Source organism: Mus caroli, unplaced genomic scaffold, assembly GCF_978045245.1.
Source record: "Mus caroli unplaced genomic scaffold, Mus_caroli_1 scaffold_18, whole genome shotgun sequence".
NCBI lineage: Eukaryota > Metazoa > Chordata > Mammalia > Rodentia > Muridae > Mus > Mus caroli.
In genome coordinates, this window is record NW_028227273.1 from 72412952 (window position 1) to 72474729 (window position 61778).

Here is a 61778-nt window from a genome sequence, read left to right on the forward strand (position 1 = left end):
ATCATGAGTTGGATCCCAGACGTTGGACGGTTGGAGATTGATTTTTGCTTTGATTGTGACTGTGCCCTGATATTTTTCCTCTTGAAGGAAGAAACTGTTTTAATGGAGCCCACAGTTAAGAGACTTTTAATTGTAAAAAGACTTTGGATTTTAAAAGAGATGGATATTTTAAAGAGATTGAAATTTAAGAACATGTAAAGACTGTGGGACTTTTAAAGTTATTTAGATCTTGGGGATGAATACGAATGTAAAGGTTGAGGCTTACTAGTGATGTGTTTGTGTGTCAAGTTGACAAGGGGTCAATTGTACTGGCTATTTTTGTGTCAACTTGACACAGCTGGAGTTATCACAGAGAAAGGAGCTTCAGTTGAGAAAATGCCTCCATGAGATCCAACTGTAAGGCATTTTCTCAATTAGTGATCAAGGGGGAAAGGCCCCTTGTGGGTGGGACCATCCCTGGGCTGGTAGTCTTGTGTTCTATAAGAGAGTAGGCTGAGCAAGCCAGGGGAGGCAAGCCAGTAAAGAACATCCCTCCATGGCCTCTGCATCAATCAGCTCCTGCTTTCTGACCTGCTTGAGTTCCAGTCCTGACTTCCTTTGGTGATGAACAGCAGTATGGAAGTGTAAGCTGAATAAACCCTTTCCTCCCCAACTTGCTTCTTGGTCATGATGTTTGTGCAAGAATAGAAACTCTGACTAAGACACCATATATAAATGTACTCCTGACCCCTCATCAAGGAAAGTTCTTTCTGGAACACATGAATATTATACAGAAAACTACAGTCAGTCAAAATGCAGAGCTCTGATGCTCAGTCTCAACTGACACATAAGTAACACAAGTCCTGCATCTAAAGTTCACGGATCACTGAAAAAGAGGGCTTAGGGCAAGTTTGGGAATGGGGGAGAGGGGAGGAAGACATTTTAAGTAAGGGCCAGAGGAGCAGGATGTTTGCTCTAAGATTATGTCTCCTAGAAATGTCAGAAAATGCCTGAAATCCTAAAACCATGATTGTCTAAACATGAACAGAACAAGGACAACACCAAGAAACATGCTAACATAGAAGGGACAAGCTCATTTGGCCTCAACCCTAGTTAAACATTAAGGAATTCAGTGAAGAATTAGTTGGAGAAATAGTCTTCCCAAGAGAATAGAAAATTGTATGACTATCGAATACCAACTGCTCATCCTAAAAACATACAGAATGAGTAGCTTGTATTTTTATCTTAAAAAATCCACACAAGGTCTTCATGGTTAAAAAGCACTTACTGCTCTAAAAGATGTCTGGAGTTCAATTCCTAGCAACTTCATGGTGGCTCACAACCATCTGTAATGGGATCTGATGCCCTCTTCTGGTGTACTCAAATATATAAAATAAATAAATAAAAAAAAAAATCCACACAAACATACAACAATTAAAGGAGAAATTATTAAAAATAATTAATGCATGTATAAACTGAAAATGTGTAAATTCTACATAAAAATGATTACAAGGCATTAGACCATTTTCTATTATTGCTATGAACATAAATAACAATTAATATGGGGATAGAGAGATGGCTCAATGGCTGCCACTGTCTAGTGTTCTTGCAGAAACCCAAGTTCCATAACTAAAATCCACATGTGGTTCCCAAATGCCCATAACTCCAGGTCTAGAATGGACATGATGTAAGCAAAATACTCATCTACATAAAACATAAATATCTAAATGGGAAATATTACAATGCTTGAGCAATTCCAGTGTGATTCCAGATGACCAGTGTAAGAGAGCAGCAGACCCAGAACCTGTCCAATAGCAATGACCAGGTGAATGCCACTAAAATAATACCAACACATGTTACACACTAGACAGCCTCTTCAAGCAGCAGTACTGGGAAAAGTATCTATCTGCATATAAAAATATGAACATGAGTCCAAGTCTCTCACCATGCAAGGAATCAAAGACCTTCATGTATGACTTGAAACAGTGAATCCTGCAGAATAACAACATAATGACACTTGATATAAGAGCAGGAACTGACAAATAGTACTGTGTACAATTAAAATATCCAGCGGATAATTAATGTTTGAAGAGACATACTATCTAGTAGATAAATGTGTTAGCTTTCTACAGTATGATGGATAAAACCTATCAAAATTATAGAGGAAGCAAACAATAATGTAATCAATAATTATGCAAATTATTCAAACAGAACATGCTCAAGAGCAGATGAAATGTTCAATATATTCATATTAAAAAGCTCTTCATTTCAGGTCATAAGAAAATGCAAATTTACTATACACAGGTTCCAATTTTGCATAGTCAGCATCCACTCAGAAGTTCCTAAACAATAATAAATATATTTGTTTCAGTAATTTAATGAAATGTACATGGATAATAATCTCTAAGCCAAAGATGTAAAGTGTTTCAGAAAAAAAGAAAAAAGATAACAACCAAAAAAAAAAAAAAACCCACAAAGTGAAAGCTAAGATTAAAAATATGTTTTCTACCAAAAATTCATTTCATATTGACAGATAGAAAATAGTTAAGAAGGAATCTTTTTTAAATGCCATGAATTTGGAGTTCAGTAAAGACTGATGATCATAATTATACCAGTGACAGGAAACTTAAGACAAAAGTATTAAAATGAAAAATAAGAATACCAGCAAATAGTATAATGGCCCATTAGATAGAAAGTCCTTGCCCAACATGGGTGCAGGTTACAAAACCCAGAATGCAGACATCTGTAACAGACTACATAAAACATGTGAAAACAGGCACACTGATGATGTGCTTCTCAAACATGAGAAGACAACTGAAGAGATGCTGAATAATTCCTATTAAAATCTTATTTGCATATTTTACAGAAAGTAATCCTGAAAGTACCAAGGAGCAGCACAGAGCTGGAAACTGTGAAGAGGATCACACCTAGAGGTGACCTCACAGTATATTACAATCACAGCAATGAAAACCACTTGGAATTGTCATGACAACAGACAATAGGAGATATCCATGGGAAGACAGGATAGACAGTGTTTAACTATCTCCATATATGGTTCCTGATTCCCATCAAAAGTCTCTTGGCATTATTTTCAAGGACAGAGAAATGAACACTAAAAAGTAGAAAAGGTGCTAGAATACCAAAAAGCTCCAAAAAACATTAAATATTACATCTAGAGGTATTAATTTTCATAATTTTATAATATATTAAATCATAAAAGTGAACACCATTTAATATTGGTATGTAGACCTGATCAGTGATGTGCATGGAAGAAGGACAGCATCACTTACATGCTTACTCAAGTAAAATTTTATCTGAGGTTTGCAAAAAATATACTTTCACTGTGAGTCTCCAGGTATAAGAGGGGAGTTAGAGTGGATGAATGCAAATTTCAAGAGCTCTTTCTTTTCACCTCAAAAAAGAGAAGGGGTTTGCAAATAACAATAGATAAATTCAAATATTCTACTACAGTATTCTAATAAGAATATTTGGCAATTAGAACATAAAAAAATGAGGATTAATCCAATTTATGTGAGCTAAAAGTTATCGAGAAGGGAAAACATCCACAGCAGAATTCCAGAGCCAGCTTCCTTATGAACAGAAGAGAAACCAATCACCCCCTGAGCATTGCCGACTGCTGACTTTCCCAGGATGCCCTGGGCAGCAAGCTCTGTTACCCGTAGTTTTAGCTTCCCTCTTAGTCTCTGTGTCCTCATCAGCATCACTAGATTCCCCACGGTGCAGACCAGAGAGCTCTGGAATGGAATAGGGTAGTTGGCACTTCTGGCTTTGGCTCTTTGTCCATCTACCAAGGCCTCCCACATCCAGTTCATAGCTTCTGTTCACATCATTCCTCTAACTCCTCCCAATTAGAACTTTTTTCAACTCCACTTAATATCTAACATCCTCCCACCTTGTTTCTAGGTGAGTATCCCTGTCCTGATGAGACCCCTCTCTTCTATTCAATCTCAGGCTGCCTTCCACACAGCCCTAGCTGTCATGAACCCACTCTGAACAGCCTTCCGTATGACCACTGCCAGCCTAGACCAGAACTGTATCCAGTAGGACCTGCACCTACTATCTGATCCTGACCCTGGGTTCTGAATCTTTCAGATCCAAGACAGACATCCTAAAACCAGCCTCTAGGCCACATACTTCAAACCAAACAGTAAGAGGCTAAATTGAGAAGCCAGAGTCCCCAACACACAAACATAAGGAATCAAAACCAAATTCTGAAATTCTGAAATTTTTACTTCTGGACAGACCTTTAAAGAACTTGGATTTTGAAAACACAAATAAGTGTCTCAAGAAGTGGTCAGGCCTTTGCTAACAGCCTAGAGTACAATGCATCCTGCAGTGCTCTGCTTTACCGCTAGATTGGGTTCTTGTCATTTTACTAACTCAGGAGTTTGTCTTATGTGACTCATGCACAAGGTGCTTTTCTTTTTTCTTTGTTTTTGTTTGTTTGTTTGGTTGGTTGGTTTTTCGAGACAGGGTTTCTCTGTATAGCCCTGGCTGTCCTGGAACTCACTTTGTAGACCAGGCTGGCCTCGAACTCAGAAATCCGCCTGCCTCTGCCTCCTGAGACTCATGCCTCTTCTAGATGTAGAAATTAAATAAAGTACATGGTTGTAGTCCTAATAAAGTCAGTTACTCCATACCATCTCTAGCTTAGGGAACAAGGAGGAAGAAGAAGTAGTTAGGAAATAAGAAGGGAAAGAGGAGGAAGGGGTAAGACACACCATTTTCTAGCCTCCATACAACTATTGTAATCAGTGCAAGCCAGGCATTCATGAACATAGAAAAAGAAAAAAAAATCTTTCCATGCAGTTACATTTACAGAATTTTTATTTTAATATAAACTTTGTTACATTTTTAAAGACTTCAATCAATCTTCATTACAGGATTTCACAAACTTGTTGTCTTTGTGAGTCTACTACTTATTCCCTTGTGATTTGTAAGCAGGGAACACCAGATAAATGTTATGTCATATTATTTACAACAGTATCTTTTTCTCCAGTATGATTTTTCTGATGTTTTCTAAGATTTGAAATACACATAAAGGATATATCACAGTCTTTGCATTTGTAAGGTTTCTCTTCAGTATGAATTCTCTGATGCTTTCTAAGAAGAAAGCACTCAGTAAAAGATTTGTCACATTCCATACATCTGTAAGGTTTCTCTCCCGTATGAACTCTCTGATGTCTTTGAAGATGTGAGTACCTGATAAAAGATTTGTCACATACAGTACAATTGTAAGGCTTCTCTCCAGTATGAATTTTCTTATGTGTTCTAAGAGTTGTGCCTTCACGAAAAGATTTGCCACATTCCGTACATCTGTATGGTCTTTCTCCAGTATGAACTCTCTGATGTATTCTAAGAGTTGCTCCCGTAGTAAAGGACTTGTCACATACTGTACAATTGTAAGGTTTCTCTTTAGTATGAACTCTTTGGTGTGTTCTTAGATATGTGAGCTGGGTAAAGGACTTGTCACATTCTACACATTTGTAAGGCTTTTCTTTAGTATGAATTTTCTGATGTTGTCTAAGAATGGAGTTTCTAGTAAAAGATTTGTCACATTCCTTACATTTATAAGGTTTCTCTCCAGTATGAACACTCTGATGTCGTCTGAGAAGTGAGTTATGAAGAAAGGATTTTTCACAATCCTTACATTTGTAAGGTTTCTCTCCAGTATGAATTGTCTGATGTTTTTGAAGATGTGAATACTGGGTAAAGGATTTGTCACAGTCTCTACACTTGTAAAGTGTTACACCAGAATGGATTTTGTAATGCCTTCTAAGTTGTAATAATTCAGTAAAGGACTTACCACATTCTTCACATTCATAATCTATTCCTGAAGAATGAGTTTTCTGATGAATTCTAAATAATTCATAGTGGGTAAAGGATCTGTCACACTCACTGCATTTGTACGGGTTCTCTCCAGTATGGAGTCTGTGATTGCTTTTAAAGTGTGAAAGCTGATGCAAGTCTTTACCACACTCTGGACCAGTATGTTTCTCAGCTCTATGGGTTTTCTGATGTCTTCTGAAACTGGAACAGTGGGCAAAGAATCTGTCACACTCCTTACACTTGTAAGGCTTCTCTCCAGTATGCAATTTCTGATGGCTTTTAAGTGCTGACAACTGAGGAAATGACTTTCCACATTCTTTGCATTTGTAAGGCTTCTCTCCAGTATGAAGACGTTGGTGTGTTTTAAGAGTTGTACACTGGGCAAAGGATTTGTCACAAAAGTTGCATTTGTAGGGTTTCTCACCAGTATGAATTCTCTGATGTATAGTGAGGTTTGCGGAGGTACTGAAGCATCTCTGGCATTGCCCACACTGGTATCGTTTCTCTCTATTGAAGATTATTTGTTGCATGAGACTGTGTGTAGAGCTGAAATGGCCACCATGTTTTTCCTGTCCCTGTTCTTTGTTTGCACTGTTTGTTCTCTGATCTTGAGCAATTCTGGAAGATTTCTCACAGGCTTTAGATTCACAACGTTCTTCTCCAGTGTGGGTGCTTTTAAGTCTATCTGCATTTGATGAGTCAACAGAGGCATCCTTCTCATTACAGCATCTGTAGTTGTTAGAGGTTTCTGTAGTGTCATTTCTATTATAAAGTGCACAGTTGGAGGGTTCATGAAGCATTTCACCAAGCTCATTACACTGACGAGACTCCTTTTCAGTCCTCACATGTTGATGGACAGTATCACGTACAGAATATTTCTCTGAAAATGAGTACAATTCAGATTAATAGGGCTTGTTCCCAGATTGCACATGTGATAAATGTCTGTCTCTGTAAGTTCCCCTTTAAGATAATTCAACCTGCAACTATTTAGAACAGAGCTCCCAGTAGTTGACACTTTTCATTCACTGTAACTGTATAGTTCCTCAGGTTACAAGCTGTTTTTGTGAGGATCTATACAGAAAGATCTATACATGGGTCAGTGATTTCTAATACATAACTCATCTTTACTGAAAATGTCCAACTTGGCATTCTCTGAAATGTGTAAAAAGTTTAATCCAATCTCAGGCTCACACTGTTTGTACCTCATTTGCTCCTGGAAGGTAACCAGGCCTAATCTGCATACAATAATCCATGTTTTCTGTGAGGAAACCTTCGACCAATGCTAGAATTTTGGAAAACAATACAGATGTCTGAGACAGTGCTGGGCTCAGTACATGAGAAGAACACAAAATAGGGGAAATCTAGGAATGAATTCCCAATTACTATTTCCAATTACAATCTCCAGCATATTGTGGGAGAATTTTCAGTTTGCACATCTTGAGTTCTTCTTACAAGTAAAACAATGTCAATTGCAATGATGGCTATGGAACTTTAAGATATGGGTGGAAACAGTATGTGCTACTGAATTTCTGAATGAATCTTCAAATCAAAATCAAGGGTACATGGCACCTCTAAAATGGTAAATGAAAAGAAAAAGTAAATACCATGGAAATGTTTTCTTTTACTTAACAGTTCTTTTTGCTCCCCCCTGATTCTCTGGAAATTCACACCATGCACCCCAAGTCCACTTGTTTTCAGGACCTTCCCAATCTGTCTTGCACCTTTGTAACCTACACCTCAAAAGACAATAAAAAATAAAACTTAAAAAAAAAAAAATCTGGCCATTGCTCTGGCCAACAATCTGCACTTATATCAACTGCAGCCTTCCCTCACACCTGGAACAGTTGAGGTGTACCAGTCCTGCTGTGCATGTACAAGTCCACTCCTCCACCATGTACATGTTCATCTAGCAGCATTGGAAGTTGTGGAGTGTCACGCCGTATACCCAAACAGTTTTACTTGTAAATGTTTGTGGTAATGAGTCATTGGTCTGGTTCTAGGTCTCTGGCTTTTTCTACACCACCAATTCTGGACCCTCGTGGAGGCTCCTCCTAGATATCCTGCTGTTGCCATGAGTCACTGAAATCCTGCAGCTTTGGTTCAACAGGACTGGCCCCTCCACATGTTCCAGCAGTTCATAAATGGGGTAGATATTGGGATGAGCTAAATCAACATCGTGGAACTTTTCCTGGATGGTAACTAAGGTAGTTGACCCTCCAGTTCTTCTGTGCACACACATGCCATGTAGGCCAGCCCTTCTCTGCAGCCTAGGTGAGGAGCAGGGCAAGCTCTCCCAAGTCAAAGTCTAGTTTGCACCACTAGGAGGTTGCTGATAAGAGGCAGAGCCAGCTTAGAAAGTCCCTAGGACATCAATATGGCCTCAGGGAGCAGCCCAGACCACGAAAATCCATATGGCCTGTAGTGACACATGGGCTGCAGACATTGATACAGACCCATAGTGCCAGTGGGGCCACAAACCAAGACAAGGCCTAGACATCACCATGGCCTCAGGTGGCAGGCAGCACAGGCCTCTCACATCAGGCTGTTCCTTGCTGCAATCAGATCTCCACTTCCAGTTCTTCATAGTGCACAAACACTATGCTTCCATTGTCTCTACTTTCTCCAGCTCAGAGTTGCTCATAATAGTGGTGCACTCTGGCTATCTTTTGCCTGCCTGAGCAAGGGAACCTCTTGGAAAATTTCTTTTTTACTACCTAGACTTCTGTTTGTTTTTTTCCATGACTGCTTACTAGAGAGTTTACAAGCTATAAAGTCAGTAGTTACAAAGGAAAAGTTAGGAACTGTAGAAGAAAAATGTTCTTACCCACAAACACCAGGTTGGTATAATTCTCCACCATCACATCAATGTACAAAGTCCTCTGAGAAGAGTCCAGGCGTTCCCACTCCTTCTGAGAGAAGTCCACGGCCACATCTCGAAATGTTAACAGATGCTGAAAAAAAAAGTTACACTTTGACTATGTGTTACAAGGTAGAATGCTTTCTTGGATATACAGAGACAGAATGTAGATGAGTGAAGACCATTGTTATTGGACACTATCAAAAAAATTAAATTTTTTAAAAAACCATCAAAAAATGATTTCCAGTATAGTTAGTCACATTCTGTAGTGAATGTTCAAACTCTGTGAAAGGAGGATGACATGTTTTACAAGCAGTATCCAAGAAACCAGACACAAATTTAAAATATTGACATAGTTATCTACTTGTTATGTATTCTGAGTTCATGTGCCCCAGGATCACAATGTTCCTGTCTCAGGACAGGTCATGATGAGGAAATGTGCTTTTAAATGCTCTGCCTGAAGATCATCCTATAATGCATACAGTGAGTCAGTCTTCTCTGTATTTGGGCCTTGACATAATCTATTCTAACAGGCTCAGGTATGATTTTTTAAACTATAATATTTAACACCACATGATTAAAAAGTAAAGGGGTAGGTATGGAAGGCAGAACTCATGAGTCCTTTTTAGGCAAAGAATTATGTTACTTTTCCACAGTAGCAAGCTTGTTAAGAACACTACATATTGATAATTTTAAGGGTAACATATAAATCAACTAGAGAGAGATAGAGATAGAGATAGAGATAGAGATAGATACAGATAGAGATAGATACAGATAGAGATAGAGATAGAGATAGAGATAGAGAGAGAGAGATAGATACAGATAGATAGCTATTGGGACCACTAACAAGCAGATGGAAAAATCTGCCTTAGCCACATTTAACATGATAGAAACTTTTCCTGAGCATGTAAAAGAGCCATCTTAGACAAATAACAATTTCAGAATCCTACAGCTTCAAGGTAGGCTTGAATAGCTGTCATTCAAGTAGAAAGTAACTAGAGCAAAACCACGATGAGAATATCTTCTCATATCAAATGTCACTAACAAGTTAATCACATCCATCAGTCAATGCCCATAAGACATTTGTAAGGATGCATTCCACATAATTCTATACAATGAGGTCAAGCCCAAGTGTTCTTCTCGGTGGGGTTGTTTGAGATAACAACAAAAGAAAAGAAAAAAAGTCAAAAATACTGATCTCTCTATTTTGGAAAGTTACCACTGAGCTTCTTAGACAAGTGTGTGATTCTCCTGAGATAAACAGATATGAGGTGCCAACAAACATGTAGACACATCAACACCAACATGATATTAAACACCAAAGAGAAATAAATACAAGTAGAATATAATCTCAGCCTACACTCAAGAACATCAGTTTCATGGCACAATTAAGCCACATATACCTGCCATGAAGATAATGATCGCCTGTTATAAAAAAAGCTATTTGCTTTCCTTCGTTCTACTTCTGTCACAAATTTTTGGGGGGTCTGGTGTTGGATTAGTACACAAACATATATTCAATAGTGAAAACATAAAATCACATCTGAGGCTCCAGAGCTTCTGTTCCTAATGAATGCTGTCATTGCATAAAAATGCATTGTGTTGTCTAGACTCTAGGTCTGCTGAATTGAAGTTTGTGATTTTGTTGGTCTGTTTACAACAATTTCAAAGTAAATATTAAAAAATTACCAGGAGCAGAAAATTAAGGTCTTGCAATATATCCAACTACAACACTTTTAGAAATAGACTGGACATTACTACTGACCTTGGACATGTTTACTGGAGATTTAGCCATTTCTTTCTGTGTCTTTTCTTTGATTTTCTCTTTGAGGAAGAATGAATAGTCGGCTAGTGGTCCTTTAATATCAATGGGTCAAACTGGAAAAGTAAAATTAACACTGAATGTTGTTAAAAAAAAATCAATGGGAGATCACATAAAAAGACCCAAACAACAGAATACTACCTGATGTCTGGTCAGTAATCCCAAAGCCAGGAGAGCATGGAAAAATATTTAAAACTTGGAGAGAAAATCACCAGCAACTATATTATTGCACTCAGAAAAATATTCTCTCAAAAGAGGGAGACAGAAGTGCATTTGAAGATAGTCATGAATTAACACAATTCATTTTACTAAAGCAGCATAGCACATAATAAATTAGAGGCAAGACATACACAGGAGAATTTGAGAAATTATTTAGGAGAACATGGGAAATAATACAATTCATATGAAGAATAGATGAATATAGGAGAATAGGGAAGTAATCATCCATGCTCAAAGGTGCAAGCCACTCTTTCTCACAGCAAAGAAAGAAGAATTCTACAAATATTCTAACCAGGAACAACATTTACAAAAAACATAGGAAATAAAAACACTATAAACAAAAAAAACATAGCCATTCTATAAATCAATATAAACAATTGTGAATTAAATAAACAAACCCACAGGTTAAATACAACTAGCATGTAACCCGGTTCTTCTACTCTTTAGAATATGCTCAAAGGGCTCAACACCCTACTCCACAGATACGCGCTCAACATTGCGCATTGACGCTATAGTCATAATAGGTACCAAATGGAAGAACATAAATGTCCTCCAACTGAGAAATAAAAATGTATATATACACTAAAAAATATTATTGAAGTGTAAAGAAAATTGAAGTCATGACATTTGCAGGTAAATGTGTGGACTTAGAACAGATCACACTGAGTGGAATAAGTCAAACCCAAAAGACAGACATTGCATGTTCTCTTTCATAGAAAGTTCCTCCCTCCACATCTTCAAATGTGAGTTCACAACCTGGAATAACTGCAGTAACCAGAAAAGTAAAACTAGACTATGGCGGGATGTGGAGGATTAAGAGACAGGTGATAACTGGGAATGAATGATCTTAAAGAGAAAATGGAAAAAGTATGAGAGGGATTTATTTATAGAGAAGAACAAGATATAAACACAGCAAGAGTAACATAACAGAAAAGATTTCTAAAAACTCATAAGAAATTACGGTATTATCCTACCATAACATATGTCTACCATACATATCAGTCTGGGAAAGCATACACATGTGAAGTGTAAATGAAACTTCCTTGGGCGGATAATGTTCTCTACACAAGCCATATATATTCTCCAAACCACAGTCACACCACTGATTGTCAACAGACCACAAAATAAAAGACAACAGTTTGAACATTCCTGCTGGTGCACAACTTTAATGTGAGCACTGAAGAGATAGAGGTGGGTGGAAATCTGTGAATTCCAGTTCAGCTTGGCCCCTACATGGTGACTTCTACATAACGGTTTGGCCATGTATCCATGAGCAGAATACTTTTGTTGAATCAGGAAGACAAGAAGATTGCAGATGCTTTTCTGATATAGTTGAATTATCATAATTATTCACAAGATGCTTCATAATATTATTCTATTATATAGATACCTTTTAATTTTGTTCCTATCTCTCTTCCTTTCTTTTTTTTTTTTTTTTTTTTTTTTTATCCAAAACAGGGTTTCTCTGTGTAGCCTGGCTGTCCTTAAACTCTATAGATCAGACTGGCAGAGAACTCCAAGATCTACCTGCTTCTGTTTCCTGAATGCTGGGATTAAAAGTGTGTGCCACCACCACAAACTGTTTTATAATATCCTTTCTAACTGTGAAAATACTGTGACCCGATTCCCTCAAAGAACATACTGTGATTTCCAGACTCTAATTTACAACATTAAGAACTCAGTACAAGACACATTTCTTTTTTCTTTTTTCCTTTTTCCCTCCTTTTCTTTCTTTCTGTCTTTCTTTCCTTCCTTCCATCCCCCCCTTTCTTTTTCTTGTAGTTATTTTTTTTTCTCCTTGATTTTTGAGACAGAGTCTTACCATGTAGTTCTGGCTGTCCTGAAACACTATATAAACCAGGCCAGCCTACAACTCATTGAGACCCACCTGCCTTTGCCTCTTGAGTGCTGAGATAAAAGCAGAGTCTCACCAAACCTGGTTGCACACTTTTTACAACACTGTATTTACATCACAGATTACATACGTTTCAGATGGAAAATTAATGGTGGATAGACAGTTTACTTTTAAAAGTTAGTATTTACATCCATACCTGTAGAACTCACAAACTGTATTTTCAGATTCAATTAAATTTGCAGGAGTTCCTTTCATGACTCCTATCTAAAAGCTCTCAGGAAATCCAAGTCCCTAGGTACATATGCCACTCTCTTGAATAGGGAAGTGGTAGATCACAGATATTATAATGGATGATTGTAAATTTCAAGCTTTGTCCTTTCCACCACAGCAAAGAGACTGCGTTACAAATATCAACAGATAAATTCAAATATTCTACTGGTTTATTCTTATAAGCATATCTGGCAGCCATAAGATTGATTTAAAAATAGTATTATTCCAGTTAATATTATTGAAAATTTATTGACAGCAAAAATTTTGAGAGCTGTCATCTTTATGAACAGTAGAGAAAATGATCACTCCTTCCTGCCTGCCTGTTCCTGCAGTTCCTCTGATCTAGGAGGTTCCATGGACCCAGTGCAACTATTCCCATCTATATGGTTGCAGACTGTTGAGTCTTCCAGGATGACCCACTTGGCACCTGCAGCTTAGGGAAGTGTTTGGTCCCGTGGTACCCCTACTCCCTCACCTCCTACCCCCACCCCATCTCGTCCTCTGCAGTCAGGTCACCACTATATGACTGCCCACGATGTATCCCCCCCACTCCCCAAAGAGCTCAGTACAAAATCAGGTTCTTGATACTTCTGCCTTTGACTGTTTAGTCCCACTTCCTATGAAAAACACACATTGTTTCCCAGTTTCCCTGGCTTCATTCCACTAACCCCACCTACACTACACCCTTCCTGTAAACTAGGCCAATATGCCACAGGTAGACTGATCGCTCTTACTCAGTTTCATGCTTCCTTCAACACAGTTCGGCTGTCAAGCTGCCCTGTACTTGCTCTGCACAGCCACGTGCTTGCTCCCAGCCTAGACTCAAGTGGATTGGGTAGGATGCTGCATCCCATTATCTGACCCATTATTGTGAGTTCTGAATCCTCAGATACCAGATAGGCAACCTCATACCTTTATCTGACTATCAGCCTCTCGGTCACATACTCGATACCAAACAACAAAAGGCTAAAATCAGGTGCCAGAGTCCCATCCCCAAAAACCAAACACGAGAAGAAGGGAAAGGGAGCAATCTCATGTAGCCAGTGGTTGGCCCACAGCTATCAGCCCAGACCTGAACTCATCCCACTGTACTACTTTCACCACTAGATGGCGGTCTTGTCAGGAAAAAAAAACACAACTTTCTCTCTCTCTCTCTCTCTCTCTCTCTCTCTCTCTCTCTCTCTCTCTCTCTCTCTCTCTCTCTCCCTCCCCCCCTTTCTTCCTTCCTTTGCTTCTAATGGAGTGGTAAACGCTGAAACTCTTGGCTGTCCCAGATGCATAAAATAAGTAAAAGTCAAAAAGTCACCTACACCATTCATCTCTAGCTCTGGAAATTCCAAGGAAGAAGAGGTGGTTATGCAATAAGAAGGGAAAGAGGGGAAAGGCTAAGATACACCATTCTCTAGATGCCATACAACTATTGTAATCAGTAACCAACAGCAACTGGTCTTTATCTGTACTGGCCTCACAGAAGACCACAATCATTCTAGGAAAGGGAACAGCTCACTTTACCTGTCAGGCATTGGCTATGGATAGGTTCAAGGAGAAGAGTCATTGCCTTTAGTTGTTATCCTGTGCTGAGCACATCAGGCTTCAGCACACATCAGGCTCCAAACCCACAGTCTCACAAATGGCTCTGGTTCTGAAAGAACCTAGTGGGGAAACCCCCACTCAACTCTCGATTCGGCGTGCACCCAAGAATCATGAACAGAACAGAACGCCTTGATGTAAATACACGTAGTTTAATGACAGAGCTCCGGACCGACATGTATCTCAGACAGGAGATAACAGATGTCGGCCCCAAGGCTCAAAAGTTAGGGGTTTTTATGGAAGAAAAAGGGATAGGGGTGCGAGGAATTTCAACAAAGGTATGGGACTGGCTCATTCAAACATTAACAGAAAGATTACATGTCAGCAAAAGGGCATCAGGACTTTGTTCCTGTGGGCAGGGGGCTTATCTTTGTTCACATAGCAACCAGTTGATGTATGACTTTGCCCGGCGTCAAGGGGCAATAGACAGAGAGGAGGTTCCGGCCAGTTGGTGTTGACTCAGACAGATAGCCCTGCTTGTGTCCTTGCATTCCTTCAGTTCATCTCAGTGGATCACAAGCAATATGAATAGAGATGAGCACAGTAGAGTGACTGTTGGAATTGTGGACCAGAATAGTGGATAGATAGGAGGTAAAAATGGGCAGTATTAAATGCGCCCATACAAATGCACACACACACACACATTCTGTATCCATATGCGTATGTTACACACATATGTATGTCAGTGTTAAATAGCTAATGATAGAAGTTTGAGAGGGCCATTCATTCATTCAAGACAGGGTTTTCTGTGGAAATGTGTATTTAAAGGCATGTGCTACTATGCCCAGCTCAAATATTATTTTTCTTTTTTTCAGATTTATTTTTTTTTTATGCATGTAAGTACACTGTCGGTGTCTCCAGAGACTCTATAAGAGGCCATCGGATCCCATTATAGGTGGTTGTGAGCCACCATGATATTAAAAACTAGAGAATCACCGGGCAGTGTTGGTGCATACCTGTAATCCTAGCCCTTGGGAGGCAGAGGCAGGCGGATTTCTGAGTTCAAGGCCAGCCTGGTCTACAGAGTGAGTTCCAGGACAGCCAGGACTGCACAGAGAAACCCTGTCTCAAAAAACAAAAAACCCAAAAAAAAACCAAAAAAACAAAAAAACAAAACAAAACCCCAAAAAACTGGAGAATCAACTTTTGAAGTCAGTCTAGATGCCCCCATAAATAAATGAATAACTGAAAGAAAGAAAACTTCTATATGACCTAGTTACAGCACTGATGTGTGATATTATTCCTGTGGAAACAAGAACAATCATCTACTTACCCCAGATAAGGAAACAATAATAAATCCATGTTGGGGAACCAACAAAGTCCACCTTAACGAACCAGTGTGGTTTCTTTTTTAGTCGTGTTGTCTGCATTTATGTTTGTGTATGATATGTGTCCCTCGTCCTCGCAGAGGCCAGAAAAGGGCATTGTAGGCTCTGGAGTTGAGATGAGAGATTGAGCGCCCATGTGAGGATGATGGGAAAATAAAGTGAATCTTCAAAGGAACACACAGTATTCTTAACCCCTGGGTCATTTGTAAAGCCCAGTGGATTAGTGAGTTTTATTGGGGTGACTTATAAGGATGTGGGTGAGGGGGGTTCCGATAGAAACAGAAAGGATTCAATGATAGCTGCCACCTGTGAGAGTCGTGGATAATAAAGATGGAAACCTGGGGATCACTGCAGTTCCATGCAGCTCACCTGAGTTGAGAAGTGACCTAATAAGCCACTCCCTCCATGAGCGTGCCTTTTGTTCCATAGTCCAGGCAGCTTGACCAGTGTCTGCTTCATGGCTCGTCTGAGCATCTTCTGTAAAACTCATCTTGTATGACCCTGTCAGCAGTCCTTGCCAATTATGTATGCTTGAGGCAGGAAGGCTCTAGTGAATCTTGCCAGTTTCTGAGACTTCCTAAAACTATTAAGTTTTTTATTTCTGAGCATGGACAGTTCATGGTTCTGGTTGGACAGTTCATGGCCCATTCACTCCCCAGCCTTTAAGGCATTCAGTTAATTTCCCTTTCCTATAACACCCTATTTTTCTACAGAGTATCCTTCAACATGAAAAGGTTCAATCTTAGAGAACTCTGTTACACAGTAACCTCTCATGGGCATCAAATCCAGGGAGTTTCTATCTTACCAATGATCACTTGCCCATCATGTTCTTCTTGCTTTATTCACAATGTCTAGGCCTGCAATCAACTCAGTTATCCATCATCTGACACACAGGCAAATAAAAACATGATACATATCTATAGAACATGGTATATCATTCAGTTGTAAATAAAAATGAAAGTGTGAAACCTGGATGTAAATGTAGGCAATTGGAAAATATGGAGACTTCTGCCAACTAATCCCCAACAGTCAAACAGCACACGTTTCCTCTCATATGCGCATCTTAGCTTCAATGTTTCTGTTTTGTTTGTTGAAATAAGACTGCATGTAGATGCTAGGAAGTTAGAAATGGACCAATAGAGGGAGATTCAGAAAGAAAGAATGGATAGTAGGTTATGGATGATATGAAATTAGAGAAGTTGAATACTGAGGAAGAATGGTTCAAGTACACAGGGAAGTAGTGGAGAGGAGAAAGGGCTGCTGAGTGGTGAACCCAAAGGAGACGTCTATAAGGAAGATACATGGGCCCCTATCATTTTGCAAACTAAAAAATTTATAATGACAGGATAGTATCACATGTGACATGAAAGAACTGGGCATAAAGTAAAACATGTTTTAAATATGAAACTGGATAAAGGATTTTTCACATTCCCTACATAAACAGTTGCAAACCAAATCCAACACACATCAAAAACAGCATCCACCATGGTTAAGTAGACTTCATCCCAGGGATTCAGGGGTTGTTTATTATACAAAAATCCATCAATATAATTGACCATATAATTAAATTGAGAGAAAAGAAACACATGGTCATGTCATTAGATGCAGAAAAGGCCTTTGACAAAATCCAACACCCTTCATGTTAAAATTATTGGTGAGATCAGGGATATGAGGCACAAGCATCAACACAATAAAGACAATATACAGTAAGTCAACAGCCAAATTCAAATTAAATGGAGAGAAATGAAATCAATTCCATTAAAATCAGGGACAAGGCAAGGCTATCCACTCTCTCCATATCTCTTCAATATGGATAGTACTTGAAGTTGTAGCTAGAGCAATGAGACAACTAAAGGAGATCAAAGGGATACAAATTGAAAGGAAGAAGTCAAAGTATCCTTAGTCATACATGATAAGATAGGTCACAGATAAGTGACCAAAAAAACTATATGGAAGAACTCCTACAGCTGAAAAACACCTTGAAGAAAGTGGCTCAAAATTAACTCAAAAAAAATCAATAGTCCTTCTTTATTCAGAAAATAAATGGGCTGAGAAAGAAACCATGGAAACAACACCCTTCAGAACAACCAGAAATACTATACAATCACTTGGTGTAACTCTAACTAAGCAACTGTATGACAAGAACTTCAGGTCTCTGAAGCAAGAAATTCAAGACGATATCAGAAGATGCAAATATCTCCCTTGGTCATGGATTGGTAGGATTAAAATATTAAAAATGGCCATCTAACTAAAAGTAACCTACAGATTCAATACAACACTGATCAAAATTCCAACATGATTTTTTTGATAGACCTTGAAAGGACATTTCTCAAATTCATATTAAAAAACAAAAAAACCCAGGATAGCAAAAACAATCCAGTTGGGGGTTGGGGAGGAACTTCTGTAGGAGTCACCACTCTTGATTTTAAGCTGGACTACAGAGCAATAGCAAAAAAAAAAAAAAAAAAAAAAAAAAACCCTACATGGTATTGGTATAGAAACAGACAGGTTGGTCAATGAAATCAAATCAAAGGCCCAGAAATAAACTAATACCATACCTATGTACACTTGATTTTTGACCATCCAAGGGAAAAAAGAAAGCATCTTCTAGATGCAATAAGACAACTGCTTTAACTGGATGTGTACATGTAGAAGAATGCAAATAGAACCATGTTTATCATGCTGCCAAAAACTCAAGTCCAAGAGGACCAAGATCTCAACATAACACTGGATACACTAAATCTAATAGAAGAGAAAGTGGGAAGTAGCCTTGACTTCACTGTTACAGAAGATAATTTCCTAAACAGAACACCAATGGTTCAGGAACTACGATCAACAAGTTAATAATGGGACCTCATGGACTAAAGCTTTGAGAAACTGAAAAGGCAAAAAATACTATCAACAGGAAAACAAAACAAAACAAAAACACATCAGCCTAGAGATTAGGAAAGGAGCTTTATCAACCCTGACAGAGGGCTAATATACAAAATGTACATTCAACTCAAATACTAACCAACAATCCAAATACCCAATTTAAAAATGGGTACCGAGCTAAACAGACAGTTCTCAACCGAAGAATCTCAACTGGCCAAGAAGCACTTAAAGAAATGTTCACCGTCCTTATTCATCAAGGAAACGCTAGTGAAAATGACCCTAGGATTATATTTAACACCCACCAGAATAAGCAAGATCAAAACCTCAAGTGACCACCTATGCTGAATAGGATATGGAGAAGCTGAACAAGAAGAAAGGATGCTTGAATCTCACTTAGAAGGGGGAATAAAATAGACATAGGAGGGAGATAGAGGGAAGGAACTAGCTGGGAGAGAGGGTAGAGAGGAAAATTTGGGGTTCAGGTATGGGAAATACAGGATAGAAGGCCAGGAGAATGAATGGAAATCTGGAGCTGGCTGGGTTTGAGGGGTGGAAGTATCTCTGGGACAAGCCAGATACTGGGATGGGAGAGGCTCCTAGGAGTCAATGCAAGTGACCTTAGCTGAGACACAGAAATGTGAGGATATGGAACCTGAAGAGGCCACCTCCTGTAACCAGCAAGGATGCCCAGAGGAGGAATAAAGACACCAACCCACCCACAAAACTTTCGACCCAAAATTTGTCTTGCCTACAAGAAAGGCAGGGACAAAGATTATCAGAAGCAGAAAATTAAGGTTTGTAGTGCTTGAAAATATAACATTTCTAGAAAAACGTGGACATGACCACTGACCTGGGACATGTTTACTGGAGAATCAGCCATTTGTTGTTGTTGTTGTTGTTGTTGTTTCTCTTCTTTAAATTTCTCTTTCAGGAATGATGAATAGCCAGCTTGTGGTCCTTTCATGTAAGGGGGGAAAAAAAAAAGAAAAGAAAAAAATCAATACTGAAACCTATTAATGAACAATGTCAAACCACATTAAAAGATCCAAGCACAATAATACTACCAGGTGTCCTGTCAATGATCCCAAAGCCAGGAGAACATAGAACAAGATTTGAAGGCTGGAAAGAAAAATCACCGACAGCCATGCTGTTGCATCCAGAAAAATAGTCTCCTTAAATTGATGCAGAGATAAGTGCATAGTCACATATAGAGTTTCAAGATAGTCACCAATCAACACAATTCACTTCCCTAAAGCAGCACAGTACATAATAAATCAGAAGCAAAATTTACACAGGAAAAATAGAAATATTATCCATGAGAACATAGGAAACAATAATACATTGCCTGTGAAGAAGAGAAATACAGGAGAAGTAGGAAGTAATGAACCATGGATAAGACAGCCAACCTCTAATTACCACAGAGAAGGAAGACTACTACCAATAACCCAGCCAGCAACAACATAAACAATAGAAGCATTGGGAATAAAAACACATGAAGAAAAAATGCAACCACTATGGATATCAATATGGAGAGTTCTTAATTAAATAAGCAAACCCTTAAGTTAAATGAATCTAACACATGACACGGTTCTTCCATTCTTTGGCATATGCTCAAAAGACACAACATCGTACTCCATAGATACATGCTATACCCATGTGGCTCACAATGGCTATAAATCAAAATAACTAAATGACCTTCAACTGACAAATGCATAGGGAAAATGTAGTACATGTACAATATGGAATACTATTTAGCTGTTTTAAAAATTCAAAGCATGAATGAGCTTTGGAGGGAAATGGGTGGACCAAGAAAAAAATCACACTGAGTGAAGTAACCCAAAACCAGAAAGACAGATATTGAATGTTCACCCTCAAATGAAGTTCCTAGCTACAAACCTTCAGATGTGAGTTCACAACATGAGTAAGTGCAGTAACTAGAAAAGTAAAAACAGACCATGGTGGGATGAGGGGGAGTAATAGATAGGTGATAGTAGGGAACAAATGATTTGAATCAGGAAATGGCAAAACAGGGGCAGGGATTTAATTATAGAGAAGGGAGAGATATAATCCCCCAACACAAAAAAGGGATGGTAAAATAAAATAAGGTTGTCTGAAAGAGCAATAAGGAATCATATTATTATCCAATTATGAACAAGACATAGCAGTCTGTGTAGACATATCCACTTAGAGTTTAAATGAAAACTTCCTATCTGGGCTGATAATGTTATACACAAAAGCTAAAAATTTTTCTAACAAAACTACCAACACCAGGCATGAGAAGAATGCTTTCAAATTGTTGGTCTCAGCTGTCCAAGAGATTTCTAAAACATTATATGCTATTGATGCTGCCCTTGGTTCCCTCCCAGAGGTAAAAAGTGAGTCCCTTTTGTTGAAGATGCCCTGTACTTTGGAAGCAAAACCATGAAACTCAAGATGGGTCTGAATGTAAAGCATCCTCCCTGGGACTAGCTCTCGTGGTACCAGAAGGCAACATGTACGTTTACAAAGGAAGGAGCCAACCAACAGTCTACCCAGCTATGACAGCTATGACCCACAATGATCTGCACTGAACCATAACCCAAGGCTGCAAGTGTGACATACATACCTTGGCGGTAACCAACACCTTCTAATTGGCCTTAAGACCTCAACACGAGTGAAATCATGCCTGGTATTGCAAATTACACAGTATTTCCTGGGCTTATCAAGTCATGGATCTTGGAGGAGGAGGAGAACCTACAACCAGTAAATTACAAAACCACAATAATCCCAAATAGCATTCTACATATTTATCCAATTGCCATATATAAATGTACTCCTGACCCCTCATCAAGGAAAGTTCTTTCTGGAACACATGAATATTATACAGAAAACTACAATCAGTCAAATTGCAGAGCTCTGATGCTCAGTCTCAACTGACACATAAGCAACACAAGTCCTGCATCTAAAGCTCAGGGGTCACTGAGGGCTTAAGGCAAGTTGGGGTTTGGAGGGAAGGAAGATTTTTTTTTAAATCAAAATAATTTATTTAATTCTGTGTTTTCATATGTTTGTCTAGTTTGTCAAATATTGTGAATATTTCATTCAAATAGGTCAAAACCCCAATATCCAGAAAACTATAAGAGACTCTTGGGCCTGAGGGTGTTCGATGCCCCAGTGTAGGGAAATGCCAGGGTGGTGAGGCAGGAATGGTCGGTTGGTTGGGGGAGCACCCTCATAGAGGCAGGGGGAAGAAGGATAGGATAGGGGGTTCCCGAAGGGGAGACCTGGAAAGGGGAAAACATTTGAAATGTAAATAAAGAAAATATCCAAGAAAAAAATAGGGAAAAAAAAGGAAGGAAGATATTTTAAGGGCCAGAGGAACAGGATGTTTGCTCTGAGATTGTCTAAACATGAGCTGAACAAGGACAACACCAAGAAACATGCTATATGGAATGGAGAAAACTCACTCGGCCTCAACCCTAGTCAAACACTAAGGAATTCAGTGGAGAGTTAGTTGGAGAAATAGCCTTTCCCAGAGAATAGAACATCCAATACCAAATGTTCACCCCTGAAAACATACAGATTGAGTAGGGTGTATTTGTATATTTGAGAATCCACACAAACATACAACAATATTTAAAGGAAAAATTATTTAAAATAATAAATGTATGTTTAAATTGAAAAATGTGTACATACCACATAAAAATGATTAGAAGGCTTTAGACCATTTTCTCTTATTCCTATGCACAAAAATTACACTTAATATAGGGATAGAGAGATGGCTCAGTACTTCCACTGTTTACTGTTCTTGTAGAAATCCAAGTTCCATAACTAGGATCAATACATGGTTCCCAACTGCCCATAACTCCAGGTCTAGAATAGATATGATGCAAGCAAAATACTCATATACATATGACATAAATATCTAAATGGAAGATGAGCAATTCCAGTGTGATTCCAAATGATCAATTCAAAAGTGCAGCAGATCCAGACTTGTCCAGTAGCAATGACCAGGTGAATGTCACCAAAATATCATAAACATGTGTTGCAGACTAGACAGCCTCTTCAAGCAGCAGTACTGGGAAAAGTATCTATCTGCATATAAAAACACGAACATGGGTCCAAGTCTCTCTACCATACAAAGAATCAAAGACCTTCATGTAGGATCTGAAATAGTGAATCCTGCAGAATAACAAGGTAATGACACTTGATACAAGAGCAGGAACTGACAAATAGTACTGTGTACAATTAAAATATCCAGGGAAATACTGATAATTATAAAGCTTGAAGAGACAAACTCTCCAGTAGATAAATATATTAGGTTTCTACAGTATTATGGATAGAAATATAAAACCCATTAAAAATTATAAAGGAAGGAAACAATAATATAAGCAATAAATATGCAAATTAATTGAACAGACCATACTCAAGAGCAGATGAAATGTTCAATATGTACATAATAAAAAGCTCTTCATTTCAGGTCATAGGAAAATGCAAATTTGTTATACACAGGTTCCAATTTTGCATTATCAGTGTCCACTCAGAAGTTCCTAAACAATAACAAATGTACTTGTTTCAGTAATTTAATGAAATGTACATGGATAATAATCTCTAAGCCAAAAATATAAGCACTTCAGAAAAAAAAAAGAAAAAAGATAACAACCAAAAAACCCCACAAAATGAAAGCTAAGATTAAAAATATGTTTTCTACCAAAAATTAATTTCATATTGACAGATACAAAATACTGAGAAAAAAAGAATCTTTTTTAAATACTATGAATTTGGAGTTCAGTAAAGACTGATAATCATAATTATACTAGTGACAGAAAATTAAGACAAAAGTATTAATATACAAAATAAGAGTACTAGCAAATGGCCCATTAGATAGAAAGTCCTTGACCAACTCGGGTGCGGATCACAAAACCTAGAATGCAGACATCTGTAACAGACTACATAAAACATGTGAAAACAGGCACACTGACCATGTGCTTCTCAAACATGGGAAGACAACTGAGGAGATGTCAAGTAATTCCTATTAAAATCTTATTTGCATATTTTACAGAAAGTAATCCTGAAATTACCAAGGAGCAGCACAGAGCTGGAAACTGCGAAGAGGATCACACCTAGAGGTGACCTCACAGTATATTACAATCACAGCAATGGAAACCACTTGGAATTGTCATGACAACAGACAATAGGAGATATCCCTGGAAAGACGGGATAGACTGTGTTTACATGTCTGCCAATATGGTTCCTGATTCTCATCAAAACTCTGTTGGCATTATTTCCAGGAATGGTGAAATTGACACTAAAAATTAAAGAAGGTGTTAGAATAATAAAAGATCCAAAAATTATTAAACATTACATCTAGAGGTTTTAATTTATAATTTTATAATATATGAAAATCATTTAATATTGGTATGTAGATCAGTGATATGCATGGAATAAGGACAGCATCACTCATATGCACAGTCAAGTAAAATCTTATTGCCACCTAGCATCAGTTCTTCTGAACAAAGTCTTCTCACTTCTACAATAGAATCATCCTGAAGAGATTTTTGTCAGTGGAAGTCTCCAGAATTATTTCTAGTGAAACAGAATGCAGCAAAACTGATTTCATGTCCCACTTCCATATTCACTCTAATCCCTTGCCATCCCTTCACCAATCCTCCAACATACCTGGATCCTTAGCTACTGTCTCCTCCCTCTCCACCTTCTAGGTTTCCACAGATAAGCCGGTCTGGGTGATCAGCGAGCCCTGTACATGAGAAAGTGATTCTTCAAAAAGCACCTGGATTGTAACACAGTACTGTGATCAGAAGGTTAAGAGAGGATTGCACAACGATCCCCCCCAATTCTCATGCAGTTTCAGAATATTGAAAATATTTAGAAAGCATTTTTGGTTAGCATAAGTTGAACCTCACTTCTATTCATAGATCAGTGGAAGCTGGTGGGCAGAAATGAAATGGAATGATTGGGATGAGAATATTATATACTAGGGAGGTCGTTATTTATCCTGGACTAAGAATGATGGAAGCCTTATACCCCCAAAGGGATTCAAAATCCTTATACCCCCAAAGGCTTGCAAAATAACATCCCCAAAACCCTGAGGAGGAGCAAGGGAGGCTGGAAGCAAACTATTCGCACCCACACAAACCAGAGTGCTGTAACTGTGCAACATCCAGTCTCTGTGCAAAGCCTCCCCAGCATGGTCCTGACATAGCCCCTCCTTCTTGAAGAAGTCCACAGTCACACCAGTGGCTGTGAACTGACCACAAAATACAAAACAGCAGTAAAAATATTTGTCTTGGTTCACACCTTTAATCCTAGCACTCAGGAGACAGAGTTGAGTGGAACTCAGTGACTTCCACTCCAGCCTACTCTACAAGGTGAGTTTAGTCCAGATGCAGGAACACAATGGGTTCAGGGTTCAAACACAGCAAACAAAAGAACCCAAAAAAATTACAGTTTGGTTGTATGTCCACGGACAGAGTCCTTTACTTGAAAGGAGAAAAAAGACTACTATTGACATTTTTCTAATATAGAAAAGTTAATTATTCAAAAGACGCTTTATAGTATTATAGTTTACAACAATACCTTTCATTCGTGTTTTCTTTCATTTTTCTTCTCCCGTTTCCAATAGACAGGATTTCTCCATAGCCCTGACTGTCCTTAAACTATGTCTGTATACCAGGATGACAAGGATCTTCTAGACCTACCTGCCTGTTTCCCAAGATAGGGATTAAAGATTTGTGCTTATAATGTCCTTTCTAACTGTGAACTGTAACAGATGTGCAGCTTAGTTGTCACGTGGGCCCTGTAACAACTGGAGCGGAGGCTGTCTCTGACTCTGTAGTCTGCCTTTGGATTCCTTTCCCAACTGGGCAGTCTTGTCTAGTCTCAATGGTAGATAAGCCTAGTCCTACTTCAACTTGACTTGCCAAGACTGAGCCATTAGACTCCTCCCCTTCTCTGAGGAGAAATGGAGGAGGAAATTGGTGGAGGAGAAGCAGGAGGAATGGACTGGGAGGAGAGGAAGTGGGGGGAGGGGTGGTGTTTGCAATAGAAGTGTAAAGTAAATAAATTAAAAATGAGAAATAAAAGTTTACTTATAAATGTTAATGTTCACAACCATACCTATGTAATTTGCAAAAATAAAATATTCTTTCGGATTATTTGCAACCACTCCTTTATATATAGATAGTATCTAAAAGATATCCGGGGATGCCAAGTCACTGTAAGTCTCCTGGTAAAACAGGCCAGTTAGAGTGAATGAATGTAAATTTCAAGAGCTTTTTCCTTTTAACCTGAACAAACAGAATTGGTTTTCAAATATCAATACATAGATTCAAATATTCTACTACAGTATTCTAATAGGAACATTTGGCATTCAGAAGATCAATTAAAAAAAAAAAAAAAGACAGGACTAGTCTGATTTATGTGAGCTAAAAGTTCTCGACAAGGGAAGAGGGAAGAAAGACATCTACAGCAGAATTCCCGAGCCAGGTTCCTTAGAATCAGAAGACAAACCGATCACACCCAGTTCCCTTCCCGCCCTTTTCCAACCCCGCAGCTACTCTGACCTGGGCGGTTCCAGGGCCGCCTGGCTCCGGTTCTCGCCGCTTTGCAGCTGATTGCTGATTCCTCCAGAATGCCCGCAAGACACCCGCGGCTGCCTGGAGTTTCAGCTTCCCACGAAGTCCTCTGTGTCCTCCGACCCCAGGTCTGTACCACGCGATTCCCCACGGTGCAGGGCCGCGAGCTCTGGACGTGACAGGTCCTTGACACTTCTGGCTTTGGTTCTCAATCCCACGTCTCCAGCCTCCCACACCCAGTTTCCAGCTTCCGTTCACGTCACTGCCCTAACTCCTCCCACTGGGAATACTCCTCCCACTTGGAACACTTATGTTTTCCACCCCCACCTAATGTCTAACAACCTTCCACCATGTTTCTGGGTGTACATCCCTGCCCCGCGAACACGTCCCTCCCACTTTGTCTCAGGCTTCCTGCCATACAGCTCCAGCTGTCAGGCTGCTCCGGACCCGCTATGCACAGCCTCCCCATAGCCACTGCCTGCCTAGACCAGAACTGGGCCTAATAGGACGCTGCACCCCGGTATCTGATCCCCATCCTGGGTACTGAATCCTTTAGATGCAAAATAGCCTAAAACTAGCCTCTGGGACACATACTTCATACCAAACAATAACAGGCTAACTTGAGAAGCCAAAGTCCCATTCCCAACACACAAACATAGGAAGTCAATACCAAATTCTGAAATTCTGAAAATTTGACTTTGGTACAGACATTCAAAGAACTTGGATTTTGAAAAAAAAAAAAAAAAAAAAAAGAAAGGTGTCTAAAGAAGTCAGTAGTCATCGTTTTGTCATCAGCTTAGGGCTGAAGTCATCCTGCACTGTACTGCTTTCACCACTAGATGTCATTTTACTAACTCAGAAAGGCATTTGTCTTCTGTGACTCATTCACAAGGCTCTTTTCTCATGACAGATTTCTGGTGGATGCAGACTCTTGGCTAGCCCAGTCGCAAAAAAAAAAAAAAAGTAAAGTACATGGTTCTAGTCATAAAAAGTCTGTTACTCTATAATATCTCCAGCTCTGGGAACACTGAGGAAGAAGAGGAGGTTAGGAAATAAGGGAAAGAGGAGAAAGGGCTAAGACACACCATTCTCTAGACTCCATACAACTATTGTAATCAGTAACCAACAGCAACTGTCCTTCCCTGCACTGGCCTCACACAAGACCACCGTCAGTCTAGGAAGTGGAACAGCTCTCTTTATCTCTCATATGTTGGCTATGGATAGAGTGTAGAAGAATCACTGCCTTTAGTTGTCATCCTGTGCTGGGCACATCAGACTCCAGCAAGGTCTCACAAATGGCTCTGGTTCATCTCAGTGATCCAAGGCAAAAATGAATAGAGATGAACACAGTAGAGTGACTGTTGGAATTGTGGACCGGATAGTGGAGAGGTAGGAGGTGAGAGTGGGCAGTGTTTGAAGTGGGCACAGAAACACACAATGCTGTGATGTGTGTATGTCTGTGTTTGTGATATATATGATAATAGAAAAGGGGGGGACATTCATTCATTCATTCATTCTAGACAGTTTCTCTGTGTTTAGAAACCGGTGCTAATGTGACCAGATCAATTGTTTAATTTTAACACCAAGGTGAGATTTCTTTTTGGTTGTATCACTATGTGGTGGGATTTTTTTTGTTGTTGTTTTTCTGTTTTTTTTGTTTTTTGTTTTTTTTTTGAGACATGCTGGCCTGGAACTGACTGAGATTAGCGTTCCCTGCCTCTGGAATGCTAGGATTGATTAAAGGCATGCTCCCCCATGGCAGGTTCATTATCTCATTTACTATCAGGTAATAGTCTCGAGGGGTCTTGATTGTTGTGTGTGTGTCAAGAAATATTAATGTCTCTTGTGAGACGATGCTGGGGCCTAGCAAACACAGGAGTGGATGTTCACAGTCAGCTATTGGATGTATCACAGGGCTCCCAATGGAGAAGCTAGAGAAAGTACCCAAGGAGCTAAAGGGATCTGCAACCCTATTGTTGGAACAACATGATGTACTAACCAGAACCCCGGAGCTCTTGTCTCTAGCTGCATATGTATCGAAAGATGACCTAGTCGGCCATCAATGGAAAGAGAGGCCCATTGGACTTGCAAACTTTATATGCCCCAATATAGGGGAATGCCAGGGCCAAAAGAATGGGAATGGGTGGGTAGGGAAGTGGGGGGCGCTATGGGGGACTTTTGGGATAGCATTGGAAATGTAATTGAGGAAAATATGTAATAAAAATATTAAAAATTAAAAAAAAAAGAAATATTAAATGTTAACTTGATTTGCTGTTAGTTCTTTGAAGTTCTGATAGAATCCTGTCATTCTGGTCATAGAGTTCTTTTAAGGATGGCATCTTATAATTGCTTCAGGCCCACTGTTTCTCTTAGTTTTATTTATATAATTTATTTCACACTGTTTATATTTGGTATGTTATATACATCATTTCAATTGGAGTATTCTATTTAGTAAAATAGAAGTCTTTAATGTCAGTAAACAGAAGATCTACTTATTAACACACTTCTATCAAGTAAGTTGAGCCTTTACCTTGGATAACTATCAGAACCTTATGAGCTGGGCAGTGGTGGCATATGCCTTTAATTCAGGCACTCAGGAGGCAAAGGCATACAGGTCTCTGTGAGTTCCAGATCAGCCAAAGTTACACAATGAAACCCTGTCTCTACAAACAAACAAACAAACCAACAAGCCACACAAACACATAAGAAACCAGTATGTATAGTCAGGCAAGGTCTTGTAAGCCTTCAAACCAAGCACTCAGGAGGCAGGAACAGGGGAACTCTGTGTTCAAGGCCAGCCTGGTCTACATAGAGAATCTAGGACATTTTGCAATACACAGAGAGATCCTGCCTCAAAATAAAACAGACTCCTCCCTGAGGAGGAGCTTGTATGAACCCAGAATCAGCCTGCAAGCTTCCAAAGGAAGAATCTAACGAACAGTCTTACTCAGTTATGATGCCAATAAACCAAATCAACAACCATCTTGGCAGGACAACTCTAAGGGTGCAGTAACGACAAGCTCACGCTGGTGGCGAACAACAGTCTCTAGTTGGATTTAAACCACTCTTAACAAAAGAAAACCATGACTGGTACTCAGTGCTGGTGAAATCAGGAATCTTACAGGAGACCAACAACCACCACTTTACTAAACCAGCATAATCCCCAATAAAAATCTAAACATTTTTCCTTGTACCAACAAATAAATGTAGGCTTCTTCCCTCATCAAAGAAACTTCTCTTTCAACAGAGACCACTACAAAAACAAACAAACAAACAAAACAAAACCCACAACTAATCAAAATGTAGAGTTGTAAAGCCCATGCCTAATGGATACATCTACAAAACACTTATGCACCTAAGGCTCAAGGAATATTTTTGAAGATGGGCATCAATAATCACGAGGCAGAAGACCAGGAAGTTTGCTGTGAGACTGTTTCTCCTAGTAATTTCAGGAGCTTATCCATAAAACCTCAGCAACACAACTGTCCACACAAGAGCTGAACAAGCACAACAATGGACATGCCAAGGTGGATGGGGAAAAGCCCACAAGGCCTCAATCCCTATGGAGTGTACTACAGGCAACTGCACAATGCTGGGAACAGGAGTCTCCCTCGGGGAGAGCATACCAACGAGTTATCCAAAACCAAATGGTCAGCATTGGAAACATATACACAAGTAGCATCAGATAGACAGACAAGGTTAGATTTAAGAATATATATGTATATCAATTATACATGTTGAAGTCTATTTCTCTAAACTGGTTCCCTGGCATTATTTCTTATAAATAACTCTAGCCATTTTGCTTCAGGCCTGACATATTGCTAAGACTAAAAAAAGAGAGCAGCCTGACTATAAGACACAGAACAGATAATTTGGCTCTGAGTGAGGTCAAGTTGACCATACATCCTGCTATGGTCAGAGGTTTGTTATTGTATTTTAAGAACTGCTCTCCTTGGAAGGTTCCACAGCTGCATGGAGCCTTCACTCAGGGTCAAGAAGAAAAAGGGTCAACTTGAACTGTTATGCCTGAGTTACTAAAGAAAAGCAGAAAAAAGACTGATCACCCTACAGATACCCTGTATCTGCTTATGAGCTCATTATGTTTTTTTCCTTTATATAAAGTGAGCCTGGATAATGTACAGACACGCATATTTCAGCTCCCCAGGCTGAAACTTTTGCTACGATGATCAGTTTATTGTGTACAGTAAACTGTACATGTCTGACTGAGATTGGTGTTCATGTGATTTGTGGGACAACTCCTGAACCCCAGCAATACATATCTTATACATACATACATACATACATACATACACATACATACATACATACATACATATTATGCATATAATCACAATTAATAAAATGAGAAGCCATGACCTTAAAAGAAAGCAGGGAAGAATATATGGGAAGATTTGTCAGTAGGAAAGGGAATGGAAACATTTTGTATTTACACTATTATCTCAAAAATTTACAGTACAAAAAAAAGCAGAAAAAATAAAATAAATGAAGGAAAAATACTTCAACAAACCTAAAGAAAAACTAAAATAAACAAAACAGTTTGTAAACTTATCAGTGAAATGCATAAAAGGACTCCTATAAGCTACCATGCTGCCATAGCTACAGTGGCCATCCATCATCAGGACTAGAAATGAAAATTCCTGTTGGCATAAAACAAGTGATCAAATACTGCTGAGGGAATAAAAACCAACAAATCAACTTTGAAAATCAGTGTCTATATTCTAAAAGAGAGAGAGCAGGCAGAAAGAAGGAAGGAAGGAAAAAGAGAAAGAAAGGAAGGAAGGAAAAGAGAGAAAGAAACCTTTACAGGTTTATCAGAAGTATGAACTATAAGATGTATAGTACAATTACATATCTTTGTCAAAATTTTAACATTATTGCATGTTGTCCTTATTATGATTTTTTTTTTTCTGAGAAAGGGTCTATGTAGTTCTGGAAGTCCTGGAACTGGATTCACAGTGATCTCTGTCTTCTGGGTGCTGTGATTAAAAGCATGTACCATTTTACCTGACATTATTATGACTGGTTGGATGTTGAATAAGCTAAATGTTTTTGTTATAGCTTTTCTCAGGGATGGCAGAGAAGGCTCAGTATTTAAGAGCACTGGTTGCTCTTCTAGAGAATAAGAGTTCAATTCCCAACATATAAACAGCTACACACAACTGTCTATAATGCCAACTTCAGGGGATCTGATGCTCTCTTTTGGCTTTTACCTGCACCAGGCATACATGTAGTACACAGAAATACTTACAGGCCAGGCATACATATTAAAAGAAATAAAAAGCTTTCCCCACAGTTACATTTGCAGAATTTTATTTTAATATAAACTCTGATTCATTTTGTAAGATATCAATCCTCATTAAAAGCTTTAACCATCTAGTTATGTTATCTTTATGTTGCAATCACTTATCTCCTTTTGATTTGCAAGCAGAGAATACCAGATAAATGTTATGTCACATTATTTACGAGGGTATGTTTTCCTCCTGTATGAATTTTCTGATGTCTTCTCAGATTCGAAATCCACATAAAGGATACGTCACAGTCTTTACATTTGTAAGGTTTCTCTCCAGAATGAGTTCTCTGATGGACTCTAAGATAGGAGCACCGAGTAAAAGATTTGTTACATTCCTGACATTTGTAAGGTTTCTCTCCAGTATGAATTTTCTGATGTGTTCTAAGATTCGAAATCCACAGAAAGGATATGTCACAGTCTTTGCATTTGTAAGGTTTCTCTCCAGTATGAATTTTCTGATGTCTTCTAAGACTTGAAATCCACAAAAAGGATATGCCACAGTCTTTGCATTTGTAAGGTTTCTCTCCAGTATGAATTTTCTGATGGTCTCTTAGAGTTGAACACTGAGTAAAGGATTTCTCACATTCTCTACATTTGTAAGGTTTCTCTCCAGTATGAATTTTCTGATGTCTTCTAAGACTTGATACCCACATAAAGGATACGTCACAGTCTTTGCATTTGTAAAGTTTCTCTCCAGTATGAATTTTCTGATGGTCTCTAAGATAGGAGCACCTTGTGAAAGATTTGTTACATTCCTGACATTTGTAAGGTTTCTCACCAGTATGAATTTTCTGATGTGTTCTAAGATTTGAAATCCACAGAAAGGATATGTCACAGTCTTTGCATTTGTAAGGTTTCTCTCCAGTGTGAATTTTCTGATGTACTCTAAGATTTGAGCCCGTAGTAAAAGATTTGCCACATTCCTTACATCTGTAAGGTCTCTCACCAGTATGAACTCTCTGATGGACTCTAAGATTTGAGAACCAGGTGAAAGATCTGCTACATTCCTTACATCGATAACATCTCTCTCCAGCATGAATTTTCTGACGTATTCTAACACTAGAAATCCGGAGAAAGGATTTATCACCATCTTTGCACTTGGAAGGTTTCTCTCCAGTATGAATTTTCTGATGTTGTCTAAGATTTGAGTGCTTAGTAAAAAATTTGTCACATTCTGTACATCTATACGGTCTCTTTCCAGTATGAACTCTCTGATATGTTCTAAGATATGAGGACTTGGTAATAGATTTGTCACATTCCCTATATCTGTAAGGTTTCTCTCTGGTATGAATTTTATGATTAGTTTTAAGAGTTGAATTCACAGTAATAGATGTATCATATACCTCATATCTGTAAGGCTTTTCGGCAGTATGGATTCTGCAATGCCTTTTAAGATGTGATAATTCAAAACAGGACTTACCACATTCTTTGCATTCATAATGTATCTCAGGAGAATGAATTTTCTGATGCCATCTTAATGATGCACAGTGGGCAAAGGATCTGTCACACTGCTTACATTTGTAAGGCTTCTCTCCAGTATGCCTTCTCTGATGGCTTTTAAGTGCAGATAACTGCACAAGTGACTTTCCACCTTCTTTGCATTTGTATGGTTTCTTTGCCGTATGACGTGTTTGGTCTCTTTTAAGGCTTGACCACTGACTAAAGAATTTGCCACAAATATTGCACTTGTAAGGTTTCTCTCCACTATGAATTCTCTGATGCATACTGAGGCTTGAGGTGGTACTGAAGTATTTCCTGCAGTGCCCACATTGATATGGTTTTTCTTCCATGTCAACTGTTTCTTGCATGAGACTATATATAGAGCTGAAATGGTCATCATATTCATCCTGCTTGTGCTCTTTCTTTTCAGTGTAGAGTCTTTGATATTGCCGAATGTTGGAACACAAATTGAAAGATTTCTCACAATCTTTAGATTGGCAAGTGTCTTCTTCGCCAGTGTGCATACTTTTGTGTCTATCTGCGTTTGATGAGTCAACAGAGGCATCCTTCTCATTACAGCATCTGTAGTTATTAGAGGTTTCTGTAGTGTCACTTCTATTATAAAGTGCACAGTTGGAGGGTTCATGACGCATTTCGTTGAGCTCATTACACTGACAAGACTCCTTTTCAGTCCTCACAGGTTGATGGACAGTATCACATATGCAGTAGTTCTCTGAAAATGAGTACAATTCAGATTAATAGGGCTTGTTTCTAGATGACATTTGTGAATAAATGACTGTCTTTATAAGCGAGGGTAAGAAATTAGCTTTGGGATGGAACTCACTCACTACATATATCTAGTACACGTGTCTCTATTTTTAATTTTTTTTTCCTCAGAAATGGATGAAGACTTTCATCCAATCTTAGGGTCACAGTGTTTGTACTTTCTAATGTACAGCAACAAAGATTACTGTTCTGGAGTCACAATTACTTTTAAGATTGAAAGTTATTAAATAGCATCAAAGGTTTTGGTTTTTTACTTTAAAAAAATGAAAGGCATTAGATTACTCAAAAGTAATGAATACAAAGCAAATATTTTGCCAGATATTCAATGCTATAGATCATTTGAGGGCTTTCATGGGCAGCTATTGCGCATGTCTTTTCCTCCATTGTCTGGGTTCCACACCCTGCTGTGTTTCTTAACTTTCCTTATATGGTTATTCTCAAGCCTAATCTCTACCAACTCTTAAGATTATTTTCCAGAAGGATATTTCTGTATCCTCCACTGGAATGAAAATCAAACATGTAATATGAAGACATAAAAGCTAGCAAGGCAATTACAGAATAATCCTACTTCACGGACTCACATTAGACTTATAATTTGTAAAATTATTCCAATCTGATGTCAGCATAGTCAAGTAAAATTGTACATTATACTAGTATTAACTCCCCATATTCAGGTCTAATGAGTCACAATGTCTTCTAAGAGTTACAGTGGGCAGGATGCATGTTGAGGACAAGAGACTGTAGTAAGTGCAAGGATCAGGAATCCTTTGAAGAGAATTAAATACAGTAAAGGCAGTTTCAGCTCTTGCTTTCTCTTTCACTTGAATCCTTCACTGTTGTCCTGATCATTCACTTGCCCTCCCAGATTTTGGCTACTACATTTTCTCAACCTTCCAGGACAATCTCATTTGCCCCAGATAGATGATCAGGCCTACTCTGCATACAATTTATCCAATTATTCTGTGAGGTAGTCCACAATGCATGCTATAACTTTTAGCAACAATACAGACATCTAAGACAGAACTGTGCAAAGAACATGAGAAGCATATAAATTAGAGGAATCTACTAATGAATTCCCAATTGTTATTTCCAGTCAGAATCTCCAGCATATTCTAGGAGAATTTTCAGTTTGCATATCTTGAGGCTTACAATTAAAACAATGTCAAGAAGGTTGGAGGCATGGCTCAGTGGCTAAGAGCACTGATTATTCTTTTAGAGGTCCTGAGTTCAATTCCCAGCAACCACATGGTGGCTCACAACCATCTGTAATGGGATCCAATGCCCTCTTCTGTTGAGTCTGAAGACAGCTACATGCTGAAGATGAGCTACAGTGTACTCATACACATAAAATAGTAAATCTTTTTAAAAATGTCAATTGCAATGATGGTTATGGAGCTTTAAGGTATTGGTGGAAATAATATATGCTACTGAATATCTTAATGCATCCTGGAACCAATATCAAGGGTGCATGACACCTCTAAAAATGGAAAATGAAAAGAAAAAGCTAAATACCATCAAAATGTTCTTTTTTTTCTTAACATAATTTTTCGCAATTCTTTGTGAATTTCATATCATGCACCCCAGTTCCCCTCATTTACCAGTCCTTACATATCTGCTTTCTACCCTTGTAAGCACCTCCTCAAATGAAATAAAACATAAAATTTAAAATAAAATAATCTGGCCATGCCTTGGGACAATGGCCTGCTCTTGTATATACTGCAGCCTTCTCTCACACCTAGTTCAGTTGTTGCTGCACCAGTGCTGTACAAGTACTGTACCTGTCCATGTACAAGTCCACTCTGCCATTACCTATTCAGCATAGTAGCATTCGAAGCTGTGGTATGTCACACTGTACACACTTTTGCACAAACAGTTTTCCCAGGAAAATGTTTGTTGCAATGAGTCATTGGTCTGGTTCTAGGTTTATGGCTTCTGCTACACTATCAATACTGGACCCTCACCAAGGCTCCTCTTGAATAACCTGCTGTTGCCCTGAGTCATGGAAATCCTGCAGCTTTGGTTCAGTAGTTCATAGGTGGGGTACATATTTTGGTGGGCTGAACCTGGTCCTGGGTGGTAGCTGAGGTGGTCTGCCCATCCGCCCTCTTGTACCCATACTATCAGGATCATCTCTCCCATCCCCAAGTCACAGCTTGCACAACCATGCAGTAGCTGACAAGAGGCAGGGCCAGCTCAGGGAGTCCCTCATTCATCAATATGTGCTCAGGCAGCAGCTCAGACCACAGTCATCCGCATGGCCTTTGGTGGTAACATGGACTACAGATAATGACAAAGACCCATGGTACCAGTAGGGCCACTGACCCAGACATGGCCCTTGGCAGTGGCAGTATGGCCCAGACATCACCATGGTCTCATGTGGCAGCACAGGCCTCTCACATCAGGCTGTTCCTTACTGAGCTTCAATCTTCAGTTCCAGTTCTTCTTCCGAGAGCACAAATCACTATGCTTCTCTTTGTGTCCAGTCTCTCCATCACATGCTTACTAGCTCATAGTAGTCACACCCTCTGGCTGTCTTCTGCTAGGGTTGGCAGGTGAACCTCTTGGAAAATTTCTTTTAAATTATCAAACTTTGTCTAGGCTTGTTTTTTTCCCATGACAGCTTAATAGAGTTTACAGCCTATAGGGTCAGTACTTACAAAGAATGAGTTAAGAATTGTACAACCAAAATGTTCTCACCCACAGAGACCAGGTTGCTATAATTCTCTACCATCACATCAATGTACAAAGCCTTCTGAGAAGAGTCCAGGCATTCCCATTCCTCTTGAGAGAAGTCCACAGCCACATCTCGGAATGTCAACAGACCCTGAAACAAAAAATTATAGTTCAACTGTGTGCTACAGGGTAGAATGCTTTTCTGGATATAAAGAGACAGGATGTAGATGAGGGAAGACTATTATCAAAAATCATCAAATTTTTTTTTTAAAAAATCAAAACGATGATTTCCAATATAGTCATATTGTATAATGAATGATCAAACTGTGGGAAAACAGGATGACACAATAGTCTCACAAGCATATCCATGAAACAAGACTCATACTTAAGATCTGGGCATGGTTATCTATCTGGTACGGGTGCCATATTCTGTAGATTGCTGTCTGTATGCAGGTGAGATCAAGTGAAATATAAGGCTAGAGCTTGTGTTTGGGCAATGAAAAAAGAAGGTGGGGCTAAAAGTTTTAGAGAGAAGGAGACAGAGGTAGGGCAGAGAAAGATGGAAGAAGACAACCTGATCCTGAAATAGCCATAGGTAGCTATGGATATCATAGAAGAGCAATAAAATAATATAGGGCCCATTTGTCCAGGTTAGGTAGGCAGCTTTTATCAATATCACTTGAGTTTTGAATTCTTTGAGTGGGCATTTTGATGGTTGAGAATTTACTGTTATAAATCTGACTGATAAATTACAAGCCTTTGGAGTCTTAATTATAACGGGTTAGGGGTTTAGAGCCAGCGGCCACCAGGCCCAAGATGGCCTTGGAAAATACAAGTGGTTAGGCAGCAGTGAATGGTGGGAAACCAGGCTGACTGCTGCATGGGGATAGCCATGGGCGTGGCTAGCCCGCGATGCTGGCAAGTAGCTGGCGTTAGTTGTTTTTAATAATTACATGCTACAATATTCATGTCCCAAAGGATCACAATGTACATGTCTCACTCAGAAGCACATTCATGATGAGGACATGTATTCTTAAATTTTCTGCCTGAAGATTATGCTAAAATCCAGACATTGAGTCAATCCTATCTCTATTGGGTCTTACCTAATCCTATTCTAACAGGCTCAGGTACGATTTTTAAACTCAAGATGCAATGCTACACCATTAAATAGCAAAGGAATAGATATGGAAGGCAGAACCCATTGACTTTTTTTTTTTTTTTTTTTTTTTTTTTTTGGATTTTCGAGACAGGATTTCTCTGTATAGCCCTGGCTGTCCTGGAACTCACTCTGTAGACCAGGCTGGCCTCGAACTCAGAAATTCACCTGCCTCTGCCTCCCAAGTACCCATTGACTTTTAAGCAAAGTATTTTGGTATTTTGCCACAGTAACAAGGATTGTAGTAATGCTACATAGTCACAATTTTAATTGTAACATATAAAAATCAAGTAGTCTACCGAATTAATTTTATAAGACTATTTGGGCCACTAACAAGCAGATAATAAAATCTGCATAAGATACACTTAATAAAATCTAAACTTGTTCTAAGCATATAGAAGAGCCAGCATAGAACAATAGCAATTTCAGTACACTGCAACTGCAGGGTAGGCATGGAGCGCTGACATTCAAACCAAGTGTCTAGAGCAAGGCCATCATGAGGGATAGTCTCTCTGCATCAAATGGAACAGCTTATGCACATGTCAGTCAATGCCCACAAGACATTTGTATGGATGCATTCCACATAATTCTACACAATGAGTCCAAGCCCAAGTGTATGCATGTGGGACACAAAAAAAGAGTAAATGAAAAAGAGTAAAAATACTGATCTCTCTACTTTCAGAAATAACCAAGATGGTAATTCTCCTGGGATAAAGAGATATGAAGTGCCAACACACATGTAGACACATCGCCACCATCATGATATTAAATACCAAAGAGAAAGACAGGTGGAATATAATCTCAGTTTACACTCAAGATCAATCAAGTGGATGTAATGACCACTCATTATGAAAAAGGACATAAAGGTAATTGCTTTTCTTGTTCTAATTCCTTCACAGGTTTTTGGGGTTTGGTGGTGAGTCAGTTCATAAAGATAAATTTTAAAAACATCATCAAAGCAGAAAATTTAAGGTTTGCAATATATCAAACTATAATATTTTCAGAATGAAAGTGAACATGACCACTGACCTGGGACGTGTTTACTGGCGAATCGGCCATTTCTTCCTGTTTCTCTTCTTTGATTTTCTCTTTGAATACCAATGAATAGCCAGATTGTGGTTCTTTAATACCAAGGGGTCAAAGAGAAAAAGTAAAATTAATACTGAATTCTGTTAAAGAATAATGCCACACCACAAGAAAAGATCCAAGCAATAGAATAAAACCTTGACTCTGATCAATGACCCAAAGCCAGGAGAGGATGGAAAGACATTTAAAACTTGGAGAGAAAAATCACCATTAACTATATATACTGTTACATCAGAAAAATACTCTTTCAAAACTAATGGAGACATATGTACATTTGAGGACAGTCATGAATTATCACAATTCATTTTACTAAAACAGCATAACCTATAATAAAGGTACAACATACATAGGTAAAACATACATAGGACAGTTAGAGAAATTATCTATGAGAACAGAGGAAATAATACATTTCATGTGAAAAAAGAGATAAATACAGGAAAACTTGGAAGTAATCATCCATGCTCAAGACGGCAAACCACTCTCATAGTAAATAAAGAAGAATACTATGAATAATCCGGTCAACAACAATATAAAAAACAAAATCATAGGGAATAAAAATGCTATGGCCAAAAAACATAGCCATTCTGGAAATCAATATAATCAGCAATTTAAAAAAAAAATCCTCAAGTTAAACAAATATATCATGTGACCCAGCTATTCCACTCCTGTTAGAATATGCTCAAAGGACTCAACATCCTATGCCACAGATATGTGTTCAACCATGCCCATTGCTGCTATATTCATAACAGCTACAAAATGAAACAACATAAACATCCTTCAACTAACAAATAAAAATGTATGTATGCAGTATAAAATATTATTGAGCTGTAGAGAAAAATGAAATCATAAGATTTTTCAGGTAAATGGATGAACCTAAAAGAGATCATCCTGAGTGGAGTAACACAGGCCCAGAAAGACAGGCATTGCATGTTCTCTTTCATAGGAAGGTCCTAGGTTCAAATCTTCAGATGTGAATTCACAACCTGGAGTCACTGCAGTGGACAGAAAAGTAAAACCAGACCACGGTGGGATGTGGAAGTGTTATAGGAGATAACAGAGAGCAAGTCATCTTAAGGGAGAATATAGGAGAGGGGTTTTATTATAGAGGATGGACAAATATAAACACATAAGAAGGAGAAAAGTAACAGCAAAGATGTCTAAACATCATAATACTATCCATCTACCATAAAATACCTACAATTTAAGTATGTGAATGCATATATACTTGGAGTTTAAATGAAAACTTCCCATTGGGCTTATAATGCTCTCTACAAGGGCCATATATTTTCTAACAAAACCACCAAGAAGTGCCAGGAGCCTGCTGGGCCTGGAATGGGTTGAAGTGGGAAACAGCTTCAGATGTAGGGGCAGCTTTAAAGACTGATGGTCTCAGAGGGAGCTTTAAAGACTGATGGTCTCAGAGGGAGCTTTAAAGACTGATGAGCTCTGGCTTTTTAGCTCTCTAACTACACTGAAGGCTTGATGATAACTTCTAAAAAAAAAATCCTAAAAACTGTTTTGCTCATTCTGAGGGTTAAAAACCACTGGCTTGGGCAATTAACACCTGTAGCCTAACAGCAGGGGATTACGTAAAGAATTAATTGCTAGGGCATTTTTTTCTCTCTTGCCCAGAAGGGAGGGAGGTTTGGGTCAATAAACTTTTATTGTACCAGGAGAAGAGAGTCATGCTACCAAAAGGAAAAACTTTCATACAAACAAATATGCATAAATTCAGATAAATTCATATACAAATTTATACACCTCCATGCACACCAACTGGGACCATCTACATCCTTATCTCTCTCTCTTTCTCTTTTTAATGTCTTTTAAAAAATATTTATTTATAATATGTATATGAGTACACTGTAGCTGTTTTCAGACACACCAGAAGAGGGCATCAGATTCTATTACAGATGGTTGTGAGCCACCATGTGGTTGCTGGGAATTGAACTCCTGACCTCAGGAAGAACAGTCAGTGCTCTTAAGCACTGAGCCATCCCTCCAGCCCCCCCATACTTATCTCTTAATTACATACTTACACACCCAGATCCATACTTATATATGCATATGAAGCAAAAGACAAATCACCAGTGCAGAAAGAACTCACTCATTCTGGATGAAAAATGAGCATAGAGAAAGAAAAAGCTTCTACTGTTTTACTGCTAAATGAATTAAGCCCAAGTCTGTAAGAAGAAAGCTTTGTCCTCTTTAGTAAGACTAAGCCTGCCTTGCTATCATGAAAAGACCTGTTCTGTCCCATGGTGAGGCTTGCTCTTTCTGCTCTCTGGGCAAATTCTTCTTTTTTCCTCTTTCCCTCTGCATTCTGCATATTGCTTTCTTAATTTTTTAATTTGGCTTATAATTTCTAAGTTATTCCACTGTACATTCTCCTTCTAATCTTGTTCTCTCCTTCTGCTCTGATGTAACTATGCCCTGCATGTAATCCATTCCTAATCTTAATACTTATTCTAGGAGAATAGATAACATGGATTTTCCAAGCATCCCATTTTACAAAAGTTCACTAGAATGTCAATCATAAATTCAAATCATAAATTGAATAAGAAGTTTACAACAGAGATGTTTACATGCTTATCCATTAGGAGGAATTATCTGACTAAGCATTCATTATCTGTCACTAACTCTACAGGTTCTTGGAGACTTAAAGACTATAACTAAGTTAGCATGGAAATTTTGTACAGATAAACCTAGTCAATATTTTATCTTCTGACCTTGCACCTACAATAAGTTAGTTCCCTTTTTTATGACCTTTGGTTACTTGTTTTACAACTTCTTGGAACAAGCTCTAATTTGTAAATGCCTGCTTTTTTTCTCAGAAGCAATTAACTGGTGACACTTGAAGAGTGGCAGAGTTCTCATTGCAGTTTTGACATCAGAAAGGACTTAATAGCAGTCCTATTATGAAAGAGCTTGATAATTATTAATATAATTTTAGGAATTCTTGTAGAATCATAATTAAGAATTAAGAAATTATCTATTTGTCTATGTTGCATCAGTATAGGACAGGACATTTTTATTATTCTGAAGAAATCTATTCAAAAGGGTTAGCTAATACCTAGTGATTTTTATACAGATTTAATAATAACAAGAAAAGCATATTAATAGCAGGAATCTTTCCTCAAATGTAATCTCCTTGGCCTTGCCTAATTTCCTAAACAGAACTCCAATGGCTCACATTCTAAGATCAAGAATTGATAAATGGGACCTCATGAAACTGGAAAGTTTCTTTAAGGCAAAGAACATAGTCAATAAGACAAATTGGCAACCTACAAATTGGAAAAAAAATCTTCACTAAACCCACACCTGATAGAGGGCCAATATCCAAAATATATAAAGAACTCAAGAAGCTAACCACCAAAAAAATCAAACAACCCAAACCATAAATGGGGTGTAGAATTAAACAGAAAATCTACAACAGAGGATTCTCCAATGGCTAAGAAGCACTTAAAGAAATGTTCAAAGTCCATAGTGGTCAGAGAAATGCAAATCAAAATGACACTGAGATTCTACCTTACACCAATCAGAATGGCTCAGATCAAAAACACAGGTGACAGTACATGTTGGTGAGGATGTGGAGAAAGAGGAACACTGTTTCATTGCTGGTGGGATTGCAAACTGGTACAACCACTCTGGAAATCAATCTGGAGGTTCCTCAGAAAACTGGAAATAGATCTACCTGAAGACCCAGCTATACCACTCTTGGGCATATACCCAAAAGATGCCCCACAATGCTACAGGGGCACATGTTCCACTATGTTCATAGAGGCTTTGTTTGTGATAGCCAGAAGCTGGAAAGAACCCAGATGTCCCCCAACAGAAGAATGGATACAGAAAATATGGTTCATTTACACAGTGGAATATTACTCAACTATTAAGAACAAGGGCATCCTGAGTTTTGCAGGCAAATGGATGGAACTAGAAAATAACATCCTGAGTGAGGTAACTCAGACCCCAAAATACAGGCATGGTATGTACTCACTAATAAGTGGATATTACAAAAAAAAAAAAGTACAGAATACTCAGGATACAATGCACAGAACTCAAAAAGGTTAACAAGCTAAAGGGCACAAGTGAGGATGCCTCAATCCCACTTGAGAAGGAGAAGAAAGCAATCACAGGAGGAGGAGGAGGGAGGGACTTGGGTGAGAAAGGGGACAGAGAGGGGAAGAGGGGGACATGATCAGGTATTGGGTGGGGGGAACAGCACTGAAGCACTGAGAGCCAGCAGAAAAAATGGAAACAGGCAACCTCCGGAGATAAGAGGTGGGGGGGGGGGGACCCTCCAGAATGTACCAGAGACCTGGGTAGTGAGAGACTCTCAGGACTCAAAGGGAGGACCTTAGATGAAATGCCCTACAGTGGTGAGTGGGAACTTGTACAGACTACCTCCAGCACAAAGACAGGGCATCAAGTGAAGGATGAGGTTGCCATCCCACGGTCAAAAACTCTGACCCATAATTGTTCCTGTCTGAAAAAACTGCAGGGACAAAAATGGAGAAGAGTCTGAGGAAAATGAGGTCCAGTGACAGGGCCAAATTGGGATCCAGCTCAAGGGGAGGCCCCAAGGCCTGATACTATTACTGGGTGTATGGAGAGCTCACAAAAAGGGGCCTATCATGACTGCCCTCCAAAAGACCCAACAACCAGCTGAAAGAGTCACATGCAGATATTTATACCCAACCAATGGGCAGAAGCTGCTGACCCCTGTGGCTGAATTAGGGAAAAGCTAGAAGAAGCTGAGGAGGAGGGTGACTCTGTAGGAGGACCAGCAGTCTCAACTAACCAGGATCCTGGAGACCTCTCAGACACTGGGCTACCAACCAGGCAGCATACACCAGCATATCTGAGACCCCCAACACATATACAGCAGAGGACTGCAGGGTCTGAACTCAGTCAGAGAAGGTGCACCTAACCTTCAAGAGACTGGATGGCCCAGGGAATGGGGAGGTCTGTTGGGGTAGAGGTGTGGTAACATCCTCGTAGAGAATGGGGGTGGAAGGTGGGAGGAGGTATGGGAAGAGGAACAGTCAGAGGGTGAACCTGGAGGGGGAAAAAATCTGGACTGTCAAAAAGGATTAAATAAAATTAAAAATAAAAGATTTGTGATTTTTTTTAAGATTCTTATAAGATTACTTTTAAAGATAAAACAATTAATTTTAAAGATAATAAAACAATTAATCCTTTCTTTGTAACTGTAAATTGCTGCCTACCCCTAAAAGACACTGGCTGAGAAAACTTCCTTGCATGCTCACACTTTGTTCATCTATAACAAGTTGCTTAGTTATGGAACAAACACTGGTTCTTGAGAATAATTTGTTTTCTTCACCTGTACTCCATAATGTTGTTTCTTGTAAGATATTGGGGAATATACTGTTTTTTCATAATCACTCCCTAGAAGAAAATTAGAATGTAATCATATTGTAATTTTCTACTGCTTGGAAGATTTTGCTGGGATATGTAAACTATGGGAGAAAAAAAAATAAAGTAATTGGAACCTTGCTCCATCCCTCAAATCTGTATACATGTATATGTGTAAAGTTTGTGTGAGAGTATATTGGAACCTTGTTCCATCCATCAAATCTGTGTGTATGTAAATTATGTAAAGCTTCGGTGAGTGATTGTTGGAAGGTGTATGTATGTATATTATCTATATATCTGCAACGTGTGAAATGCTTGGAGCCTGCTTGTTGGAATATCATTCTTTCCACCCACCAACTGTTTACATATCTGTATATATGTATATGTGCATATATGTGTATGTGTGAAATGCTTAGAACCTGCTTCCTGTAGCTTTGCTCCAGCCATTCAATGTGTGAATATTTATGTCTGTCCATCCATCCACTCACCTTTTGCTTCATCCACTAAATGTGTGTGTATATGCATGTGTGTACACTTCTGTGAATTTTCTCTTTCCTTTTCTTTCTCGCTGGCCCCTAAGAGTTAAAGAGTTCAGAGTTTTTGTCTTTGGCACAGGGAGTGCCAGCCCCAGTCAATCAAGCTGTGTACCCTGAGAGAACAGTCTACTGAGTAAGTTCTCTAATTTTTGGCTGCCATGTGTAGCAGCCCTGTCGGTATCTGAACCAACACCTCAACCCTCTGTCAGCCCCTCCTAGTGCTGAACCCCACCCATTTCACTCCTGGATGCCTGCCTCAGTTTATGCCCTATGAATGTGAAAGCTGGTCTTTGACATCCTAGACATTTTTTTGGACAATTTTCTATCAAAAAAAATCCATTTCATATTGTTTGGATCCAGGAGTTACCCCACAAAACAGTCTAACACTGATCTCAGTTAAACAGGGATGGTTATTGAATGCACACTCCAAGACTGATCAACCAGGGTAACAGCTCAAAGATGTGCACTGTACATTTCTCAGGGCCAGTTTATAAAGAATAAAACTGCAAGTATCACATTGAGCTCATACACCTGGAAAGAATGCTGGAAGTGCTACCTGGTTGTCAGCCTTGACTCAAGCTATTTTGTACATAAGAGTTCGTATTAACCTTTAATTTGATGGGTCCTACATGAAAAATTATAGTTGTGGAATTTCTTAAGATTAACAAACCTCATAACATACAGAACACATCAGGCTATGTGGTCAGCATGACCCTACTCGGAGTCAAGTTATTTTCTACATCACTGGCTGGCAGGCATATTATAGCAACAATATAAAATAGCTGGCATGCATGGAACAAAATGGCCACAGCTACGTTAGCGGGGCAGGTCTTAACAATATCTAAAGACACAAGATACTAGGCAATATTTTTTTTTGAAACAGTAGTCTTAGCTGTCCTGGAACTCACTCTGTAGTCTAGGCTGGCCTTGAACTTATAAATATCTGCCTGCCTCTTCCTCCAAAGAGCTGGGATTAAAGGCTTGCCCTGACACCATCTGGCCTAATTTTTTTTAATGTAATGACTATAGGCAGCAGTAAGAAGACTGATGATCACAATTATACTAGTGACAGAAAATCCAAGACAAAAGTATTAAAATACAAAAAAAAAAGAGCATTAGCAAATGATAAAATGGACCATTAGACAGAAATTCCTTGATAAACATAGCTGCATGTCACAAAACCCAGAATGTAGACAACCCAGCAGACATAAACAGGAGACTACATAAAACATGTAAGAACAGGCACATTGACCATGTGCTTTACAAACCTGGGAGGACAACCTAGAAGGAGGTTTGTCTTCCTAGAAGCCACTCAATTCCTATTAAAATCCTACTTGCATATTTTTTAAAAAGTAATGCTGGAAGTACCAAGGGACAGCAAAGAGGTGGAAAACACTAAGAGGACCACATGTAGAGGTGATCTCACAGTATATTACAACCACAGCAATGGAACCACATGGAATTGTCATGACAACAGACAATAGGAGATATTCATGGGAAACTCTGCCTATCATGTCTGCAAATATAGTTCCTGATCTTATCCAAAATCTGTTGGCATTATTTTTAGGAAGAGAAAAATTAACACTGAGGGTGGAAAATATGCTAGAATACAAATTTTCAGAAAACAATAAATATACTTAAAGTTATTAATTATTATCATTTTATAATACAATAAAATCACTAAAATGAACGTCATTTAATATTGGTATGTAGACCTAGGTGATCAGTGTAAGGACAGCATCACTCGCACTCATAGTCACGCAAAAGTTTATTGCCTCCTAGTATCAATTTTCTGCAGAAAGTCTTCTCATCTCTACAATAGGATAATCTCGAGGAGTTTTTTGTCAGTGGAAGTCTACAGAATTATTTCTAGTGAGACAGAATGCGGCAAAAGTGACTTCATGTCCCACTTCCACCCCTTGCCATCCCTTCACCAATCCTCCAACATACCTGGATCCTTAGCTATTGTCTCCTCCCTCTCCACCTTCTAGGGCTCTTTGTTATGTTTCACAGGTGAGCAGGTCTGGATGTTCAGTGAGCCCTGCACATGAGAAAGAGTTTAAACAGAAAGCACCTGTTCTAACAAAGTACTGTGCTCAGTAGATAAAGAGAAAAGAAATGAGGACTCTACAGTGACCCTGCAAGTGTCAGGCAATGTCATAATACTGAAAACATTTAGAAGCATTTTCAGTTAGCATAACTTGAACCACACTTCCATTCACAGCTCAGTCAGCTCTCAAGTGCAGAAATGGAACTGAATGATTGGAATGAGAATACTATACACCAGTGATGAACTTATCATGGACTAAAAATGATGGAAGCCTTTTACTTACAAAGGCACTCACACAGAGAAGAGAAAGCATTTCCTGAAATCTGTCTTTGTTCCTGTGAGGATTTCACCTTACTCAGTAGAATGTGAGACTCATCCACACAAATCTCACATACTTGCAGTCTAATTTGCCAAGAACCCTAAGGAGGAGCAAGGGAGACAGCAAGAAAACTATTCGCACCCACAGAAATCAGAGAGTTCCAATTCTGCAACATGCAGTCTGTACAGAGCCCTCTGAGCAGAGAACAGGCATTGCCCCTCCTCCTGGGAGAAGTCCACAGTCACACCACTCATTGTCAACAGACCACAAAATAAAAGACAACGGTTTGAACATTCCTGCTGGTGCACAACTTTAATGTGAGCACTGAGGAGATAGAGGTGGGTGGAAATCTGTGAATTCCAGTCCAGCCTGGTCTATATGATGACTTCTACATAACAATTTGGTCATGTATCCATGGGCAGAATTCTTTTTTTTTGAACCAAGAAAAACAAGAGGATTGCAGAGAATTTTTTTCTGATGTAGATGAGTTATCATAATTATTCTCAAGATTTTTCTAATATTATTTTATATTATAATATCTCTTAACTTTGTTTTTGTCTCTTTATCCCCCTTCCCCCCAAACAGGGTTTCTCTGTGTAGCCCTGGCTATCCTTAAACTCACTGTGTAGACCAGGCTGGCAAAGAACTCCAAGATCTACCTGCCTCTGCCTCAGGAGTGCTAGGATTAAAGGTGTGTGCCACCACCACAAACTGGTTTATAATGCCCTGTCTAACTGTGAAAATACTGTGACCTGATTCCCTCAAAGAGAATACTGCGATTTCCAGACTCTAATTAACAACATTAAGAACTCAGCAGAGGGGTTGGAGAGATGGCTCAGCAGTTAAGAGCACTAACTGCTCTTCCAGAGCTCCTGAGTTCAATTTCCAGCAACCACATGGTGGCTCACAACCATCTGTAATGGGATCCAATGGCCTCTTCTGGTGTGTCTGAAGACTGCAACAGTGTACTCACATATATAGAATAAAAAAAATATTTAAAAAAAAATTCAGCAAAAGTGTTGGGGTCCAAGAGTTGCCCAACAAACCACACAAACAAATCCTGATCTCTGTAAGACAGGGATGGTTTTTTGAAGGCACAACCTAAGACTCATAAATCAGATAGTAGACTTCAGGGGCTGAGCAACTATACTGAATATCTTTTCCTGTCAGCTTATAAAGGGAGGAAAAAAAACCCAAAAAACAGAAAGCACAATGAGATCACATTCAGGTGCAGGAAGGGCTGTGCTCTGACTCAAGCCATTTTAGACTAACAGTTCATGTTGACCTTTAATTTGATAGGTCCTACGTAAGGCTTTGTGGAATTTCTTAAGATTAACAAACCTCAAACAGAACATAACAGGATACGTGATCAGCATGACCTTGCTCTGAGTCAAGTTATTTTTCTGTGTCAGTGATTGGCAGGCATGTTACAGCAACAATCTGAAATAGCTGGCATGCATGGAACAAAATGGCTACAGCTATTCTGAGATGGGGCAGGCCTCAACAAGAAGACACATTTTTTTTTTCTTTTTCTTATCTGGCTTTCCTTCCTCGATTGTTTGCTTTCTTCCTTTCTTCTTTCCTTCCCTCATTATTTCTTCTCTCCTCCTCCTCTCTCTTTTTTTTTTTTTTTTTTGTAATTATTTTTATTGTTTTGTTTTTTGAGACAGAGTCTCACCATGTAGCTCTGGCTGTCCTGGAACTCACTATATAGATCAGACTCAGTGAGATCCATCTGCCTTTGCTCCTGAGTGCTGTGATAAAACATGAGTGTCACCAAGCCTGGCGCCACTCTTTTCACAATGTTATATTTACATCACAGATTGCATACGTTTCAGATGGAAAATTAATAGTGGATAGAAAGTTTACTTTTAAAAGTTAATTTTTACATCCATACCAGTAAAACTCACAACAAATAGTACACTCAAACTCAATTAAGTTTGCAGGAGTTCCTTTCGTGACTAAAAGCTCATGGGGAATCCACCACATGCCACTTTCTTAAATAGGGAAGAGGTAGAACACGGAAGTTAGTATGGATGACTGTAAATTTCAATAGCTTTGTCCTTTCCGTCATAGCAAAGAGAGCTGCGTTTTCAAATATTAACAGATAAATTCAAATATTCTACTAGATCAGCCAGAAGATCAATAAAAAGAAATAGTATTATTCCAGTTAATATTACTGAAAATTTATCGACGAGCGTCTGACATCCACAGCACAATTTTGAGAGTCGATATCCTTATGATCAGAGGGGAAATTGATCCCGCTCTGCTCCCCTCCCACTCCTGCCTGTTCCCCAGCCCGGCCTCAGCTCCTCGGACCTGGGAGGTTCCAGCGCCTCCCTCCCTTCTCCCCACCCCCACCCCCACTTCCTCTCCCCCATCCCCCGCTGCTGCCTCTGCCAGCTGCTAAACTGCTGACTCTCCCAGGATGCTCAAAAGGTACCTGCGGTATAGGTAAGTTTTCCGGTCCTGCGAGCCCCGCCGTTTCCTCCATACTCAGGTCTCCACCACGCGATTCCACACTGTGCAGCCGCTCTACCCCTCAACCCCAACCCCAGCTCAGTCCCGTACGGGATTCTTGACACTCCTGACTTTGACTTTTTAGTCCCACTTTCCAAGCTAACACACCTTGCTTCCTAGTTTCCCTGGCCTCAGTCCTCTAATCCCACCCACACTTCACCCTTCCTCTACACCCAGCCAATGTGCCACATCCTTCCACCCTCTATTTCTGGGTGAGTGGCCCCGCCCAGCGGAGACCGGCCCCTCCCACTCTGTCTCTGGCTTCCTTCTGCCACAGCTCTTGCCTTCAGGTTGCTCTGCACAGTCTCCCTACACTCTTGCGGCCAGTCTAGACCAGAACTATATCTGGTAGGACCCTGCACCCCGATATCTGATCCCCATAGTGAATTCTGAATCCTTCAGATGCAAAATAGACAACCTAAGATCTCCATCTCACTATCTGCCTCTCCACCACATACTGCATACCAAACAACAGGCTAAATTCGGATGCCAGAGTCCCATCCCCAAAACACAAACATGAGAAACCAAAACCAAATACTTCAATTTTGATTTGTAGAGAGACTTTTCAGGAACGTGGATTTGGGGGAGTGGGGAGGTTGTCTCAAGAACTCAGTGGTCAGTGTTGGGGTCCAGCAGTAGCCCTACAAGCCACACAAACCCCGATCTCAGTCAGACAAGGACAGATAATTGAATGCATGCATACCCTAAGACTGATCAGAATTTGGGGGCTGAGCTACAACCACAAACACTTCTCAGGACCGGTTTAAGAATGAAAAAAAAAATCACAATGCACTCATATGCAGGTGCAGGAAGTGCTGACCTGTGGTTTTCTCTGACCCAAGCTATTTTTGCTAGCTAGACAGAACAGTTCTAACTGACCTTTATTCTGATTGGTCCTAAGTGGAGCATATAGTTTTCAAAGTTCTTAAGATTAACCAACTTCAGAACACACAGAAGATAACAGGGTACGTGGAACATGAACCTGCTCTGAGTCAAATTATTTTTCTGTGTCAACGACTAACTGGCATATTACAGAAACAATGTGAAATAGCTGGCAGGCATGGAGCAAAATGGCTACAGCTATGTTACAGGGACAGACCTCAACAGTCAGGACTGAATTCATACTGCATTGGACTTCTTTCACCACTAGATGGCGGACATGTCATTTTAGTAAAGCAGAAACAAGTTTGTCTTCATGATTCCAAATCTAGAACTAACTCTCTCTCTCTCTCTCTCTCTCTCTCTCTCTCTCTCTCTCTCTCTCTCCTCTTCCCAATGGTGAACGCAGAGAATCTTGTACGTCCCAGATGCAGAAAATGTAAGGTTTGTGGTCCCAACCCTAGAAAAGTCAGTTTTACAATCCAATGTCTAGCTCTGGGAACATGGAGGAAGAAGAGATGGTTAGGAAATAAGAAGGGAGAGAGGGGGAAGAGCTAAGAATTCCAAGTCTAGAGTTCTCTAGACTCTATACAACTACTGCAATCAGTAACCAACAGTATCTGTCCTTGCCTTTCACTGGCCCCACACAAGACCACGGTCAATCTAGGAAAGGGAAAAGGCTCACTTTACCTCTCAGACATTGGCAATGGATAGACTGTAGAAGAAGAATCACTGCCTTTAGTAGTCATCCTGTGCTGAGCACATCAGGCTCCTGCACATAGCTTCAAACCCACAGTCGCACAAATGGCTCTGGTTCATCTTAGTGGGTGCCAGGCAATATGAATAGATATGAACAAAGTATTGACTGTTGAAACTGTGGACCAGGATAGTGGAGAGGTAGGAGTGAGAATGGGCAGTATTTGAAGTGGGCACAGAAACAATGCTGTGATATACATGCATCCTATCTTTGTGTGTGTGTATGTATGAAATAACTAATAATAAAAAAATCGGGGCATTCATTCATTCATTCATTCATTCATTCATGGTAGACAAGGTTTCTCTGTGTGAACCTGTGCTTAAAGGCCCGTGATAACATACCTAGATCAGTTTAAAAAAAAAAAAAGTCAGTGTTTAATTTCTTCTTAGTTGTAACAGTATCTGGTGGCTTTTTTTTTTTCCAGTTTTCAGGGCCAAGATGGCCTTGAATTCACTGAGATCAGAGGTCCCTGACTCTGGAATGCTAGGATTAAAGGCATGCTCCAACATGTCAGGTTTATTCATTATCTGGCTTAGTATCAGATAATAGAGTCAGGAAGTCTTGATATTTTTGTGTGAGTCAAGAAGTATTAAATATTAGTCTATTTGCTGCTCTTCAAAGTCCTGATAGAATCCTGTCAATTTGGTCCTGGGCTTTGTTTTGAAGATGTCATTTTATAATTGACTCGGTCATATTGCTCCTCTTAGTCGTTTATAATATTTATTTCATGTCATTTATATTTGGTATGTTATATGTGCCTGGAAACTCATACACCTCAACTAGAATATCCTCTCTAGTACAATAGATGTCTTCAGTGTCAGTAGATAGAAGATTTACTTGTTAACTCATTTCTATCAAGTAAATTGTGCCTTTACCTTGGGTAACTATCAGGACCTTATCAACAAGGATATCAACACAAGGACAGGATGACAGACTCAGGCTCTGAAGGCCAATCTTATCTTTAATCTTTGGGCAGAGGGCATGGAGAGGCAGAGCCTGGAAAAATTTAGTCTGAAGCCCTCCTGGGTTGCCTGCCATCTTAACATATTATTGTCTTATTGTAGCTCTGGGAAGGTGACTGCCCCGGTGGTTGTTCTTCTCAATGGGCTGAGTGTGGCAGGATGGTGTCAGTGGAGACCCTCTCTTTACAACTTAGACTACATCAGTTCAGATCGGGAGCGAGCACTTCTGGCAGGAAGGGTAGCCATTTACTGAGCAAAATGAGTGACCAGAAGTCCATTCTACGATCTGGTAAAGGGAGACATCAGCCTCTCCTGCCCAGTTTGTCCGAGCTTGAAGCCCTGCTCTTTGGGAACTCATGTCCTCACTTATGGAGATCTAGGTTAGGGCCGCGGGAGGCCCCAGTCTTAGACCATTCTAGGGGCCGTGGACCCTTGTGTGCTCCACTCGGCGGAAGGGGAGGGAAACGCGCCTGGGTGAGCCGCGGTTAATCGAGGGGTCGGGTCAGATTCCTTGTGCCCCGCGGCCTGCAGGGAGAGCCCCACGCTGAGGAGGGGGTTTGAATCCCCGAGGAGCCCGGGCGCACCACAGCTTCTTGTTGGCTGGCGCCGAGTAACTGGGCTCCTCTCCTCTGCCTGCTCAAAGCGAAGCCGTGCCACTCGAGTCCCAGGTTTTCCCCGCTGCCCAGGGCGCTGCAGTGGCCGGTAGGCTCCCAGCGGAGTGACTGGGCCCCCGCCCCGGCGAGGCCCCACGGCCTTCCGCCCGAGATGGGCTCAGCCCCGCGCGATTTCCCGCCGCAGCTGCGGGACACCAGCACCTAGGCCCGGGACTCTCAGGCTCCCTAAAGCAGCGAATCGGTCTGGAAAAGAAAGAGTTAAGCCGAGAGGGTGGATGAGTCTTCAAATTGCAACATTGTCAGTCCCTCAACGTTCCTTAAAGTGATACACACAGAACAGACAACTAGCCAGCAGCTAAAACAAACAGGACACTCCCGCTCTGTCCTTCACTGAAATTAACACCAGTGGCACTCTGTACCCCAGAATCTTTGGAACGACGCCTAAGCCCCCTTGGCTAGGATGTACCAGGGTGACCACCGCAGCCGGATTCTACATCCTCTTTTGCTGTTTCTTGCCAGGTAATACAGATTTTTAGGCCTCATCAGAACAGAATTACAGAATTATTCAGAACAGGATTATTACAGTATCACACAAGCACACATGGACAGACTTATAGACTCAGACATAACCAGTGTTGAGATTCTCCAGGGTTGGGTCCTGGTGGCCTTGGAGTTCTGTGGTCTCTCTTTTTCCACTTGCTTGAACCTGCTTGTTCAAGGGTGGAGCTTCCTGCTCATTTGTCCTGCCACGCCTACTGCTGGACCCTGCCGCTTTGTTGCTTGGAGGCACACACGTGTTCGTCCTGCTACTGGACCCCGAGATTGTTTGGCGGGAAATCGGGTTCCCTCCCCCTTCCTTTATAACTGAGTGTCTGAAAATAGTAAAGTTGAGCTTTGATCAGAATGTTGTCTTAGCTTCATTCCCTTCTCTGGCCGCCTAGCCCCTCTTCTCTTCCAGGTTTCCAAAATGCCTTTCCAGGCTAGAACCCAGGCTGTGATCTGCTGGCCGGACACAACAGAGTTCCAGGCCAAAGCACCAAAATGTTGTGCCAGGAAGAGTTCATGAACCCCCAAATGGCCACCAAGGAGCTGTTTCTAATGGGTCTCTTTATTTCAAGTTTGGATTTGGGCTCTCCTCCAAACCAACCCTGACAAAGCAGAACCAGAAAGGAAGGCAGAGCATACTCAAACCCTCAGCAGGACAAGGTTTTATAAGGAATGGGACTAAGTGAGGGGGCGTCCAGCCTAACAAGTATCTAACTGAACGTCTATTGTAAGCTGACAGGTGGGTGCTCTGAAGCAAGATCATGAACAATCCCAAAGGGTCTGAAAGTACGTATGAAAAAATCAGACTAATCTTTGATTAACTGTTGCTAGAAAGTAGCTAGGGAGTAACTCTGGCCAAGGACAAGCCATGGGGTCCTTCCTGGTACTTGGATGCAGCTTGGGTTCTGCTGCAGGTCAAGTTCTCAGGCTTTTTTATCTTTAAGATGGAGGCCAGTCCCAAGATAGAGTAGGTTTGGCCTTTCACTAGAAACAAAAACGTTACCTCAAATGAAAAGTATCTTTTGGAGACTCTCCTGGTCTACTCAAGTCCTGTGTTGTTGTTCTTAAGAAAGATGGTAGTGAAGCCATGATTCGACCCTTATTATCTGTCCCAAAGTCAAGTGCTTTACCCAGCATGTAAACTTTACTCCTGTTGGTTTAAGGGGGTAATTTAAAATGAGCAGCCTGATCATTCACCATCACTATGGTAATCACCATTGCTGCTGCAACAGGAGGGAGGTGAAGGGAGAGGGAGGGTAAGGAGAGGGAGGCACGTGGAGCCCTGTGGTCAGTGCAGTGAAGGGAGAGTAGGGAACCCAGTGCTCCCTGGGAGAACATAGGGAGTTTAGACAAATTTGAACAAATTTTTGTTTTAGATCCCATGGCACCCATCTTCCCAGCATTTGCCAGAAATCCCAACACTCTAGAATTGCCTTCCCAATTGATAGTCTGGGATCAAACCAAAAGTGTGTTTGTCGTGGTAGCCTCTGTATCAGAGGTTCCCCCCCCCCAAACAAACACCTGGTCTTTCTTCACATGGCTAACTCTGGTGCTACCCTGACTCAGCAGAGAAATCGAGGATTTGTCACAAACATTGCACTTGAAGGTTTTCTATCCAGTATGACTTCTCTGATGGACAACGAGGCTTGAGGGGTTACTGAAGCCTGCATTTTCCTGCATTTTCCACACCGATGTGGTGTCTCTCCAATGAAGATTGTTTGTTGCATGAGACTGTATGTAGAGATGAAGTCACCATCACACTCTCTTTACCTGTGCTCTTTCTCTTCAGTGTAGCATCTCTGATCTTGAGGAATGTTGGAAGACAAAGTTAAGGATTTCTCACAGTCTAGATTCAGAAGGTTCTTCTCCAGTGTGCTTGCTTTTATGTCTATGTGGGTTTAACGAGTCAACAAAGGCTTCCTTGTCATTACAGCATCTGTAGTTATTAGAGGTTTCTGTAGTGTCACTTCTTTTATAAAGTACACAGTTGGGGGGGTTCATGAAGCATTTCACCAATCTTATTACACTGACAAGACTCCTTTTCGGTCTTTACATGTTGAGGGACAGTATCACATGTACAGTTCTTTAAAACCAAATCAGATTAATAGGGTTTGTTCCAAAATTAAACATTTGGTAAATGGTTGTCTCCATAGGTTCTTTCTTACAATAAGTCAACCAGAAACTACTTAGATGTATTTCTTTTACTGTAATTTTATGTATTCCCACAACAATGGCCTGACAGCCTTCAAGGGTCTGTGATTTACAATAGATATCTCATCATTATAGAAAATGTATACTGGCTCGAGATGGACCAAATAATTGAGGAGTTAGTAACTGGTTTTGGGGTAGAGCTCAAATGGCTGATTGTACTCAGAATACATGTTTCTATTCAGAAACTAGTGACAAATTTAATGAAATCCCAGGCTCACAGTGTTTGTACTCAGTAATACACAGTAACAAATATTACTGTCCAAGAAACCTAAATCTTTCTAATAATTACTTAAAAGCATCAACACGTTTGTCTGTTTGATTTTTCTTATTGTTTTTTTGGGGGTTTTGTTTCGTTTTGTTTTGTTTTTTTGAGACAGGGTTTCCCTGTGTAGCACTGGCTGTCCTGGAACACACTTTGTAGACCAGGCTGGCCTCGAACTCAGAAATCCACCTGTCTCTGCCTCCCAAGTGCTGGGATTAAAGGCGTGTGCCACCACGCCTGGCTGGGTTTTTTTTTTTTTTTTCTTTAAAAAACACACTATATTATTGAAAAGTAATGGAAGCAAAGCAAGTATTTTTCAGATATCAGAGACTTTAGAATACAGAACCTAGATCATTTGAGGGAGAGCTGTCAGGTGCAACGATTGCTTATTTCTTTCCTACACTGTCTGAATTACATACACTGCCAGATATCTTTATTTTCCTTATATGGTTATTCTCAAGCTTACTCTGTATAATAATTCTTGAGATTATTTTCCAGAAGGGTGTCGGTGTATTCTCCACTAGGAAGAAAATGAAGGATGTAATATGAAGACATGCATGCAAAAAAAGTAAATCATGGGTACTGGAGAGATGGCTCAGTGGTTAAGAGCACTGACTTCTCTTCCAAAGGTCCTAAGTTCAATTCCCAGCAACTACATGGTGGCTTACAACCATCTGTAATGGGATATAATGCCTTCTCATAAGTCTGAAAACAGCTATAGTGTACTCATATACATAATGAAGAAAATAAAGTAATTACAGAATGTTATTCTGTAATTACAGAAGTTACTTCGTGGCTTCATGTCAGACTCATAATTTTGTAAATTATTCCAATCTGATGTCATCATAATCAAGGAAAATTCCATTTTGTGCTAGCGTTAATTTGATAATTCAGGTGCAATAAGGCACAATATCTTCAACTAGTTACAACAGGCAGGATACATCCTGGAGGCACAATATTAAGCTAAATGATTGGGAATCATTTCAGGTGGAATTCAATGTAGCAAACATATTTTCAGCTCTTGGTTTCTCCTTCACCTGAAACCTTTACTGTTGTCCTACTCATTCACTAGCTCACCCTAGTAGTGAGCCAGATGAGGCTACTCTCTCTCTCTCCTCTCCACATTCCATGGTAAACTCAATTGGTCCAGACAGGTAACCAGGTCTACCTTGTATACAAAAATCCACATATATTCTGTGATCCATGCAATGATTTTTTAAAAAAAGAATACAGATGTCCAATACAACACTATGCTCAGTACATGAAGACAACACAAAGTAGAGACAGCCAGGAATGATTTCCCAATTCTATTTCCTGTCAGAATCTTAAGTTTTCTTGGGGAGACTTTTAAGTGTTCATATGGTGAGTTTTTCTTCTCACAATTAAAATCCTGTAATTACAATTATGGACATGGAGCTGTAAAACATGGAGTTAAATATTATATGATAGTATGTTTCTTAATGCATTGGGAAAACCAAATAAAGGTTGCATGATTCCTCTAGAATGAGAAATGGAATGAATAAATCATATACCCTGAAAAAAAAATCTTTTTTACTCTCAAACTTTCCCAGTCTCATGTTGTTTCCAAACAGCTTAATAGAGTTTACTACCATAAAATCAATATATAGAAAGAAGATGGAAGTTCTACAAGCAAAATTTTCTTACCAACAGAGACAAGGTTGCTGTAATTATCCAACATCACATCAATGTACAAAGCCCTCTGGGCAGAGTCCAGTCATTCCCACTCCTCCTGGGGGAAGTCCACGGCCACATCCCCAAATGTCATCAGACCCTAAAACAAAACAAAACAAAATATGTAATTTGACTATGTGTTATGGGGCACTGCTTTCCTGGATATAAAGAGATGGAATGTAGATGATTGAAGACAGTTACTCAAAAAGATGATTTCTAATACAGTCACACTCTATAGTATATGTTCTAACTCTTTATAAACAGACGACACAATAGTCTCACAAGCATATCCATGAAAAAACACATACACATTTAAGGACTGGATACTGTTATCTATCGGTTATGGATGTTGTGTTCATGTCTCACAGTGTTCATGCCTTAGAGATCAAATTCGTGATAAGGAAATGTGCTTTGAAATGCTGTACCTGAAGATCATGCTAGAATATTGACTCTGAATCAATCCTGTCTGTTCTTCATCCTTATAGGTCTATAATGATATGTCTTCATGCTTATATGTCTTAAATATCCCAAGCTCCGTTGGGATGTTTAAACTCTAGGTCAAATCCATACCATAGAATTTATGATTGATTTTATAGGCAGGGTTTTGTTTTTTCCATTGTCATATTACATATTTTTTTTGTTTTGTTTCAGTGTCTGTTGACATTCGGGGATGTGGCCGTGGACTTCCCCCAGGAGGAGTGGGAATGCCTGGACTCTGCTCAGAGGGCTTTGTACATTTATGTGATGTTGGATATCAAGAAGCATAACAACACTGCATACTGTAAATTTAACATTAACATATAAGATCAAGAAGCCATGAAATAAATTTTATGAGAATATTGGGCCACTTCCAAGCAGACAAATAATCCATATCATCCACATTTGGTATAATCCAAAGTTTTCCAAAAATATAGGCATAAACCAACTTAGACAAATAACAATTTTATAAGTTTTGAAGAATATTTCATTCCCAAAGAGTTATAAAAATTGAAGGAAGCCCCAAAACACATCAAGTAATATTTAGGTTGCAGTAATTGTGGATGTATTGAGTAGTGACATGGGCTTCCTGGGAGTAAACGACTACACTAATATAGCCACAAATTATGTGAGAATTATACTGACTTCTCAGTGTTTTTAAAATATAGCTCAGAAAAATGTTTCAGGAGAAAATTTGAGCTATTGTGTCTGAATTTTATAGTTCTTAATGTGTTCTTTTTGATAGGTATGGTGTATTGTCTAACAGGATTTTAGATCAGTAGTGTTTATGATTCTTCTTTCCTTTCTCTAAAAATACAAAGATGTGGTGACATATTCTGATTATGAGTCTGGGATAGAAATGTAAATCTGCAGTCCAGAATGCATTTCCAAAATTCCCACTTTAATATACTGCAGCTTCAGGATAGCTGTCACTCTCACAAGAACTGACTAGAACAAAGCAACCATGAGGAATGCTCTCTCTGCATCAAATGTGATGCCTTATGCACACCAATCATTCAATGCACTCCAGACATTTTTAACTGATGCATTCCACGTAATGCTATTCCACAGAAGGAGGCCCAGCCAGAAAGGGCTGCATAATTGTATCTTGTTAGGCAAAAAGAAAAATGAAAAATTCTGATCTCTCTAGTTTGAAAGGTTACCACTGAGCATCCTAACAAAATAAATGATGTGAGGATCAATTCTCCTGAGACAAACACATGGATACATCATCACTGTATGAAATTAAACATCGAAGAAAAATACAAGTAGAGTAAAATCTGAATCTAAACATAAGAACATCAATTTCATGGCAAGATCAAACCAAATAGGCCTGCCGTGTTCAGTACTCTATAGTGTGCTTAAATGTTAATATGAGCGTTATAGTATTACTTCATATTAAAAAAACAAAATATAGCCGGGCGTGGTGGCGCACGCCTTTAATCCCAGCACTCGGGAGGCAGAGGCAGGCGGATTTCTGAGTTCGAGGCCAGCCTGGTCTACAGAGTGAGTTCCAGGACAGCCAGAGCTATACAGAGAAACCCTGTCTCGAAAAAAAAAAAACAAAAACAAAATATGTCTCTTTTAATTACACACATTGCTAAGATTTTGTGACAACTGTTCTATGTGTTTCAATATGCTCTGTCTATAACTCTGATTCAAGGAAATAAGAGTCCACAAGTGCCAGGAGCCCACACACAATAATATATAAAAACATAGTCCATCTTCTGTAGCAACTATTAGTTCAAGTGAAATATTTGCCCTAGGGAAATGAATAATCAGAGGATAGAATGGAGAAAATTTTCTAAGTATGGATTTATGGTATTATATTATAGAATTGGAATTATAAGGACAGCCTGCCATGGGCATAGAAATAGAATGGAGGATAACAGAATAGGGCAGAAGACACAGAAAGAAAGCCATATAATTATGCTTACTTAGTATAAAGGAGGCAAAAGGATACATTACAAAATTTGGCCTCTTCAGCAAATGATGCTAGCAAAACTGGATCTAGCAGAAATATGAAATTAGATTCTTATCTAATTTACACAAAAATCTATTCAAAACTGATCAAATACCTTATTTAAAACCAGAAACCTAGAAAACATAGGGAATACCCATCAAAAAACTGGGATAAGAGAGGACTTGTTGAATAGACAACAGCACAGGAACAAACCCCAAATATGACCAAATGGAATGGCATGAATATAAAGTTTCTGTTCATCCAAGGGAATAATCAGGAGGGCACACAGACGCCTATAGAATGAGAGAGAATCTGCACGAGCAACACTCTGGGTAGGGGCTCATATCTAGAATTCACTAAGAATTATAGAAACTAAATACCAAGGAAGTAAAACTGCCAATCAACAAATGAGGAAATGAACTGAATGGACCTTGAGAAGATGGAAATAGAAATGGCCAATAAATGTTGGAAAAAGTGTTCAAGATCCCTAAAATGCTATCAGAGAGAGTACACAAATTAAAACTACTTCAAAATCGAGTCTCACTCCAGGAAAAATGGCTGCCATTAACCAATTTGACAACTAATGATAGAGACGATGTAGAAATAAAGGAACTTTTATCCTTCTTAGAACGGAGAACAAAATACCCATGGAAGGAGTTACAGAGACAAAGTGTGGAGCAGAGACTGAAGGAATGATCATCCAGAGACTGCCCCACCTGGGGATCCATCCCATATACGATCACCAAACTCAGATACTATTGTGGATGCCAACAAGTACTTGCTGAGAGGAGCCTGATATAGCTGTCTCCTGAGAGGCTCTGCCACTGCCTGACAAATACAGAAGTGGATGCTCATAGCCATCCATTGGACTGAGCACAGGGTCCCCAATGTAGGAGCTAGAGAAAGTAACCAAGGAGTTGGAGGGTTTGCAGCCCCATAGGAGGAACAACAATATGAACTAACCAGTACTCCCAGAGCTCCCATGGACTAAACCACCAACCAAAGTGGTGGGACTCATGGCTCCAGCTGCATATGTAGCAGAGGATGGCCTAGTCAGTCATCAATGGGAGGAGAGACCCTTGGGCCTATGAAGGCTCTATGCCCCAAGGGGAATGCCAAGGCCAGGAAGCAGGAGTGGGTGGGTTGGTGAGCGGGGTAGGGGGTAGTGGGAGGTGGTTTTCGTAGGATAACCTTTCCTAAACCAGGAAAGGGGATAACATTTGAAATGTAAATAAAGAAAATATCTAATAAAAAATTTAAAATAAATAAGGATTTTTTTATTCACTGTCAGTGTGTGTGTGTGTGTATGCATGTGTGTAAATTAACATACACAAGTTGAAATCAATTTGAAGAATATTAAAAATTAAAGAAAAATGTATGAGCCTGAAATTTCACTCCTGGGAGCATACTTAGAGAACCCCACATCCCACCCTAAGAATATTTACACCCAAAGGATATTTCTGATAGTTTATTCACCAGAGCAATTTATTGGAATCATACTAATAATCAATACCTGAATGTATAATGAAAATGATATGCATATAAAATGGAAATCTATTCAGGTGGAAAGGAAAATGTAATAATCTTCGGGAGAATGGTTGGACTTAGAATGTGTAATATCAAGAAAGGTCATATATTACCAGAAAGAAGAAACTACTTTTTCCATCATATGTAGTATCTGGCCAATAAGTCTATTGATACAATGTACATGTGGGTACAATAAAACATGGAAAACAGAGAACAAGAAAGGTTAAAAATCAGGGGTTGAGGTAGAACTGAATGCAGGTAATGAAAACCAGTTATAAAAAGTATAAAGCTAACTCCTTTTCTAGTTTTAATACCATTACAGGATTTTTTGTTTTTGTCTTAGATAAATTCATAAAAATATATTTGTTAGTGAAAACATAAAATGAAATGTGGGACTCCAGAGCTTGTGTTCCCAAT

At 39.5% G+C, this 61778-nt stretch overlaps 2 protein-coding genes across 2 annotated transcripts; both read right to left on the reverse strand.

Annotated features, from left to right (window-relative positions):
* Window positions 1-4824: 4824 nt before the first annotated feature.
* Window positions 4825-26459, reverse strand: LOC110283649 (uncharacterized). The gene is made up of 6 exons (XM_021149056.3): window positions 26207-26459; window positions 24303-24381; window positions 19495-19601; window positions 10452-10564; window positions 8654-8780; window positions 4825-6709 (listed from the first exon to the last, which is right to left on the reverse strand). Exons 4-6 carry the CDS (start codon window positions 10479-10481, stop codon window positions 4962-4964), a joined length of 1905 nt encoding a protein of 634 aa, XP_021004715.1. The 5' UTR covers window positions 10482-10564; window positions 19495-19601; window positions 24303-24381; window positions 26207-26459; the 3' UTR covers window positions 4825-4961.
* A 4700-nt stretch (window positions 26460-31159) lies between these two features.
* On the reverse strand, window positions 31160-49662 carry LOC110312657 (uncharacterized). The gene is made up of 5 exons (XM_021186450.3): window positions 49395-49662; window positions 46533-46623; window positions 38614-38705; window positions 36453-36579; window positions 31160-33702 (listed from the first exon to the last, which is right to left on the reverse strand). Exons 3-5 carry the CDS (start codon window positions 38641-38643, stop codon window positions 31685-31687), a joined length of 2175 nt encoding a protein of 724 aa, XP_021042109.1. The 5' UTR covers window positions 38644-38705; window positions 46533-46623; window positions 49395-49662; the 3' UTR covers window positions 31160-31684.
* Window positions 49663-61778: the final 12116 nt, after the last annotated feature.

Bases quoted from the DNA above. Each gene is read 5' to 3' on its own strand.
- LOC110312657 (XM_021186450.3), bottom strand. From the start codon at position 38,643: ATGGCCGATTCGCCAGTAAACACGTCCCAG. The intron at 36,580-38,613 runs GTCAGTGGTCAT...TTTTTGTTTCAG, and splicing joins CGCCAGTAAACACGTCCCAG to GGTCTGTTGACATTCCGAGA. The intron at 33,703-36,452 runs GTGAGAACATTT...ACTCATTTTCAG, and splicing joins TAGCAACCTGGTCTCTGTGG to AGAACTACTGCATATGTGAT.
- LOC110283649 (XM_021149056.3), bottom strand. From the start codon at position 10,481: ATGGCTAAATCTCCAGTAAACATGTCCAAG. The intron at 8,781-10,451 runs GTCAGTAGTAAT...TTTTTTTTTCAG, and splicing joins CTCCAGTAAACATGTCCAAG to CATCTGTTAACATTTCGAGA. The intron at 6,710-8,653 runs GTAAGAACATTT...ACTCATTTTCAG, and splicing joins TACCAACCTGGTGTTTGTGG to AGAAATATTCTGTACGTGAT.